The 72,089-nt window shown below is 45.3% G+C and overlaps 2 protein-coding genes across 2 annotated transcripts; one reads left to right on the plus strand and one right to left on the minus strand.

Annotated features, from left to right (window-relative positions):
* Positions 1–1,793: 1,793 nt before the first annotated feature.
* On the minus strand, positions 1,794–10,907 carry ca7 (carbonic anhydrase VII). Its single transcript, XM_079843621.1, has 7 exons — positions 10,768–10,907; positions 9,166–9,363; positions 6,489–6,607; positions 6,309–6,410; positions 5,658–5,720; positions 4,844–4,999; positions 1,794–3,176 (listed from the first exon to the last, which is right to left on the minus strand). The coding sequence occupies exons 1-7, from the start codon at positions 10,802–10,804 to the stop codon at positions 3,054–3,056; spliced, it is 798 nt and encodes a 265-aa protein (XP_079699747.1). The 5' UTR covers positions 10,805–10,907; the 3' UTR covers positions 1,794–3,053.
* Positions 10,908–19,749: 8,842 nt separating this feature from the next.
* On the plus strand, positions 19,750–36,725 carry nae1 (nedd8 activating enzyme E1 subunit 1). Its single transcript, XM_079808373.1, has 20 exons — positions 19,750–19,866; positions 20,224–20,327; positions 20,422–20,482; positions 20,641–20,671; positions 20,760–20,831; positions 22,266–22,345; positions 24,153–24,262; positions 24,544–24,653; positions 24,749–24,811; positions 24,897–24,960; positions 25,046–25,137; positions 25,222–25,281; positions 25,972–26,105; positions 26,328–26,403; positions 26,502–26,541; positions 29,864–29,950; positions 30,109–30,201; positions 32,224–32,338; positions 32,508–32,557; positions 36,460–36,725. The coding sequence occupies exons 1-20, from the start codon at positions 19,817–19,819 to the stop codon at positions 36,567–36,569; spliced, it is 1,602 nt and encodes a 533-aa protein (XP_079664499.1). The 5' UTR covers positions 19,750–19,816; the 3' UTR covers positions 36,570–36,725.
* The last annotated feature ends 35,364 nt before the right edge of the window (positions 36,726–72,089 follow it).

Genomic DNA, 72,089 nt, shown 5'->3' on the forward strand with positions numbered 1-72,089 from the left:
CGTAAAACTCCCTCATTATTATCATCCCCCCTTTATTACCATTTATTTCCTTGTGTAATGAGCCTTAGCCTGATTACTTGATGGAACAAGTCTGTGCTATTGAATATTCCACACTAAGACACTTAGACTGCTCCTGCAGGAAAACACTGACTCATAGATCGACAAGGTTAAACATTCTCCAGCCTCACTCAATTCTGAAGGCTGCGACTCGTGAGCTGAGCTTAAAAACTGCTGTTACAGGAAAGCAAAAGCGTTCTAGGCTCTTTCAGCGTACAAGCCAACATGAATATAGTTTAAAGGAACAACCTGCTATTATAAAATATTTTTGAGCTACAGTAGGCTATGCAGTTTGATTTTAGGTTAGCGTCTCCAAGTATTGGTCCTGCAGGAATATATATATATATATATTGCATATGCCTACTGGATCAAAACAATTTGATTCAAATTCATCTAGCTATTTCAAACCAAAGATATTTCTCAAATTCTAAAATGTTGAGTAGGCCTACCACCACTCATTGCAAGTAACTGTTAATCCATCTATCACCAATTGAGGTCGCCAGACTAGTCAGAAAGAATCTGTAGAGGAGGTTCAGTAGGCTAGGCCTACTACATTTAAAAATGAATCGCTAATACCTGCCAACTGACTGATTAAAATAAACTAATGGATATTCAGCTGGAACAGTGGTGTTTTATTGCGCTGTAACTTTGCTTGGCAGCATTTTTAGAGTGTTTTAAATTCATTTTTTTCAACAGTGGTCATGAGACACTTGGGATCTTACTGTGTGCTCGATGCAGGCTGATGTAGATACAAACGTTCAGAATGCCTCAAGCCACTTCTTGCTTCCTCTTTTCACTTTGATTTTTGAGACAAGCAGCAGGACCAAAGGATTGAGATTGGTGACCGTATGTTAGCAGGATTGTGGTCGTGCAGAAATAGCCTACGACCACGTAGAGGATGCAGGGACATTTGTGGATAAAGAACCGTCTAGAATCACAGTAATTGTAACTTTATTTGTTTGCATCCAGAAGGCTTCTACTTTGACGAGGTGGACAAAAGGTTGAGAAAAGTGAACAGAAAGTTAAAAAAGTGTGGTCCCAAAGGGTATCTCTAGAGACTTTATATAGCAAAACATACAACCAAGTCAATGATTCTTTTTAGTAGTCCATTCATCATGACATCCAGCAGTCTATAAATAGGTTTGTCTTCATTTTGAACTGTTTTTTGTAATAAAAATACAATTTTAAAAAAGGTGACATTTTGTTCAAAATGTGTGCTTGTTCTGTCTTTTTAAAAAAATAAATACTACTTGATTCAAGGTTAGAAAATACATTTTAAGTAGTCTAAATACTTTACTGTATTTTGTGCTAGCAATAAAATATTGCATAGGAAAATTTTTATTTGTGGCACAAATCTTGCTATTGCAATTACTTCTTTTTATAAGTACACTGTAAAACATGTCTGTGAAATTAACTGAGAAATTCTGTAAAATCATGACATCAAAATTTTGTAAATACAAAAACAAAGAAATTCTGTTAAATGTACAGTAATATTTCGAAAATACTAAAAATGTTGTTGTAAAATACTGAACCAAACAAAACTTTTGATTTTACAATAAGAATATGTTAAAATAATCATATTAATTTGTAGAATTTACAGATTGATGCAATTTAAACAGAAAAAAAAGAAAGCAATACAATGCAGATAAAATTACAACATGACAGTGATTGCAGAATTTCAATAGCCTATATAGCCCACAGAAAGAAAACATACTTTTATAATTTTGTTTTATTTTACAGATTAAGTAGCTACAGCAAAACTGTATTATTATGAAGGGACAAACAGGCAATGGGTATTTTAGGTCCAAAATCAGCACTGTAGACTAGCTTAATATGAACTATAGCTGGTAGAAATTGCAAATTTCATCTGTCTTCCACATGGAGAGTTACATTACGCAATAACTGTTCATCTGTTATTTTTAACACTTAATTAAGTGTTAATCAATTGTAAATGATAAAATAAAAGCATTTAATCTGCATATATAATGACAACAAAAATGTCAAATAATGTAGAAACAATGACAAATAGATTATTAAAATATTTTTATTTTGTACATATTTAACATAAAGACTAAATACAATATAAAATATATATTAAATCCACCAAAATATAGCAACCAAATACACCCGAAGGAAAATCCCTGTCGTTTCAACTGGGTGTTATCCAGAAGATGAGTCTAAATATGGCACTGCCCTTATAGAGATCTTCCCTACCCCTCCTACAGTCATGCCAGATATTCCATTAGGAATTACATATAGGAACTGTTTTGTAGCAGTGTAATCCATCATTCTTTTCAACCACCACACATCACCCTCCTATTACTGTAAAAGCATTTATAAGGCTTCACTGACAGCACAGGACAATTCACTACAGTGACTGCAGTGCGGTGTTAATAAAAAGAGTCTTTAAAGACTTACTTCAAGGAGTCACAACAATCGATTATAAACAGAAATGCTATCTACGTATATTAGTGAGACATTTCAGTGTAATAATGCAACTTTCGGAGTTAATGAAGTGCCATCCCACCACCATCAGGTCTACGTTTCCTGGAAGCGCCATCTGCCTTATTATGAACAGCTTAAAAGACACATGCCTTATCAAAAGTTAACAAGAGCCTCTGGTGGAGACTAAGGGGTTAAAATTCAGGCTCCTGGATTACCGACCCTTTCCTATAGCAGTGAGAGAGCAGACGACAGCCGGCTTATCAGACCCCATCAGCTTGGACCCTATGGAAGCACAAATATCTCCTGCAACAAGGATCTCATGCACAAGCCTGATCAAGGTGGATGAGCAGGGATCTAAAAATGTACAAAGAGCTCAATGTGAAAGTCAAACTGTGTTCGAGGTCGTCGGCCAAAACCTTTAAGCAGCAGACAGAGAGTGACATAACTGAACATACCCCAAACCCTTATTATTCATGCTTCAACCTCAGAGGTGATTCTAGAACAGTGTCTTGAAGTATAGTTGATCACAATTGGTGGTTTAGGCAAACAGGCTACTTAAAAGAGGCCCGCACTTTCCTGCCTTTCAGTGGCTGTGGTGGTCGGTAGTTGTTCTCCATGCGCTTTCGGTCATCTTCCTCCTCTCCGTTAAACATCAGCATCCGGAACTTTCCCATCTAAGTCCAGAAAGCATGAAACACAGCATGTAAGACAGAACCTGGCAAAGTGACAAGCTGCACTGCAAAAGAAATCAACTCTGGTACCACATCTTATGTAACAGGCTTGGTTCTCCATGCTGGGAATCTCCGGAGCTTTTTCCAATTATAGCTCAATCAAACATTTTAATAAGCTGTACAAGATCAAAGTCTTGTGGCCCCATGCCATACGCGCCAGGCCGCTGTCACGACTATGCCGCCAACCTGCTCATGCTTACTCTAATGCAATTTCCTAGTACAAAGTCTGAGGGACTAGACAAGAGCCGGAGACCAAATCCACAGCGGTCTCTTCGATGGACATACAGTACATACATGTAGATATATGTATCTGAAATGCAAATCCAGTAATGTGACACTTCATGGCAAAGGATATACACTACGGTTCAAAATTCTGGGTCTTGTATGCTCAACAAAGCTGCATTTATTTAACACAACAATAAAAATAGTAATATTGTGAGATATTATTGTTAATTTATTTGTTGCAATTTATTCCTGTAATGGCAAAGCTGATTTGTTCAGCATCATTACTCCAGTTCTCAGTGTCACATGATCCTTCAGAAATCTGCTGCTCAATGTTTAAAAGAGTTTTTTGTGGCACACCATGATACACTTTTCAAAAGAACAGCATTTATTTGAAATAGAAATCTTTTGGAACATTATTCATGCCTTTACTGTGACTTTTAATCAGTATACGCACAGAGAAAAGGGTGTCAAAATTGTACCTTTAGGGGTACAACAGCTTGTCGCTGGGGCTGTACCCTTAAAATTACATCTTTGTACCTTTTTTACTACAAAAAGGTTCATAGTAGTATGTTAAGGTACGTATTTGTATTCTAATAATATGCACCTTTTAGGAGTAAAAAGGTACAAAGACTGCCATGCCAAGCTGTTGAACCCCTAAAGGTACAATGTTGACACCCCTTTTCTCTGTGCGCAATGCATCCTTTCTGAATAAAAGTATTCATTTCTGTAGTGTAGGTCTAGTGTATGTAGCACAAGTCTTGTGCTAAAATTACCTTTATGGAGTGTTGAATCAGCAGTGGGATTTTAACTGTTTAATGCCAAAACATGCACATTTAGTCACGCTCAATTTGCTCACTTGGACTCCTTTAAACATACATACCTTGACCATCCGCATCCATAAAGTATATAACAGAATACACAACTGGGAAATAAGAACCCTCTTTTATAGCTATTGGGCATGTTAATGTGTTGCCTTGACACAGCAGGGCTTTAGTTATGAACTAAACACCATCTTCACAGCAATATTATATACTGCTTTAATTGTTAATAAAGAATCATTTACTAATGCAGAACCAATTACAGAAAACAGACATGCTCTCACGTCGACAGCAAAGATGAGATCATGTCTGACCACATTCACTATCATCACCAACTGGGATGTTGTGGATTATCCCTCATTTACATCACTACCAATGATTTTGATTCAGCGGGAGTGCTTCCCACATCCATCTCCCTCCACAACCATTCATTTTCATAAACCGACATCTGTCAATAAGCCAGAGGATGGTCATGACAAACACTAGCAAGACAGTTTATAAATAAGGTACAAACAAGTTGATCGTGTGAGCAAACTAAAGCAAGCATCGATCCCAAAAGCAACCCACCTGCTTCTCTGACACATAAATAGGTTCCTTCAGCACAATCCATGTGACGCTCTCGTACAGTGGAGGAGTGGTGAGAGAGCCTGGGTACGTCCAATATTCCAGACTGTTCGGCAGGAGGCACTTTGGGTTAAAGCCCTTAAAATCAACAGCAGTTCCCTACAAGAGAAACAAAACAAAAAAACATAGAATGATTGTACAGCAGAACTAAAGATGCTCTGAACAGGGATGTAGGGGACACAAGCCCCAATGAGTTTTGTGATGGCCAGTTCTCAAAATATTACATTTAGTCTTCTGCAATAGTGGTATTAGATACATATTTTGTCATAGTCTTTGTGCAAACCACCTAAAATGCCAAGCAACTAATGAATAAAATAAAGGAATGTGACTCATACTTGAATGAATGAATGTGAATGTGCATGCCAAGACAGAAATGCATAGATAAGGTTAAAAAAAAATGAGCTGAATAATCAGATATTTTATTAACGTCTCAAAAATAAAAATACTCAAAATACAGGGGTTCAAACCACTAATCTGTGGTGGTGTCACAGACACTTTGGGGGGAAAAAAAACCCTGAAACATTTGAATTCTTTAGAAACTGATTAACATATTTCAAGACATACATTTACAAATTAAATCACATGCAAAGAGGCTTCTGTGTGTTTCCAAATTCAATCATATGCAAAAACAGGGATTAAAGAACCGCATCTATTTGGCAAGCTACCTGAAGACCTCTATTGTTTTAATATATATTTATTCATGCTTTCTCTTCAAAATAGCCTAAAGAAATTCATATATTCCCCAGTTCACACATACCTTGAATTTAACCATATACAAGGCATCTGTTATCTCATGAAGAGCTCTGTGTTCATCACCGGTCTAAAAAAAAAAAGCAAAATTTATTTTTATAATAGGTACAAAAAATAAAGTTAAAACATCTGTAAATGTCCCCTTTTTGCATTTCAGCATTTTTGCACTTTACTACCTTTCTGAATTTGGTTTCACTTCATTTCGATGGTCCACTTTAGGCATAATTTGCAACTACCTGTCAACTAACTCTCATTAGAGTATTAGTAGACTGTTAGGTTAGGGTTAGGCTTCGGGGTAGTAGAATAAGTTGACGTGTACTTGCAAAGTTACTTATAGTCAGTAGATAGTCTGTTGGGAGAGCATCGAAAAAAGGTGTTAGCAGACGGTCTATTGATAATCTAATGACTAGTTGACATGTAGTTGAAACGTTAGAATGTCTAAAGTGGAATATCGAAATAGTGTTAACTGATATTTTTATCTTTGACAGGAAAATAAGTAAAAAGTATACCCTTTCGTCTATGGATCTGTTTATTTATATAACCATTCATTTTTAAATTTTCTTATACTACTAAATTGAATAATATGATTCTAATATACAGATCACATGCTCCTGAACTAATGCTGTATTATTTGGTTCTTAAATGAGTGCTGACTCACATTAACTTCTAGAAAGATGCCAAGGACAGCCAGGCCATCAGGGGCTGCTGCTGCCTCGCCAAAGGACTTGTACTTTATGGCGTTCCAGTGAACCAGATGAAGCTGGAGAGAGACAGAGGTCACACCAAAAGATCATGATAATGCACAGAAAGAGAGAACACGTATACCGAGCAGACTCACCTCAGACGCGTAGGTTTTCCCTCCAACCGTATGCTCAGAGCCGGGGCAACCCTTGCATCCCCAGTGGAAGTGAAACTGTTTAAGCCTGTACATGTTTTCCAGAGGACCTCCTCGGATCACTGCCACAAGAAAAGAGCAGTTTAAGCAGGGCATTTAAATGAAAAAAGATCTCAAATAAGGTCTAAAGATGCTGGAGGTTTTTTTTAAGTTACGCAACTTATTTTAACTTGAGCGCTGCGATTTTAGTACGCCGTCATGCATGAAAATGCGGAAACATTCATGCAACAGTCAAACACATCTGTCAGGCATATTTTCATAGGAAAACAATGGAAAAGCAGAGAAGTGAAATGCAAAAACATCTTCCGTGTGAACGTCCCATAACTTGCATGTAAAGTGACTACCCTTCATTTCACTTTGAGTGAGTCAGACAAAAAAGACGATAAAGACAACAAGACACACTGACATGAAGCACTGTAACTCATGACCTCATGGTCTCCTTTTTATCTCTCCTTACATTTAGACATTTACTTACATTTGCATTTAATACAATGACATGCATGACATATTTAGACATGATATGAAATGGATGGTTGGTGTCTTGCAAACCCAATGTCTAACCACTAGTTCAGTGAGTCTGATACCACTGGAGCCAAGAGACTGTCTCCAGCCTCACTTTCTTTACAACTCCTCACTCTTTCACACTCTCGGGCTCTGCCACATGAGTATCTTTAGTTCTGTTGTACAATCATTATATGCTTTTTTTGTAGGGCTACACAATATATATCGAAATTAACGAAATATCGCAAATGTACATATCGCAATATGCATATCGCAACGGCACACAATATCTGAATGATTTTAATAGGCTATTTCAACATTGTGAAAAGTGTACGTTTTAGGTCGTTGCATATAGCAGAGAATAGACTGGGCACACAACTGTTACTTATGTGACTTGCTTGACGTTAAAAAGAGTTATTAAACGCAATAACTTGCGGAAAACAACTCCTTGCAGTCTCGCGCTGTCTGCTCTCTGACACACACACACCGAAACGTGCGCACGAGGCGTTCTTTTTTTCGTGTCTTGTTACACACTCGAACTGTCAAAAACACACACAGTTATGTCAAAATGGCTGTCTTGACGAGTATTCATGTAAACACAGTCGGTTATGCTTTAAGTGAACGATATCAGTTGGGGAAAGAAACCGAATGCGCGTCAAACGGATCCGTGCATTAGGTCTTAAAAGTGACAGCCTGCTAATACAGTAAACCTGCCGCATTACATTTTTTGTTTGTTTACATTGATGTTAAAATTATATTGTCAGATTTGTGACATTAATATCTTTGCTAAAACACTGCTGGTCACTTTCAGAAGTTGTAGCGATGCTTTCACTCTAAAAAATGTAACTCTTAAAAACCAGCAATTGGGTTGTTTTAACCCAGCGATTGGTTTAAAATGACCCATTCACTGGGTTAAAACAACCCAATTGCTGGGTTAGTCCATTTTCAACCCAACTTTCAATCACAACATTTTTAGAGTGTTCTTTTCCCAGAAAGAATGTGAAACACATAAATGGTATCATTCTCAGTTCTTTTTAAATATAATTTAAATAGTTTTTACGCACTTAAAGCAATATCGTATCGCATATCGAATATCGCATTATTTAACAAGGTATTGCATATCTCATTTTTCTTCAATATCGCACAGTCCTACTTTTTTTGTTTCTTTTGTAGGGAAGTGTTGTTGATTTTAAGAGCTTTAACCCAAAGTGCCTCCTGCCGAACAGTCTGTTTAATTACTAGATCTAATTCTCACAGTGAGGGATGCTTCATAAGGGACACTTTGAACATTTCAACAAATGACAACTTAAGCATTCGATTGCTTCCCAAGACCTTTATGATGGCTCAGAAACCACAAATGCTGACAATTGTCCTATTCAAGAGCTTCTCTTTTGATTGACTGTTGAGCGAACAGTTATAACTATTTTTGATGTGTGCAATTTCACATAACAGTCATTAGCTTAAATGGTGAGGTGGAATGAGAGCTGAAATGACAGGGTCATTGGTGCAGAAAAAGCTGCATTTTTCATTAGAGACTTTCTGCTGTGACAGTATGACCCAGTGTTATCTTAATACTAATACTAAAATAGCATTATTTATATTTTCAGTTTTTATTGTAATTGTAAAGTTTGTAATGTAATGTTAATTATTTTATTAGTTTTTGTCTTATATAAAATATATTTCTATTTAACTTTTTTATTCTATTTCACCTTTATAAATTTATAAACTTAAACGGAAATCAGAAATGTTGCACCTTACTGAAATACGTTTAAGTTTTTTTATTTAATATTTATATTTTATTTTATTTCAGCTTTATTGCAAATACCAAAAAAGTTTGAGTTTTAATTAACAGTACCAAAACTGGTACAGCAAGTCGGTCATTCATCTTTTTACATAACATCTAATTTTCAGCTGGTTAAGGTTCTTCTAAAGAAACCTATCTCACAGTGGCCCTTGCACGACATGAGCTGTGTGAAGAGGAAGAACAAACGTGTTGTGTGTAAAACCAAACATGCAAAACAGAAATAAACATCGCCTGCTCAAAGCGGCATTCTTCTTTGAACATCCTTCTGTGACAGTAAAATTTTAAAGCAGTAATAATGTTGTCACTGATACCAACCTGATCTCTCATCTGTGTCAATGAACTCCACTACTACAGAATGGCCATTGTTTGATATGGAGAGAGAGGTGCAGTTGTTGTAAGACAGCGAGATAGGAGACAGTTTGGCATCAAATACAGCTTCTGAAGGGACTATATCAATAGGTGATTGGCGGTTACCCACGGCAATGGGAAAGGCTTTGTACCATTCTGATGGACCTAGAAAACAATATTTAACAACCAACCAGAAAGCAGTAAACAAAAGCACAGTTTTTTAAAATGTAATTTTAAGGATATATCTTACTCTATTGTTTTGTTTAGCCTTATCTAGATTATATTAGATGTTATTGTGTGTGTGTGTGTGTGTGTGTGTGTGTGCGTGTGCGTGTGTGTGTGTGTGTGCGTGTGCGTGTGCGTGTGCGTGTGCGTGTGCGTGTGCGTGTGTGCGTGTGTGTCAGATGACTTTTTCAACATTTTTGGTTACATTTTAGATGAATATTAGAGTGTCAGACAAATAATTTGCGTTTAAGCGTTCATAAATTGCATTGTACCATTTCAAGCTAAATATTAAACATTGTAATGTGCTGAGAACATAAGGGAATACATGGTTGACAGTTTTACAGTTTATTTAGACATACAAGCCTTGAGTGAAACTGAGAACTATATCACTTATTTACGATACAAAATCATGATAACAGAAATTATATTCTAAAATTGTTCCCTTTTTATTCATGTAATTTGTAAGGGGGAAAATCTGAATAGGATCTATAGCATGGGGACACAAGTGTATGTATTATTAATAATGCATAATTTCAACTAAAATCTAAAAATAAACAGAAAAATGTTTTAAAGACAAGCTTTCATCTCCATATCTTTTGTTTCATCAAAATGTGCATATTACATTACAATTTGCTAATAAAGGAACAAAGTTGAAAACAGCAGTGCGGTCAGACTTCCTCGTGATAAAGGGGGGAAGAAAATAACAAAAATAAGATGATGATTAATTTAGACAATTATTTAACACAGTAAAATCAGTCACAGCTATTCATTGTTAAACATTTTTAACGCACAGCACAGGTCTCCAGTGACACATATTTTTATTATGAGTGTACAATGTTCTTTTGACATAGCAGAGGCCTACAGCCTAGTTATGTTTAAGCAGCAACTATCCCTTTAAAAGATAACTGGGCTAATCTCGCATTAACAGTAAATTGGGCAGCAAAATGTGCTACACTAAATCTAACAGATGTCTGGACATATTAATGAATGAGAACAAACACAAAAACTTGGTCGACTAATAGCCGAAAAAATTAGTCGTGCCAGCCTTAATTTAATGTAATAAAGCCTGCATATTTAAAAACAAAAACATATTGCTATACCTGTTGCTGTCATAATAATGGCTCTTGTTAAAAGTTGCAAAAAGTTCCTTTTTCTTAACAGGTTCCAGTTATTCTAGTGGAGCGTTGATGTAATTCAGTTTTTTTTTGTTTTGTTTTTTTGTAAACAGAATTTGAGGAATAATAGTATAGAGTATTTGAATGCGGGAAACACAACGGTTAGGCTACCCTACGGTGTTTAGCAGGAGTAAAAATTGATTAAATTAAATATCCACACTTAACTTACCGTTTTCCTCCCCATAACCCCATTGATGTCCAGTCATTGCTTCCTCTTCTTTGAGCAGCGAGTCAGATGCTGGATGTGTGCAGTCGGCGAGTGTGTTGAGTGTTGCTGTAGAGAGTGTGTGGACCGACTCTAATGACAGCGGTAACAGGTGAATGAAGCGCGCTGTGATTGATTGACAGACGAGCTGATCCGCTTAGGCCCCGCCTCCTTTAAAGCCGATTGCACTGTCCGCACCGTGTGTTGTTTAGGACTTCTGTCTTGAATACTTTGACTTTGGCTAGTAGTTGCATTTAATTGAACTGTCTACTATAGCCTAAATTAACTCTAAAGGGAGCATGGCATTACCGTTGTCGTGTGGCTAGACATTCAGCAATGACACACTTCATTTTGACTAGTATGAATTAGCCTACATAACAAGCAGGATGCAGCAGAACGACGCTACATTTGTTGCAATTAAAACCTATGCTGCTGCATAACCTATTTGTTGTATTCAATTTATGTAGTGTGGTGTTTGCTAAAAACAAACTAAGGAATATTTCCTGTGGGTTTTAATGACTGCATGGACAGAACTAATTGTAGGCCTATAAATAGGCCTACAGGCCTATACTCCATAGCCTTGTCTCAGTGGGTGGCATGGTGTCTTACTATGCCTTGTCCCTGCATGGACCCTTGCGTCTGAGGGCATGGCTGGTAATCCAGCCCTATTAAATGTAAAAGAAAACCAGGCCAATATCTCTGAAATACTTCAACCACCTAAAACGTATTCTTGACATATACTGATGTTTTATAATGATAGACATCTTTGTGTTGTGTCGGCCACCTTAGCTTCTCTATATGTGCTTCGAAAGGGAGGGGTGAACGCTGGGCAGTTGCAATTCGCAACCTCACCGCTATGCCGCTAAAATGTACACGGTGCACCTTTAAAACAACGGCTGCGTCCGAAAACCTAGGCAGCTGACTTGTTGCCTCGCTGCCTTATCAGACATTGACTTGTAAGGCAGAGTTTGTGCATGAAGGCACCTCACGAAACTGATTTCGGACAGACTTCTAAGGCAGTGTAAAAGTTTAATGACCTACAGCAAAATAGAGAAACCTAAACAAATATTTAATTACTAGTAATTTCTCGCTAGAAATTACATCAGAAGTGGAAAACGTTGGTCAAAAATGTACATTTACACACAAACTGACCAGCAAACGCAACTTTCTTAACTTTCTCTGCTTGACTGTCACAGAAAGGAACGCACAGGATTGTGGGATATCAAAGGCAGCGAAGGATACATTTATGCTGCCTTCAAAACTCGATCAGATTAAGGAATCTCAGGAGACAGGAAGTGAAGCTAACAAGTGCCTTGATGCCTTCCTACCTTTAAATGTGTCCTCCGAAGGCAGCATTTTCCATTTTTCCAGCATTTTCCATTTCATTGGTCCGAACAGCTTCTGTTCGGGCATAGTTGCTCCACAACGGATCAACTCCAGACCGAATTTCCCGAACTCAAACGTTGTGGGCGGGGCTAAATTCGGCTGGCATCCAGGCTAGCATTTTCCAGGTTTCTGATGCAGCCAACATGTCTGACTAATAGACATTCTGTATTGTAATTTGCATTTACAGTTAACATTTGACTATTATCAATGATTATTAGCTTATTACCAGATTTTTTATTATTATTACTTTTATTTTTAAACATGTAATTGATTGAAAATAAAATGTAAAAAAATGTTGTTTACATAGGTAGGCTATTCCATTTCTGTGGTGGATAAGCTATAGGTTTACATAAATCAAAAGCAATTACCCTAACAGACAATTACCTTACAAATGACCTCTACCTGTGAATCATTAACATGAGTACACATTGCCTGCCCTGAATAAAACCTCACAGCTACATGGTCATTACGTGGCTCAGGGTGAATGCACCCATTCATAGATCTGATCACTGACTTGAGAACCTGTGGCACTGTTTAAAAATTAAAGTGCATGACACCAAACCTGTACAACGTGGGGGAAATCATCCTGGAAGAATGGGTCAAAATCATAAGAACAGTGTGTAAAGCAGTTTTGTTATGAAGTTCATTGATATTCAGGCTATCCCAGAATATTAATATTTGTAATTATGCAAATATATATTCATATATGTAAATTACAATGCCATATTTTAGTTGTTATACATATATGACTATTAGCGTTACAAAAAAGGTCTTATATAAGTACAAATACAACTACTGTAGATGCAACAGTTACCTGGTAACATGAGAATATGATTACATGCAAGTTGAAAGCAAAGCCAAAAGACTTCACTCTGACTTGTAAAGCAATGGACTCATGCCTGCTGTGTAGCTTTTCTCTCTCTCAAATGAATCACAAAGCAACAAAAGTTTAAGCGTCTGTCTCACATTCTGAGCTTCTGAACCTTTTTTAAGGCTTTTCAGTGACTTTTGGACTACTTTTTATATTAATATTGCCGTTAAAAAAAACTGTTAATAGACAGTGTTTAAGTAATTTAGTGTTTAGGTTCTTGCAACACTGCAACAAGTTATTGTTTTCCACAGTCAAATAACAGATTCTACAGTCAGAAAGAATAGTAAGTTAGCCACATGTGAAAACAGCTGTGACAGCAATAAAAAATTCAAAGCCAGCAAAATGTGCACTGAGACATTTACACTTTGCTCTGACAGCATGCTAGTGTTACTCCAAAACAATGACTGAATTTGATGCAATACAAAATCATGTGTTTGAGTCAGAGCTGCCGTCTGGGAGACTTAGCTTAGACTCTAGAACTGTAATTTTCAAAAATAAAAACACCAAAATAGCTACTTAAAACCTTGGCCCCGGCACAGACAGTACATTTGTAGAGTTCTACAAAAACAATACAGTGCAACAAGAAATATTATAGTATTTATAATATTAAAATATTTGATAATATTAATGGAAATTTGATATACTGTATGTATTGTAACATGTTTAAATGATAATGGGATTGCGTTATATGTTCGCTAAACCTCAGTTTAAGCGTCTGTCTCACATTCTGAGAAAAAACTTGCCTTGCCTTGCCTTCATAAATCTGAATGTACATAATTCATTGCATAAATAAATTGGTTACACTTTACAATACGGTTGAACTAATATGCATTAATTCATGCTTAACTAATGCACAGATAATCATGAGTTAATGTATGACTCATCAAGAACTAAACCATTTATTAATGATTACTGCATCAGCAACAAATGAAGATTCTATATAATTAATTGAATAAGTAATAAATCAATTGTTATTAGATAAATGTGTCATAATGTATTAATTCCCTAAAATAAATATAAAATTAACTAATTGTGTCAATTAATGTGTTAATTACCACAATGGCCGAGGCCATGTGTTTCAACTTCCAGTTGTCTGCTTTAAATCATTAGCTAATGATTTGCAAAGGTATCATTATGTTATGACTTTACTTGTTGAGGCACATGACTGTTTACGTATTCATAATTCATTCAAAACCCATAACCACAATGAAATATTACTTAACAATTATTTAATAGTCATGTGCTTCAACAAGTAAAGTGATAATAATACACTATGTTGCCAAAAGTATTGGGACACTCCTCCAAATCATTAAATACATGTGTTCCAATTACTTCCATGTCCACAGGTCTATAAAAGCAAGCACCATGCAGACTGCTTCCATAAAAGAATGGATTGCTCTCAGTGAGTTCATGCCTCCTGTGCAATAAGTCCATTTGTGAAATTTCCTCACTACTAAATATTCCACAGTCAACTGTTAGTGGTATTATAACAAATTGGAAGCAATTGGGAACAACAGCAACTGAGCCACGAAGTGGTAGGCCACATAAAATCACAGAGCGGGGTCAGCGCATGCTGAGGCTCACAGTGCGCAGTAGTCGGCAACTTTATCCAGAGTCAATAGCTAGAGCTACAGACCTCCCAACTTCATGTGGCCTTCAGATTAGCTCAGTAACTGTGAGTAGAGAGCTTCATGGAATGGGTTTCCATGGTCGAACAGCTGCATCCAAACCTTTCATCACCAAGTGCAATGCAAAGTGTCGGGTGCAGTGGTGTAAAGCACGCGGCCACTGGACTCTAGAGCAGTGGAGACGTGTTCTCTGGAGTGATGAATCACGCTTCTCTGTATGGCAAACCGATGGACGAGTCTGGGTTTGGCCGTTGTCAGGAGAACAGTACTTGCCTGACTGCATTGTGCCAAGTGTAAAGTTTGGTGGAGGGGGGATTATGGTGTGGGGTTGTTTTCAGGGGTTGGGCTTGGGCCCTTAGTTCCAGTGAAAGGAACTCTTAATGCCTCTGCATACCAAGACATTTTGGACAATTTCATGCTCCCAACTTGTTGGCCCCTTCCTGTTCCAACATGACTGCGCACCAGTGCACAAAGCAAGGTCCATAAAGACATGGATGAGCGAGTTAGGCCTACTTGACTGGCCATCAATGCTCAGACTTCAAGCATTGTCATACCTATGGAGTGAAAACAGTATCTAAACCTTCCACAAATGCACGCGAGAGATCCACATGTGCACACACCAATCCACAAATGCACGCGAGAGATCCACATGTGCACGCACCAATCCACAAATGCACGCGAGAGATCCACACATACACAAAGCAATCCACAAATGCACGCGAGAGATCTACGCGCGCACCAATCCACAAATGCACGTGAGAGATCCACACACACACACAAAGCAATCCACAAATGCACGCGAGAGATCCACACACACACAAAGCAATCCACAAATGCACGCGAGAGATCTACGCGCGCACCAATCCACAAATGCACGCGAGAGATCCACACACACACAAAGCAATCCACAAATGCACGCGAGAGATCCACACACACACAAAGCAATCCACAAATGCACGCGAGAGATCTACGCGCGCACCAATCCACAAATGCACGCAAGAGATCCACACACACAAAGCAATCCACAAATGCTTTATCTTTACTTGTAATTTAATGCACAGTAAATCACAAGTATTTTGCATTGGTGTTGTTCTGCCTTAGAATGCCCCTGCTCTGAATATGCGCTTTTGTACCTGTGGAATCTTTTGAGACTGTTGTTCCGTGGCCTTGATTCACAAATGCACAGAAGCCTATCTGTATCTGTCCCCATTACCTGCAAAGATGCGATACGGTTTCCTTCCTCAAGAGGGAGCTTACCGGCCTTCGCACTGAATCTTCCCATTACCTTTTCTGACTTTACTTGGCGAGACAACTTAAGTCTAAACATTTTTCACTAAATATCATATACATGCAAATATAGAGTAAAAACAAACCCTTTTTTTAGTCTTCTACGTGAAATCAGCAAATATATAGCCATTTGGATAACAGGAAAGCATTAAAGTCTATGACATTATTTCTGTAACTGTTAGCCAGGCCTACTAGGCTCTTTACTTTTGTTTATATTATTGTAGTTCTGGACCCCTCCCCCACACACATTAAATAGAAATGTATATAGTTTCAGCAATTACCTATATGTTGTGCTTTCCTTATGTTTTTTTAAAAGGATGAATGCTTCCACATAATTCAACCAACAAAGTAAAAGATTTCTTTCAAAAGAATCCACAAGTATTACCCTCAAGTAAACAATTATCAAGCAAACCATTACAGGCAAAAGTTTAAACATGTGATTTGCCTCAGTTGCTCCTTTTGTGGTGAATCAGATGAACCGGTTGTTGTTCATCTTTTTTTATCTGTCCATTTACTAAAAAGCTTCGGCAAAATACTTCATGAGTTTCTTTTTTCTGCTGAACACAAAGTAAGACGTTTTGAAGAGTGTCAGAAACCAAACGGTTAAAGGGTTAGTTCACCCAAAGATGAAAATTCTGTCATTAATTACTCACCCTTATGTCGTTCGAGACCCAAATGAAGATATTTTTGTTGAAAGCTGATGGCTGAGAAAGGCTTCAGATAGGCCTCCATTGGAATTCAGTACACTTATACTCCCAAGACCGATAAAAGGCACTTAAAATGTCGTTACAAAGTACATCTCACCACAGTGACTCTACAATAATCTTACGATGCGACGACAATAGTTTTTGTGCGCAAAAAAAATCAAAATAACACCTTTATCCAGCTTGTTATTGCCTTCCGCGTGTGCCTCCACGACGCATGCGCGAGAATATGACGTAGCGCCGGGGTTCGGGAATCCATGAAATGCACACTCTAACCCCATTTTGAGAACTACGCCGAGACCTAAAGCACGATCAATGTAGAATCCAACAGCTGAGATACGCGCGTCTTCCTCTGATTGTAAACAAATCACTTCTGGGTCATCTGTCCGAACGCCGGATCTGCGTCATATTCTCGCGCATGCGTCGTGGAGGCACACACGGAAGGCAGTAACAAGTTGGATAAAGGTGTTATTTTGATTTTTTTTGCGCACAAAAACTATTGTCGTCGCATCGTAAGATTATTGTAGAGTCACTGTGGTGAGATGGACTTTGTAACGATGTTTTGAGTGCCTTTTATCCGTCTTGGGAGTATAAGTGTACTGAATGCCAATGGAGGCCTATATGAAGCCTTTCTCAGCCATCAGCTTTCAACAAAAATATCTTCATTTGTGTTCCGAATATGAACGGAGGTCTTACGGGTCTCGAACGACGTGAGGGTGAGTAATTAATGACAGAATTTTCATTTTTGGGTGAACTAACCCTTTAACAGAACCCATTGAATTCCATAGTAGAAAAAAAATTAAATGGCTACTGTCAACTGTCTGGTTTCCGACATTCTTCAAAATATCTTAATTGTGTTTAGCAGAAGAAAGAAACTCATACAGGTTTGAAACAACTTAAGGGTGAATAAATTTCAATTTTTGGGTGGACTATGCCTTTTTCACCCAAATCTGTTTACTAACCTGTTTACACAGATGAAAAAAACATGTTGTTTGGCAATTGAACCATTAAATATATAGTGCTTTTCGTGTTGTTTCTAATACATTTTGCCTTGAATTGAGAATATCATTCAGTCTCATTATTTAGTTGGTTTAAATAATATACCTTTTTTCCACTTTTACAATTTAACTCTTAATAAACTTTGAAGTATTTTGCCGAAGCTTTTTAGTTGATTCAGTGCGAAGGCCGGTAAGCTCCCTCTTGAGGAAGGAAACCGTATCGCATCTTTGCAGGTAATGGGGACAGATACAGATAGGCTTCTGTGCATTTGTGAATCAAGGCCACGGAACAACAGTCTCAAAAGATTCCACAGGTACAAAAGCGCATATTCAGAGCAGGGGCATTCTAAGGCAGAACAACACCAATGCAAAATACTTGTGATTTACTATGCATTAAATTGCAGGTACAGATAAAGCATTTGTGGATTGCTTTGTGTGTGTGGATCTCTTGCGTGCATTTGTGGATTGGTACGCGCGTAGATCTCTCGCGTGCATTTGTGGATTGCTTTGTGTGTGTGTGGATCTCTCGCGTGCATTTGTGGATTGGTGCGCGCGTAGATCTCTCGCGTGCATTTGTGGATTGCTTTGTGTGTGTGTGGATCTCTCGCGTGCATTTGTGGATTGCTTTGTGTGCGCGTGGATCTCTCACGTGCATTTGTGGATTGGTGCGCGCGTAGATCTCTCGCGTGCATTTGTGGATTGGTGCGTGCACATGTGGATCTCTCGCGTGCATTTGTGGATTGGTGCGTGCACATGTGGATCTCTCGCGTGCATTTGTGGAAGGTTTAGATACTGTTTTCACTCCATACATACCATACACAACAACATATGAAACCTTTAAATTACAATATTCCTCTTATTTGTAAAAAAAAAAAAAAAAAAAAACATTCCACATACAATGAAACCCCACACCATAAGATTAAACAATAATAGCAAGCAAGTGCAATGCAAAGTGTCGGGTGCAGTGGTGTAAAGCACGCGGCCACTGGACTCTAGAGCAGTGGAGACGTGTTCTCTGGAGTCATGAATCACACTTCACTGTATGGCAAACCGATGGACGAGTCTGGGTTTGGCCGTTGTCAGGAGAACAGTACTTGCCTGACTGCATTGTGCCAAGTGTAAAGTTTGGTGGAGGGGGGATTATGATGTCGGGTTGTTTTCAGGGGTTGGGCTTGGGCCCTTAGTTCCAGTGAAAGGAACTCTTAATGCCTCTGCATACCAAGACATTTTGGACAATTTCATGCTCCCAACTTGTTGGCCCCTTCCTGTTCCAACATGACTGCGCACCAGTGCACAAAGCAAGGTCCATAAAGACATGGATGAGCGAGTTAGGCCTACTTGACTGGCCATCAATGCTCAGACTTCAAGCATTGTCATACCATACACAACAACATATGAAACCTTTAAATTACAATATTCCTCTTATTTGTAAAAAAAAAAAAAAAAAAAAAAACATTCCACATACAATGAAACCCCACACCATAAGATTAAACAATAATAGCAAGCATTGCAACTATCAGGAAAATAAGTATAAACATACATTTAAGTTGTTGATAAGATAAATCAAATGACAAGTTAGGCTACTAATGATTAATGATCATATTTACGAAAATGAACAAAATAAAACAACATAAATGTATGGCTGCTCTCTTAAAGGTAAACACGAAAAGTTATTAGACTGATGGATGACAGCTAGAGATTCAAGAGGGACAGGAGTCATTGTGGTTTTTGGTTGTTGTTGTGTAGATAAACTGTAGTTATTTTGTGAACGAATGTGGTGTGGTTGACCCGAACGTCAGCATTAGAGTGAATTCATGTAGAATTGAGCTGCTGTTTGTCAATCAGCCATTCGATTAGAATGAAGACATGTCTCATTTTGTAACACACTGATACGCTGAAGTTCTGCGGTCCTTGTGAGAGAGAAAAAAACGAAATCTAAGAAGTTAGAGGGACACCAATCAAAAGAGCCTGGCCCTGCCTGGATATCATTCACTTTTCAAGCGGCGCAATGGCTCCACCTCCTGGTCAAACAGAAGAAGAGCGTGTCTGTCTGCATCGAATCTGCGACAGTCGATCTCAAAATAGTGAAACAGCGACGTGCCGGTGCGATCAAGACGTCACAGACAGACACAGAGGACCATGACAGACCTCAAAACGAGCAAAGAGCAGAAGTATGATCGTCAGCTCAGGTATAAATCAGTCTGCTTTTTAAAAAAAAACACAGAATAATACAATATATATGCTCAGTGATTCTTTTTCAGCATTCGTTTTAGCCTTTCGTATTGCATTAACGTTGGCATACATAGAGGCCCGCCGGTCATGGGAAGAGCTTATCATGCCAGAGTTTAATTTTTTAATTCAATATACTATTACAGCAACATAATCAGTCTAACCCCATATCCTGATAATAACTCGCCTGATCAGAAACCACTAGATGTATTAATCTGCTAGACTGTTGTCTGTCTGTGTGTATTTTTTTCAGATTATGTTATTATATGCTATATTTATACTCTGGTCATTGAGTTTTTGTTATATGTTTGTATCAGGTTGTGGGGGGATCATGGGCAGGAAGCACTTGAAAATGCCCATGTGTGTCTCATCAACGCCACTGCATCCGGCACTGAAATACTCAAGAACCTTGTGCTGCCAGGTATCAGTGTTTCCCACCGTACACCTCAAATCATCTCACTGACAATCTGTATGGATTATTGTGTTAAAATTATATTTTCTGCTCTCCTTCTTAGGAATCGGAGCATTTACCATAGTTGATGGGCACAAAGTCTCCGGGGAAGATGTTGGAAACAAGTAAATTGATTGGCCGGTCATTTGTTTGGTTTCATCATAATCTCAATTAGATTTTAAGTTTAAGAAATATAGTGTGATATATAGATAAATATATACCTTCATTACACGGTGTACAAAATGCGTTTGCAATCATGGTCATGCTTTTATCTTTTCTGCAGCTTTTTTCTCAGCAACAACAGTATTGGGAAGGTGAGCAGAGCTGTATGTGTGTGACAATTAAATATACTTCCCAAACCTAGTGTTTCATATTCTGAATAATTTTGTTCTTATTTTACAGAACAGGGCTCAGGCTGCTACCGAACTGCTGCTGGAGCTCAACAGTGATGTGTCGGGTAACTTTGTTGAAGAGGTCAGTGTTAATGTCATAAAATGTATTGGTTTTACTATCAGTATTAACACCAGGGGTCCGTACGTTGCTAACTCAGTTAGCTGGATTTGATCGTTGACGATTTGGCATGATCTTGGATTGTTCGGTTCTTTGAAGCTCATCCTGGACTTGCTTTCATATTAACAGGTCCGGAAGCTTAAACCTGCTCGGGGACAGGCTTATTTCATGTAAACAGGATTAGATTGCATCTTTTTAAGCGACGTTGATACTTAAAAATCTGTCCCAGCTACTGCTACTTTATTAAAAGAGTTCCTTACTGAACCAGGGGCAGTAATAATTTTAAATAATAATTTTGAAAATAATATTATGTTGTGTAGTCTATAATACTATAGACACAGCCACTTGATTGAGAGATTTATTTGTGATGAAATAATTACTTTATGATTTTATTGGAGTCACACACATCATGTACAGTTAATCTGAGCGTGCATTAATTTGAGTGGTGACAGGTATCATGTGAGTGGCTTGATGCAGCACAGGACAAATTTGAACAAATCTGCTTTAAATATAAAATTAAATGAATTGCTAAAATTACAACATTGAAATAAAAATGTAAAGGCTGTACAAATACTAGAAATTGTGAATTTAAATAATCTGGAATCATGTTTAAAAAAACAGTGCACATTTCATGTATCTATTATAACGTATGTTGTTTTGGTTGCTTGGCTGTTTCCTTATAAAGGTCCAGAAATTCGTCAAGTGTCTTTTTTTTTTTATTATTCGTCAAGTTTTTTTTCATTATATGTCATTACGTTGCTGTCTTGCCGCCAGCCAATCGCTGCATTGCGTATCATGGTTTTGAGTATCAATGCAACTGCCCTCTTTAGCGAACACAAGAACGCGCAGTAATCTCAGATAACTCAATCCAGATATTTTAATCAAATTGGTGACTAACTTGCCTTAGCAGTTTATGCGACCGGCTCCAGATTGAATTTAGATAATTTTTTTATTATCAAAGATTATTCTTACCTTGTTATTTTGTTGTTTTATCTTTTTTTATTTACTTTTTTTTCTCACCATGAATAGTAGCTAAACTATAGGCATGGCATTTAACTATAAACAGTCAATCAATCAATCAGTCAGTCAACTATCAATATTATGATGTATAATATAAAGGCAAAAGTTTGGACACACTTGCTCAAAATTATAAAAATTTAAAGTATAGGAATTATGTAGAGACCGAAATGCTGTACGAATCAAACCAATATAATATTTTAGATTGTTCAAGGTTTCCACCCTTTGCCGAGATTAAAGCTTAAAATTAAAATGTTAGTTTAAAAAAAATCATACACTGCCGTGAGTGAGTGACATAAATTCAGTCAAGTGTGTCCAAAACTTTGAGCGTTGGTGTCTTTTCATGTTTTCATCTAATTATATCTACTTTTTCATTTTTAGAGTCCCGATAAGCTTTTGGACAATGACCCTGAGTTTTTTCACAGATTTAGTCTGGTAATTGGCGTCCAGCTTCCAGAAAGGTATTATTACTAAAACACAAATCTGAATAAATTGTTTATTTTGTATTATTTATTTATTATTTTCACTGGCTTCTTTTAAAGGAACACTTTTAAAGGAAGGACTTTTTGGGACTTTAGCTTATTCACCAAATCCCCCAGAGTTAGATAAGTCCATACATACCATTCTCATCTCCGTGCGTGCCATAACTCCGTCTGATGCACCCACCGCTAGCCTAGCTTAGCACAAAGACTGGAGGTAAACGGCTTCAGCTAGCCTACTGCTCAATAAGTGACAAAATAACGCCAACATTTTCCTATTTACATGTTGTGATGTGTATAGTTACATCGTGTACTAAGACCGACGGAAAATGAAAAGTTGCGATTTTCTAGACAGATTTTGCTAGGAACTATTCTCTAATTCTTGCGTAATAATCGTGGAACTTTGCTGCCGTACCATGGGTGCAGCGCCGCAATGATATTACGCAGCGCCATGGTACGGCAGCAAAGTTCCTTGATTATTACGCAGGAAAGAGAGTATAGTTCCTAGCCATATCGGCCTAGAAAATCGCTATTTTTCATTTTAGTACACAATGTAACTATACACATCACAACATGTAAATAGGAAAATGTTGCCGTTATTTTGTCACTTATGGAGTAGGGATGTGACGGTGAGGAAATTTTCCCACCGGTTAATTGATGTGTGACAACACCGGTAATACCGGTATCACCGGCGGAGGCTTTTAAATCACTAATTCTATCTAACCGAAAGTAACATGCACACGACCGCTCTGAACTGAAAACGCGCCAGTGCGCACACACCGGGAATGACAGCTCGTCTGTAAATGCGCGCTCTGTGAGGCCATGGGCGCGTCTCAATCAGTTCCCTAGTTCAGAATCAGTAGTCAGGGCACTGATCAAGCATTGATCAGTCTATGATTGAGATGCACGCCATGAATGCACACTGTTAGTTCGCCCGTAAAGCCTCGTTTATACTCGACGCGCCCGCACGAGCGCGAGGGTGCGCGCGGCAAAAATAAATGCACGCAGTCAGCGTAGCCCGGAGGCTCGCACTGCGCAGCCAGGCGAAAGTAAACAATGCGCGCTCTGTGCGGCCGTGCACATTTTACTTTCGGTTTTTAATTAGCGCCAATTCGGCTGCGGGTTGCTTGAATTGTGGGTTCATTAGCCTATTATTTTTAATGAAAAACACAACAACAAAACAAAATGACAAACTCCCTTAAATAGGCGCTTTTACGTTTCGCTTTGAAACCAAATCTTCCGTGATCATCTCAGTCAGCTCCTCACTCTTAAATCTGATGAATGACTCCTGCCGCTGCCGAGACTCACGGTCGGATCCTGCTTTATTAAGCAGATACGTTCAGTTTTTATTTGTATTGTCTGTTCTCTAACTGAACTAAATTATTTTATTACTATAAAAAAAAAAAAAAAAAAAGACGGTGGGCGGTGCCACGGTGGGCAAGTGATGTAACCGGTGTTGAGTCTGGACACCGGTAACACCGGCAACACCGACTATCGTAGCAAGCCTATTATGGAGCAGTAGGCTAGCTGGAGCCATTTACCTCCAGTCTTTGTGCTAAGCTAGGCTAGCGGTGGGAGCGTCAGACAGAGTTATGGCAAGCACGTAGATGATAATGGTATAAATGGATTTGGGAGATATGGTGAAAAAAGTCGCCGTGTTCCTTTAAATGTCTTACCAAAACAGGCGTGTTAAATAAAAGAGGCATGTAATTAAATTTGATGGGTTGTAGATGCTGGTTTTTCAGATCAGCTTATATTAACATGTTATTTTTTATTTCTTTTTTGACAGCACATGTTTGAGGCTGGCCACTGTGTTATGGGAGGCTGCTGTGCCGTTTCTTGTATGTAGAACATATGGACTCATTGGTTACATGAGGCTGATTGTGAAGGAGCACACAGGTAATAATCATAGTTTCCTGAAGCAAAATATGTTTTTTGAGAGACTAATTTATTGGCAATGCAATAGGATGGTTGACTTGTGGTCCAACAAAGTGCTAGATGTACTAATGGGTTCATATCCCTTATAAAAGACTATAATTATATTTGGTGGGCATGGGCCTAAACCAGTCTACAGACTGACTAGACACAGAGACATTTTTTTAAAGTAATATTGCATATCCCCAACATTTACATACACGAATCCTTATGTTAAAAGGGTCTGTCTGTTTCTCTCACTGTAGTGGTCGAGTCTCATCCAGATAATGCCTTAGAGGACCTGAGACTAGACCAGCCGTTCACAGAGCTCAAACACCACGTAGAGTCCTATGACCTGGACAACATGGAGAAGAAGGTCAGATTAAAGATGATGCCAGAACGTTAATCTTTTTATTCTATGTGACTGACTTTTTAAGGCGTGCATGTACTTTAATCTTTATTTTGTTTTAGGATCACAGTCATACGCCATGGATCATTGTGGTTGCCAAATACTTGGAAAAGTGGTATAGTGAGGTAAGTTTTGACATGCTCTTAAAAGCTTTCTGACCATGAGACCTCCCAAATGCCAAATGTTTATTTTTTTTGGGGGGGGATCCAGCACAACTCTCAGTTACCGAAGAATTATAAGGAGAAGGAAGCATTTAGACAACTCATTAGAGAAGGTAATGTATTATGTCATATCAGAGATTTTCCATGTTGACATTGCATCATTGTTGAGGGTTTTCCTTCATTTCTGTGTTTTCTCAGGAATTCTAAAGAAGGAGAACGGAACACCTGAAGATGAAGAGAACTTTGAGGAGGCGATCAAGAATGTGAACACGGCTCTGAACCCCATCAAGGTGGAGCTCCTCACATTTGCAGAGCTGTAGAGTTTTTGTTCCTTACATTTGATATTCATTGAGCTTTGTCCAACTGTGATGTAGGTCTCCAGTGCGATGGAGGACATTTTTAATGCTGAACAGTGTGATAACATTACCTCACAGGTTAGTAGGGATATGCAAAACTACTCCTAAGCCACCTTTCTCCAACATACGTATGCTGTATTTCGCTCCTAGTGGTAATCTGAACTTCAAATGAAGTCGCTGTTACCGTCCACTTATTCGCCATGGTAAAATTATGAATAATGAATGCCTGAATATATTTACACAAAATAAAATGAAAGGAAAACAGTGGGATTTCTAATGTAATCATTATAAAATAAATATTCCAGACATAATTATTCATAACGGCCCACTTTACAGAAATAGTTTTTTAAAGAATAATGTTTTAGTGCAAAAATATTGGTAATTTTCACCTTGTGCTCATAGTTCTGATTAGAATACATCCCAGCGGGTCAGGCAGTTGCATACGGCCTAGCTGCAAAAGTTCATATATTTAAAAGCTCAAATCAGATTCTGCATGCATATATGGCCATAACACCATGCAGTTTTACAGTTTACTGCACTTTATTCTTCTGCTTATTTATCAATAGTGGCTAATACATAGAAATAGAAAATAACTAACTTCTACATAGAAAAATAATAATGGATTTTTGGGATAAATTTAAAATGATCTGCCATTTAGAAAATTTTAGTTTTCTCACTTTTTTTATGCACCCCTTTCTGTAAACAAGTAGTCTCATGCAAAAAAAACCCCATTCAGTTAACCAGCATATTTAATTTGTCTTATTGTAGAGCGCATCCTTCTGGGTAATGGCACATGGAGTGCGGGACTTTGTTCAGAACGAGGGGAACGGAAACCTGCCGGTGCGAGGAACCATCCCGGACATGATCGCTGATTCAGACAAATTCATCAAGTTACAAAACGTGTAGGTATTCAGCTTTCAAATCACAAATGTGTCCGGAAACTTCATTAGTAGTGTTGTGTTTGTAAAATTTGCATGGTATTGTAAATTAACAAACAGTTGATACTGGTCAGGTTATTGCTATATCAGAGGAAAATAAGGTGAAAAAGTATCTGTTGGCTTCAGATAATTTCTGCTAACTGTGTTTTTGGTAAAATTGCATTTGTTTGACACTTTCAATTTCAGCTACAGAGACAAAGCCATCAAGGACGCAGCAGTTGTGTCTAAACATGTTGAAACGCTTCTACAATCAGTTGGCAAGGTATTCACATAATTCTCATGCTTCAACATTCTCTTTTGTAAAAACTGCAGTTTATCTCTTATTTGCGCATTAACATCAATGATCTGTTTATTCCAAAGACTCCCGAGAGCATCTCTGAACAGGAAATCAAACTCTTCTGTGAGTATAGAATGCACACTTTCATAATTTACTCTCTGATGAGAATATTTTCTGTTTTGGGTCGGGATGCTCCGATCAGGGTTTTTGCAGCCGATACTGATTACCGATTTTTTCTGTTATCATGGTCAGCCGATCCCCATCCTGGTAGTTATCATTCAAGCTTTATATGTTGAATGTCAGTGTTTTTCCCAGATAAGTAATACCACAAACGTTATTTACAGTAATGCTATAGATTGTTGTTTTAATTGAGAATCAATTAAATAAGCACAACAAATATTAATTTAACAATGAACATTTTAATAAGCCTTTAAAAACAGGGCTTATGCAAAACACTATCCATATTAGGATACTGTGGCTTATTAAAAAGCCTACAAGACTTAATGTCAAACTGAACATAATTACATAAAGTGTAATTAAACATTGTGCAATATGTAACTGAGGACAAAAACAAATAGAAACACTGCAAATGAACAAAATTAGTAGTCTGATACAAAAATGATCAGGTATATTATTCAGCAAGTGTTGAGGATTTGTGTCCTTCCTTTTTTTGTCCTACTGAAGTAGGCAAGGCAGGATTTGAGTTTTTCTGCGTTTTGTGGAGATTCCTCTTTTCATCCAAAACATCTGCGGCTCTGATGAATAGTCACTCACCGTCAACATTCGAGCGCTTAACTTCAAGCACTTGAAATAGAAATCAGGGCTGAACGATTAATTGCATTTGCGATAATATCGCGATATGATAAAACACGATTTCCTAACAGCAAAGGCTGCGTTTACAGTCTGGTCACGTGACACGTGAGAGTAAAGTCTGCAGAAGAAGCAACTTGGCACGTTACACATATATGCCTGGCCTAAAAGGGAAAAAAAACTGTTTGTGTTTGATCTATCTAATATGGTGTTGTTCATACTATAGGCTACAATAGAGGTGGGAGAAAAGATTCTCTCTCCAATGATTCTGGATCGATTCTGAGCTCAGATTTTAACTGCAGGTGCGTGGTGGCGCTGCGTGTGTTTTAGCAACACCCGTATTCTGATTGCTTCCATTATCTCTCTCTTTCTCTCTCTCTCTCTCTCTCTCTCTCTCACACACACACACACACACACACACACACACAATCACACACGAACCATAAAATAATATTTCATAACGTCCGGAACGGTTGACGGCGCGAATCGCAATGACATTCGCAGGCTTCTTTGCACAGGATATGCGCTGTGAGAAACTTTGCTTGATGTCACGCTTACAGTGTTCTCGCCCGCCGGTATTTTCCTTACAAATGCTCAACGAAGGCTTCATTCATGTCGTTAGGAATGCAGTGTGCTTGTATATTAAAAAATAAGAAACTCATTGACAGAAAGCTTTCCATTTCAAATACTCACGCGGCGCTTTGTGAAGAGTGCTCGCGAGCACGCGTCTGTGTGAGTCTCAAAATGCTTTTATGACGCAAAATTAATTTAAACACCGTCAGTAATGTCTTAATGAATTAAACAGGCAGGGCAAAAACATCTTATATTTCAAAAGAGATCTGTGCATTAGTGTGAATGCAGGTCTCCCGCTGTCTATGATGATGTCATGATTAATAATCAAACAACAGTAAAGCTGAGAAAGAGAAAAATCACTCACAGTTCAGACACTCTTAAATACTGAAAGCACTCTTTGTTCATTGCTTGTAATATGTTTTTTTGTTCCTCTTTATGATTTACTTTATGAAAGCATCCCGTTGTTGAAACCACATATGTAAATTTTACTCCTCCCAACAATGCTAAAAAATAAATGTGTGAGAGCGTATTATAGGCTATATATGTCATGTTATAGTAGGATATGACAGTGCTACTGCAGCTGAGCATCTTTTCATCAAGCCAACACACAAACTGCCACAATTAAAACCGAGTGTAAAGTCGCAGACACTCAACACATAATCATCGTCATTAAAATTAAAGAAACGGAAATGATCTTACCGGGTTGCCATGCTCTCTTATATTGCGGTGTTTAGATTTCGAAATTAGCTGATGATTAATAAAATGCAGCTCATATCTGTTGTTTTTGGTGACGTGAACTCCATTAAATCTGCATATATCGCGGGAATTGAAGATCAGATTTATATCCGTTTTGCGGAGACACATTTACATGACCAAGTGTAAATGAAATCGTTTTGATAAATCAGATTGCTATCTGATCAGTAAAAACACATGGTGACCAGGTGTAAACAGGCCCTCAGACAGCGCACGCTCATATTGAATGAGCACTGTTTTGCTGCTCACTGCACGTGAGAGGTTTCAAATGACTTGTTCTTAAATCACAAGGCTTAAAACGCTTTGTTTCTTGAGACCGAGTGATAACTTCACACTGGGGATGACATGACTGTGACGCTAAAGTCTGATGTCTTCAATCTGCGATCTGTTGGTGAGAACGGCCTATTTTATTGACTCCTGATCGAGTCATAGGGTGCGTCTCAATCAGTTCCCTAGTTCAGCAGTAATGACACTGATCAGGGAATGGGCTGACTCCCTGATCAGTGCCCTGACTACTGAACTAGGGAGCTGATTGACAGACACCCATAGAATGTGATTATCGGCCGATACCGATCTGCAGCTGATCGATCGGAGCAGTTGTGGCACTTTGTCATGAAACTAGATATTCCAACATTTCAAAAATTAACTCACCCTCAAACCATCCTAGGTGTATTGTATATGACTTTCTTTTTTCAGCCAAACACTATCAGCGTTATTAAAAAATATCCTGACTCTTTCAAGCTTTTTAATGGGAGTGAATGGTAAAATATGCCTCCATCCATCTTAAAAGTAATCCATACAGCTCCAGTGAGTTAATAAAGACCTTCTGAAGCGAAGTGATGCGGTTTTGTAAGAAAAATATCCATATTTATAATTTTGTAAACTATAATCACTGGCTTCCGGTAACGGGCGTACGTGAGTCGAGTTCAGGCGGAAGAGTGACCTCTGACCTGACGTATTTTTAATTCAAAATATTTTCATTTGTGTTCCGAAAAAGTCTAATGGGTTTGGAACAACGTGAGGGTGAGTAAATGATGACAGCATTTTCATTTTTGGGTGAACTATCCCTTTGAATGTGCTTCAGAAATAAAGTTTACTTTTACCAACATTGCAAAATGCCACGATCTACAGCATTTCCTGTTTCCTATTCCATCAGTATGTTTGCATGTGTGATGTTCATGGTTCCAGCAATTGCTGAAAATAAATATTTTTTTCCCCCATCTTTGGGAATGTTAACAGTTAACTTTCTTCACATAGTAATAACTTCCTTGGGCAATTTCTATGTTGTGTGGTGTTTTGTGTCCCACAGGTAAGAACGCAGCTTTCCTCCGAGTGGTGCAATGCCGATCTCTGGCAGAAGAGTACAGCGCGGACACTTTCAATAAAGATGAAATCAGTACGTTTTCTCTGTTTATATCAGTTTGTAAATGTTATGGTCACTGTACAGGATTGTTTAGATTGATTTACTAACAGGGAATATGATGGTTCATTTTTGTATACATCCATGCTTGGGTGTTGCTGTGTGTATTTAAGCTGTTGTTTCTGTCTCCATAGCATCCTGTATGGACAGCCTTGACAGTGAGATGGTTCTGTACCTCATGCTCCGCTCGGTTGATCGCTTTTATCAGCAACACTCCCGTTACCCAGGTCAGAAGAGTTATCAAAATTGGCAATTAAAAAAAAAAAAAAAAATCATGTTCAAATCCTCAAGCATTTTTGTATGATAAACTCAACTTGGATTTATCATTATTTTGGGGGGGGACATGGTACTGTGGTACCTTACTTTGTGTGTGTGTATGTGTGTGATCAGCAAGGCTGCATTAATTTATCCAAATTAACAGTAAAAACATTTATAATGTTAAAAAAGATTTCTTTGAATCTTTAAAAAATTGTTGTTGTTTTTCGATTTATCTAACAATCCTGCAAAAAAAAGAAAGTTTCCACAATAATATTAAGCAGCACAACTGTTTTGGACATTGATAATACTAATGTATCTTGAGCACTCAAGACTGGAGAAATGTCTGCCGAAATTCCAGCTTTGTCATTGCAGGAATAAATTACATTTTAAAATATATTAAAATAGAAAACAATAGTTATTTTAAATTGTAATATTTCACAATATTTGTACTGTATTTTTGATAAATAAATCCAGCCTTGGTGTGCAGAAGAATGTATGTATATATATATATATATATATGTATATATATATATATATATATATATACACACACACACACACACTCCCCAGCCCAAAAAAAAGTTGCTGTTTGGATTTAAATAGGCAAATGCTTAAAAGTCAATGATTAGATCATTATTGCAGTGATTATTGTTTCTAGCATGTTCAGGGCCGTAGCTAGGGAATTCTGGGCCCCCTGAAAAAAACATTGATGTGAGGCCCCCCCAACGCCCTCCACTCATATCATATACGGTAACGGTAGGCCTATAAGATATGACATCTGGTCCCCTAATAAGGATTTCTTACAAAATAACTAAACAGAAAAATAAATAAATGCAAATAAAGGTTAATGCTTTTATATACAAAGTTGTATATAAATATTATATTTTAAAAAATCCCATTAAGCGATTAATGACTTAATTTACAGTCCTCAAGCAATTATGCAAGACAACAAAAGAGAAAAAAATTTATAAAATGATAAAATAAACATTTTTAAAGCAGGCATACCAGCAATTTAATAGGCCTATAAGATGTATTTCCAGTCAGTCTGGTGTCTAACAGTTGAGGTAAATATTCAGAAATGAAAAAAGGATGCAGTCAAATGTAAAATAAAACCACTGAAGTTTCTCACTGTCTTCATTTTTGATGAAGATAATGTGCTATTTTATTAAATAAAGCTCATAAATGTATCCATCAATAGCAGTGAGTTGTATTTGCGTTTTCTTGACAGTAGGCTATTGTTAAAAATATCACATCAGCAGCCGGCAAGTCTGTAAACCTTGTGACATGCATATTTTTCTGAATGTTATACAAACCAACAAACTACATAATAACGCAAAAAGACGGGGACTTTGAGCGCGTAATCGTTCGGACGGTACTTGGGATGTGCTGGAGGAGACTTGACAGAGTGCTGGACTCTTGCATTGTCAATACAAGATCTGGACCAAAAGTTGATGCACCTCTTTATGGAAATAAATGTTGTGATGTTATTTCCACCAAGAGGGTTAAAAGAACATATAAACAAGAACAAGAAACATAAAAATCACTGCAATAATGATCCAATCATTTTTTCTCTTTTTTCCAAGCATTTCCCTTTTTTTTTTTTTTGGCCGGGCAGTGTATAATCGCATCCCTGAAAAATGTGTTTTCATAATATAGGTGTGTGTGTGTGTGTGTGTGTGTGTGTACTGTGTATAATAATTATGTATATTTAAATACACACACATGCATGTATACATTTAAGAAAAATTTTATATTTATATATATATAATATAAAATATATAAATATGTATATACATGCAAATATTTCTTAAATATATACATGGATATGTGTGTATTTATATATACATAATAAATGTGTGTGTGTGTGTGTGTACTGTCTATAATTATTATGTAAACACAAACTTTTATTTTGGATGTGATTAATCGATTGCCCAGCACTAATATATATGAACTCTGTCATTGATATTATAGAGTACCATTTTTTTTCTCAGGTGTCTACAATTACCAGGTGGAGGAAGACATTAACAAACTCAAGCTGTGTGTAAACGGTCTTCTACAGGAGTACGGTCTGAACGTCAATGTGAAAGATGACTACATCCATGAGTTGTAAGTTTAAGCTCAGAGTTATGCCTCTTTGGTTTTAGAAGCAGCACAAACTAAATATTTATATTAAAATTTGTTTCGTAATATTGATAATAAAGAAGCCCAAGTTCTCCTGGTCCCATTGTTTATAATAAAATGGTAACAGTGTAAATGTTATTTTCATATCTCTCAGCTGCCGTTATGGAGCTGCTGAGCCACACACTGTTGCAGCTTTTCTGGGAGGTGAGTGTTTATGTATTTATCCAGGAGCATGCAAAAACAGTCCTCATCATACACTCGTAATGTATTCTATGACATCCTCTACTATATGGATTTTATAAAGGCAGATCATATAATGCAAATATGACCCGCTTCATAGGCCGTTTTACTGCTGACATTATTATATTCATTTTTAATAATCAGACAACTGTCGGATAGCAGTTAACCATAGCAAAAGCCATTTAAGACACATTGATCTTGAGTTCATTTCGTGATCGGATCAATGTAGCCACATTTGCTGCTGGTATTCTGACCACATTCAATAAAGATGTAAATGATAATGTGTTTTCTTTATCCATATTCTACTGCTTTAAGTGGTATGTGGTACTGAGTGATGAGCTATAAATGATCATTATCTGTCACTCACAGAGTGGGTTGTAAGTTTTCTGTCAAACTTTTATTTATTTCCATTTGACATTGATATGTTTCATGAAATTCTTACCAAGCAATATCGGCTTTTTCTTTTCTGCTTTCACGGTGAGAAAAAGACAAAAGACATTGTGGTCGTATGATCTGGTCAACTGATTTAATGAACAATAACCCATGAATTATTCATATGAATCTCTGGTTGCTTTCCCCAAATCCTTGCTCATGTCTCTGTCCTTGTCCATTTGCAGGGAGGCGCTTTAAAATTGTATTGTTATTTTTACTTCTAATTCCTATTTAGCATCCTTTACTGTCATAATCTTTCTTAAATAGTGAACATAAAAAGGTCATGAGTAAAAATTAAGTCATGAAAATATTTTGTTAACCCAACCTTAAATGTATAAGTGTTTCCACTGCCATCTCAATCCAATTACTTACAACCCCTGGCAAAAATGATGGAATCACCACACTTAGAGGATGTTCACCCAGCTTTTTTAGATTATAGCAAATAAACAAATCACAGATATGACACAAAAGTCTTTGTTTAATAGCTTAACATTTTGGCTTCATGAAACACACCTCAAAAATGTACTGACACTTCTTATTAATGGCATGTCTTTGTCCAGATCAAGAGGAAAACAAGTATGGAATCACTCAATGTTGAGAGAAAATTATGGAATCATCTTTGAATTCCCTTCCGTCAAAAAGGTTAATTACCGTAGTCAGTAGTTAAAAGGCAGTCCTTGCACACCTTAACAAGCTGTTAGACTTGGCTAATTAAAAGGAAACATGGCCCCAATGAGAGAGTTGTCAGTTAAAAACAATGGAAAGGATTATAAAACTCCTCAAGCAAGGAATTTTAACAGAGTGTGGCCAAAGAAGGTGGTTGCTCCCAGTCAGCTGTGTCTAAAATTTGGTGCAAGAATAAACTAAATGGGAAGGTTACAAAAGGAAAACATACAGGCAGACCAAGGAAAACATCAAAGCGGTCAGGATAGAAAACTCAAAGCAATATGCCTTGAAAATAGAAAATGCACAACAAAACAAATGGGCGGAAACAGGAGACAATGTTTGTGACAGAACTGTAAGAAACCAGAAAACCAGCACTAACACCAAAAAAGAAGAAGACAAGGGTACAGTGGGCTAAAGAGATTCAATCATGGAGTGTAGATGACTGGCTGAAATATCTGCATTGATCAAGGAGATGATGCTGGAACTTTTGTCTGGTGCCGTTCTAATGAAACATACAGATGCAAGAAAAAGTATGTGAACCGCTTGCAGAATCTGTGAAAATGTGAATAATTTTAACTAAATAAGAGGGATCATACAAAATGCATGTTATTTTTTATTTAGTACTGTCCTGTATAAGATTTTTGCATACTGTATAGTCCACAAGACCAAAAAAAAATGGCTGAATTTATTAAAATGACCCCCCGATTAAAAGTTTCTGAACCATTGATTCTCAATACCGTGTGTCGTTCCCTGGATGATCCACGGCTGTTTATTTTTTTTGTTTTGTGATGGTTGTTCTTGAGTCCCTTGTTTGTCCTGAGCAGTTAAACTGCCCAATGTTCTTCAGAAAAATCCTCCAGGTCTTGCACAATCTTCAGTTTTCCAGCAAATTTGCACATTTAAACGCTCTCCATTAGTGACTATGATTTTAAAGGGATGGTTCACCCAAAAATTAGCCCATAATTTACTCACCCCCAAGTCATCCTAAGTGTATATGACATTCTTCTTTCAGACGAATACAATTGGAGTTATATTACAAAAGTCCAGGCTAATCCAAGCATTAGAATTGGATTTATAGTTGCTCTGTTTTTGAAGTCCATAAAAAGTGCATCTGCCCATCAAATAACTGCTCCACGCGGCTCTGGGGTGTTAATAAAGGCCTTCTGAAGCGAATCGACGCGTTTGGTGGGCTAATTTTCATTTTTGGGTGAACTATCCCTTTAAGATCCATCTTTTCACATTGAGGACAATTGAGGGACTCAAACACAACTACTAAAAAAGGTTGAAACATTCACTGATGCTCCAGAAGGAAACATGATGTATTAAGAGCCTCGAGGTGAAAACGTATTGAATTTGAAAATCTTTTTTTTTGTCTTCCGGGAAACATGCAGGTATCTTCTGTTGCTTTCGAAGGACAGTACTAAATGAAAAAAAAAAATTATTTAAACAAAATAAGAAAAATGTGGACATCTTCATCCTGCTCAAAAGTTTTCACCCCCCGGCTCTTAATGCATGGCGTTTCCTTCTGGAGCATTAATGAATGTTTCAACCTTTTTAATAGTTGTGCTTGAGTCCCTCAATAGTCCTCAGTGTGAAAAGATGGATCTTAAAATCATACAGTCACTGCTGGAGAGGGTTCAAATGTGCAAAAGATGCTGGAAAACTGAAGAATGTGCAGGACCTGGAGGATTTTTCTGAAGAACATTGGGCAGTTTAACAGCTCAGGAGTCAGGACAAACAAGGGACTCAAGGGAACAAGCCAGGGAACAACACACAGTATTAAGAATCAATGGTGCATAAACTTTTGAACACATTTTAATAAATTCAGCATTTTTCTGTCTTGTGAACTATATGAAAATTTTTTTTTATGTAAAATATCTTTATTCAGGATAGTACTAATTAAAAAATAGCATGCATTTTGTATGATCTGTCTTATTTAGTTAAAATTATTCTCATTTTCACAGATTCTGCAAGCGGTTCACATACTTTATCTTGCAACTGTATATAAAGATGACTGCCTGAAGAAAACAATCACATTTCCCAACACATTTATGATATGGGGTTGCATGTCAGTTAAATGACCAGGGGAGATGGCAATCATTACCTCAACAGTCATTTTGGACACTTTTCTAATTCCATCCATAGAAAATGTGATGATGAAATCAACGCATCTTGCACACAGAGCAAAGAGTGTTAAAGCTTTTCTTCAGGAAAGGCATATCAACTCAATGACATGGCCAGCAAACAGTCCAATCCAATTGAAAATGTATGGTGGAAACAAAAAATAAAAAAGGGTCCGTGATAAGGCTCCATCCTGCAAAGCGGATCTGTCAACTGCTATTTGAGAAAGTTGGAACCAGATTGATGGGGATTATTGTTTTTCATTAGTGAAGTCCATGCCTCAAAGAATTCAGGCTGTCATAAAAGCCAGAGGGTTTTTTTTGACGATGATGATGATTCCATTTTTTTTCCCGTCAACATTGATTGATTCCATACTTTTCTCCTCTACTTGATCTGGGAAAAGTGTAAATGAATTTGTTTAAGATATGTTTCATGAAGCCAGAATGTTAAGCTATTGAGCGTTTTTTTTGTGTGTCACATCTGTGATTTGTTTGTTTGCTATGAAGTAAAAAAGCTTGGTGAACATCCTCTAAGTGTGGTTTGGCCAAGGGTTGTATGAGTCTTACTGCATATCCATAAACCACCCAGATATGAACAACATGGTAATGGCAGTTGTAAAGGGGCCCTTTGTCTGTCTTTTGTTGCAGGATCAGCAGCTCAAGAAGCCATCAAAATCATCACGCACCAGTTTACACCTTTCAACAACACGTTCCTCTATAACGCCATGTCACAGACCTCTGCTACTTTTCAGCTGTAGCTCAATCATCCCATCTGTTTGTTCATTCCTCTATCAAAGTGTTGGCCTCAAATTGGCGCTCAAGTTTGTTTATACTGGCTTTGATCAATGTTGTCGCTTTCTGACAAGACCAGAACTGATGCTTCACTCTGAATAAACCATGTATCTCCAAAGCGTTTGTATGTGTGCTCTTTTCACAACAGACCGAATGTCTCTCTTCACTGTCATACATGTACAACAAGCAAATTGTTTTCATAAACGTCCAAACCAGCAGTTTAGCTGTTAGACCGTTTTATAATTACAATGTCTCACTTTCTGCAATCTCCCTTTGCGCTGAGCCTACATTCTTAGATATAAATGTGACATTTTCTCATGGTCAACTGTAGAACTACTGTTTATATATGTCATATAATTTTTCTAAATATGTCCCAGCAGTGCTCCGCTCTAGTGCGGTGAGCTGCTGCTGTTTGTTTGAGCAGATTACAGAGTTATTTCCTGTTGTAGGGTGGAGTGCTGTGTTTCTATGGCCGGTCTAAAAGCAGACAGCTGTCTGTGGTTTGCAGAGAATAGCTTGGTTTTCCTCACGGGGAGTCTAGACGCAGGAAAGGACACAATCAGTGGCACGTAAACGTATATTTTTACTCATTCCCAAGCCTCCAAGAATCCTTCTGAATAGCCTGGTTTACCCAGGAAAATGTTTAGGAAAAGTGATAGAAAACACCCATCAGTGTGTTTTAAAGCCCAAATCCAGTGGAGGGCACCCTACCTCTTTTTTTTTAAAGGCACAATCTGACCCATGTTTTTCCTTTTTTGCACATTCCAGTGTAGAGTGAATAATTCATAACTGCAGGCTCTCCTTAAATTGATTTGTTAAGCAGGACAATGTTAATAAGAAACCGAACCACGTTGTTCAGTTACCACTTCATTGTTTTCACAGAAGCGGAAATGTTTAAACGCTCTCCTCTCTCCTCACTAATATTTAGATGACTGTGTTACGAAACTTTCACTGTGACCCGTGAGGATGTTGGTGTATCTGGGCCGTGTTTATAAAAGATTGCTGGGCTCAGCCTGCATCTTTTAGATTAGATTCAACTTTATTGTCATCGTTCAGAGTACAAGTACAGAGCCAATGAAATGCCGTTTGCATCTAACCAGAAGTGCAAATAGCAAAACTGTAAATATATTTATGTATACACAATAAATATATTTTTTGGAGTGCAAAGTATGAGGTACAGAAGCAGAGACCAGCTCAATGCAGTTTTATTCATATTCATCACAGGGTAGAATCATTTTCTAGCCAAATGGAAATTGCCCCAAGGTGATTTAGCCCTTCTGGACCAAGAGTGACATTGAAAGCATGACTTATGATTTAAACAACTATAGCAGATTGAAACCATCTCATGGATGCCTTGTTTGGAAATCCTGGTTAGCTGTTTAACATCCATATTGTTCCATATTGGCTGTTTTAGAAAAATACTTGCCAGTGTTATTTTAGTATTTTTTGTATACCATAGTATTTATTAATACCCTGAATTAGCTTTTATATTTTCAGTTTTCATTTTAGTTTAAGGATTAGCCATTCAGTAATTATATAAAAAATATATTGTTGTAATTACAATCATTTTAAATTATCACCTAGAATAACTTTCCAGGATTTAGCTAGTTGAGATGCCTAATATTCAATTTGTCACTTAATTCACATTTCAAATAGTAGCCTATTTGGAGCAAGATGTGGAATATATATTTTTTTCTATTAAAAAAAAAAGAGCCTTTTTTTAAACTTTAAATTATGTAAATAAATAATCAACAGATGAATTGATTATCATTAGTTGCAACTTGCAGCCCTTGACATTATTATGAATTATGAGTCTTTAACTGGCCAATAAGATTTGCGGATGCAGACAGTATATGTATTGTTGCAAGTTAACAAACATAAAACAGTAAACAAAGCACATACTAGCACACTTGTTATTTGTAGATTTTCTTTTATGATGGGAGAAAAAAAATTAACCATGTGAGCTGTGAAATACCATTAATGATTGAAGATCTTCCCAGGGCCTTTGAGTCTTCCTTTCAGCCACTCAATGTTTCTGGTTCACAATGTCAAGTTTTTTCAAGTTGCTCACAAACTACATTTAGTCTTCGGTGTTTGCAATTACAAAATCAAGACACGGGTAAAAAACGGAATGAATTACATAATATGATCTGTTTTTGCTTCATTTTGTCAACTACTGGACATTTACCAAGCTAGAAAAAGGCAGAGGTGGACAGTAACTAAGTACATTTACTTGAGCACTTTCTGTACTTTACTTGAGTATTATTTATTCTGGAAAATTATGACTTTAACTTTGTACTACATTTGAAAGACAAATATCGAACTTTTCACTCCACTACATTTCTATCAAGGTCCTCGAAGTCAAAACTGTTTTTTGCAGTTGTATGAATGGGTCATCATCAGTAATTTGAAGTTCAATGATTTTCCAGCAATTTTTTGAACACCGATCAGCTGATTGCAAAATGGAAGACGGTTCCTCTGCACAGTGCACACACCCATATAGGCCTACTTAGAAAGTATGTTTCAGTTTTCTGAAAAGATTTTAAAAAATAGTTTTGTTTTAAATGTTTGCCTAAATTGAACCATATTAAAGCTTTCAACTCGCCGTCCAACCAGCAGAAGCATATTAAGGTATGTAATTTCAACAGGGATCGAAATGAACTTTTTTACTTGGTAGCACTGGTGCTCCCAACTTCAATCTGTACTGTTACACCCCTAGCGTAACGTATGCAAGGGGGTGCCACAAAATGGAGAACATTTTCAAAGGGTGCCATGACTGAAAAAAGGTTGGGAAACACTGCATTATAGTACATTATTATCCACCATCAATCGCAACTTACACTAAATTAAAATAAAATCAGAATCATTCTTTTTTGGTGATTCCTTTCTTTGTTATTTGTGTAGTTTGTCCGTTCGGGCAGGTACAATTCTCTCACTTTCCCTTTCATAAAAATCCTTCTCTCTTCAGCTTTACATGTTGCCCTAGTTAGCTCCCGTTAGCAGATAGAGCAACCATTGACTAGTATTTTTTTCCCCTACTATGGTAGTCAATGGTTGCTCTATTTGCTTGGTTACAAACATTATTCTAAATATCTTCTTTTGTGTCCAGCAGAACAAAGAAACTCATACAGGTTTGGAACAACTTGAGGGTGAGTAAATGATGACAGACTTTTCATTTTTGGGTGAACTATCCCTTTAAACCAATGTTCTTCAGAAACATCCTTCAGGTCCTGCACATTTCCAGCATTTTTTGAGCAGGATGAAGATGTCCAAATTTTTCTTATTTTGTTTAAATATATATTTTTTTAAATTTAGTACTGCCCTTCGAAAGCAACAGAAGATACTTGCTTGTTTCCTGGAAGAAAAATTAAGTACAATTTACCTTAATTTAAAAATCACCCCCCGGCTCTTAATGTATCGTGTTTCCTTCTGGAGCATCAGTGAATGTCCTCAGTGTGAAAAGATGTATCTTAAAATCATACAGTCACTGCTGGAGAGGGTTCAAATATGCAAAAGATGCTGGAAAACTGAAGAATGTGCAGGACCTGGAGGATTTTTCTGAAGAACATTGGGCAGTTTAACAGCTCAGGACAAACAAGGGGCTCAAGAACAACCATCACAAAACAAAACAAAAAACAGCCGTGGATCATCCAGGGAACGACACACAGCACTGAGAATCAATGGTTCAGAAACTTTTGAATGGATCATTTGAATAAATTCAGCAATTTTTTTGTCTTGTGGACTATATGTAAACATGTTTATGTAAAATATCTTATCCAGGACAGTACTAAATAAAAAAAATAACGCATTTTGTATGATCTCTCTTATTTAGTTAAAATTATTCACATTTTCACAGATTCTGCAAGCGGTTCACATACTTTTTCTTGCCACTATATATATGTTACATGTACTATGCTTTTCTATTACTATTATAATTTTTATATATATATATATATATATATATATATATATATATATATATATATATATATATATATATATATATATATATATATATAAATTATAATAGTAATAGAAAAGCATAGTACATGTAACATAGGGCTCTAATTGGCTAATCTTGTTTACATTTAAATGAGCCTCAACATTCTATGTTAGTCCAGCAGCTTTGTTGATTTTTGATATTTGAGTTGATATTTGAAATCAACACAGCCTTGAAGCCTGTTCTCACAACTCTACAATTTGCTAAGTCTCATAAATTGGTCCAATTTGGAAAGTTATTCTTGATTCATCATCATGGAGCAGCGTCGTCTGAGAAGAACCAGGGCTCTTCCTGCACACCTGGTGGAGGAGGTCTCTTCCATTTCCCAGCTGGCAGCTGTAATCAGGTTAGATCATCCTTACAGCTGCATCTCTGCAGAAGCTCAAAGACCCAACGGTTTGGAAGAGCGCTACCTGAAGAACGCTGCCATCCTTCCTGACATCTGTCCAGCAGCCTCAGTCTCTTCGGTGGACGTGTGTCAGCAGGAGGAGCCTGTCTCCATCCACGACTGCACCGTGCAGGGCTACCAGGACATCTACTGTTCTGTGGTGGAGCCCATGATGAAGACTCGCTCTGGTCGGCCCCGTCCCTACAGCCTTGAGCTAGGCCTGACGATCAAGCAGGAGCTGTGGGAGACCCTCAACTGCCCTTCACTGGTGGAGACGGAGCAGCCTGATGGACGCGTCCTCATCGCTGAGAGCTTCTCCAAACCCAACAGAAGAAGCTTCGCTCCACAAATCCACGTGGACATCAGTGAAGAGCCTCTGCCTGAAGAACCCCGAAGAAAGAAGCCCAGACGCTGAGTCATCGCTGTGTCACATGGATGAGTATCGCACAGCGGGGCCTACATAGCCTATGTAAATACTGTATATAGTAACTTCATAGTTTGAAGAGTAAGTTTTATTTCATACAGTAACGTTAAGTGCTTTTCACATTGTTGTGTGGTTGCTAGGATGTTTTCTGTGGTTGTCAGGATCAGTACATTGATATGCGGTTTTGAGTGTTTTTTTGCACTTTGCTTTGTGGTTTTTAGGATGCTTTCGGTGGTTTCTTGTGCGTTGACATGCGTTTGCCAAGGTTTTCTGCGTGGTTGCTAACCTGTTTTATGTGGTTGCTAGACTAGACTTGTGGTCTTTCATCCATTGCTACGTGATTGTTGGGATGTTTTCTGGAGTTAGTTGATATGCGGTTATGGCTTTTAACCAGGTAGGTTAGGGTAGGTTAGGGTCCCTCACTAGGTTTGCAGCTTGACGTGCTGTGAGGGCTTGTGTGCATCAGTGATGCTGAGAGCTACGCCACTGGTACTTCACAACTACTGGTAGGGTCACCCATGATGGACAGGTCTCAGCTGAGATGCCAGACGAAGACAAACCACCTGATTCTGGACACCACGGTCTTGTGACAACAACAACAACACAATGACCCGAATGGAAGAAAACTTTGATAATGTGTGGAAGGCATCGATGGATCGATGGAAGCAACTGGTCAAACAGCACAAGGTAATGTATAATGGTTTAATATTAGCAAAGGTGTATGACAAGACTGCAATCGTTATTCAGCAATTTTGTAACAGCGTACAGTCAATCAAATCTGAGGACTGCTTGTATTATATTAGGCTATAATTTCTCAAATGTTTGTAAACCTGTGATAAATATTAAATCAATCACTTATAAATGCACGATCACAAAAAAACAACAATATTGCTACAAATTACTACTAGCGCTAAACACTATCAAATTAATATGAAATTCGTAAACTGAGGCTTAACAAAACAGATACTCTGTAACATGCTTCTTTGTGCAACAATAATCAAAACGTGCACATTAAACATGGGTTGTGAGTTCATGAGTTGTGATTGATCACAGATTTTGGAAGTGCTGAATCTGAATCTCTGAAACACCTTTGTACCTGTCAAAATATATAAAATGAAATGTATTTAATTAAACCAAATACAAAATGTACTGAAACACTAAAAACAGTAAACTAAAACAAACATGAAAAACTAAACATCAGGGCCCGTATTCATAAAGAATCTTAATGCAAAGAGTAGCTCCTAGTGACAAAATTCTAAGAAAATTCTTAGAAATGTGGGCGTTTACTCTTAAAATTAACTAAAAAATCCTAGTAAAGAAAAAAGTAATTCAGAAAGCATCTTAACCCTTTAAAAGAGGTCTTAAGGTCAAATTTGTTAAGAGCACAGATGAGGACTTTTAAGAGGCTTAAGAGTTTCTTTAGTAGCGGAGAAAATGGCAGAAAGACGAAGAGGGAGAAGAATTGTGTTGCAGACAATGGATAACAGTGACTTAATAAAACGCTATAGATTAGATCGTGCAGGGGTCATGTTTGTTGCATTAAACCCAACTTTCAAACCACCAATTAAATAGACATGCCAGCAATCAGTGTAATTGGAAAGAGTGGAACAATGTTTATAATTCTAAGCCAATCAAATACCTTATAGGAAATTAACAGCTTGGTAAATAATAAAAGGATTTATATACACTGAAAAAATTATTTATTGAATTTACTAAAAAATGTTATTGTAAGTGGTCGCAATCAATTTATTTGATCTCAATTAAACAAAAACACATGCAATTCCCATAAAACTAATTAATTTTTTCAAATTAAAATCAAAAAACTACATTTAAATTATTTAAACGAGCACAAATTAATTATGCTTAATTTAATCGGGCCATAATAATTTTTTTCAGTGTACGTATATAATGTGTGTGTGTGTGTGTGTGTGTGTGTGAGTGAGAGAGAACGGTAAAATAGGACAATTTGCGCTTGTAATTTCAAAGTGAAGGCTTAGAATAGACCCTATACTTAAAAGCGCTCCTTTTTTCCCCTTTTTGGACAACCAACCAATCACAGTCTTCAAAAGACTGTGTCATACGTAGCAACGGGGTCAGCCCCGCCTCTTCACTAAGATAAAAGCTTTTGTATTTTCCTTGCTCAGAGTTGCTCTCAGATCGGTCCCGAATAGCTCTTAAGCTAAGACTCCTACGTAAAAGTTTTTAAGCTAAATTAGGAGTTTTCTGAGAGGACTCTTAGAATCTTTATGAATACGGGCCCAGAAGCTCAACTTTAAAAACCCTGTTGTGGCTTGCCAGAGCATTGTTATTGATGAAATGAGCACAAAAAAAAAGTGCAATCCAAATTATTCAACTTCCCAGAGACTGTAATTTTTTTGTAATACAGCAAAATGTCAAAATTATTCAACCCCTATTCAACACGGCTGTTTTCAAGTCACTTATTTGCATGGTATTAACACAATTAAGCCTTTGGAAACGGAATTAGTACATTTATAACACTAATACTTAGTATTTTATTACTTTTGCATCAAAAAAAATAAAATAATAGAATGTTCTGGGACAGGGGCCGCGTGCGTCTCTGGGCTACGGACGGGCACAGGGGCCGCGTGCGTCTCTGGGCTACGGACTGGGACAGGGGCCGCGTGCATCTCTGGGCTACGGACGGGGACAGGGGCAGCGTGCGTCTCTGGGCTCCGGACGGATCCCAGAATTATATAAATTATAATAGTAATAGAAAAGCATAGTACATGTAACATAGGGCTCTAATTGGCTAATCTTGTTTACATTTAAATGAGCCTCAACATTCTATGTTAGTCCAGCAGCTTTGTTGATTTTTGATATTTGAGTTGATATTTGAAATCAACACAGCCTTGAAGCCTGTTCTCACAACTCTACAATTTGCTAAGTCTCATAAATTGGTCCAATTTGGAAAGTTATTCTTGATTCATCATCATGGAGCAGCGTCGTCTGAGAAGAACCAGGGCTCTTCCTGCACACCTGGTGGAGGAGGTCTCTTCCATTTCCCAGCTGGCAGCTGTAATCAGGTTAGATCATCCTTACAGCTGCATCTCTGCGGAAGCTCAAAGACCCAACGGTTTGGAAGAGCGCTACCTGAAGAACGCTGCCATCCTTCCTGACATCTGTCCAGCAGCCTCAGTCTCTTCGGTGGACGTGTGTCAGCAGGAGGAGCCTGTCTCCATCCACGACTGCACCGTGCAGGGCTACCAGGACATCTACTGTTCTGTGGTGGAGCCCATGATGAAGACTCGCTCTGGTCGGCCCCGTCCCTACAGCCTTGAGCTAGGCCTGACGATCAAGCAGGAGCTGTGGGAGACCCTCAACTGCCCTTCACTGGTGGAGACGGAGCAGCCTGATGGACGCGTCCTCATCGCTGAGAGCTTCTCCAAACCCAACAGAAGAAGCTTCGCTCCACAAATCCACGTGGACATCAGTGAAGAGCCTCTGCCTGAAGAACCCCGAAGAAAGAAGCCCAGACGCTGAGTCATCGCTGTGTCACATGGATGAGTATCGCACAGCGGGGCCTACATAGCCTATGTAAATACTGTATATAGTAACTTCATAGTTTGAAGAGTAAGTTTTATTTCATACAGTAACGTTAAGTGCTTTTCACATTGTTGTGTGGTTGCTAGGATGTTTTCTGTGGTTGTCAGGATCAGTACATTGATATGCGGTTTTGAGTGTTTTTTTGCACTTTGCTTTGTGGTTTTTAGGATGCTTTCGGTGGTTTCTTGTGCGTTGACATGCGTTTGCCAAGGTTTTCTGCGTGGTTGCTAACCTGTTTTATGTGGTTGCTAGACTAGACTTGTGGTCTTTCATCCATTGCTACGTGATTGTTGGGATGTTTTCTGGAGTTAGTTGATATGCGGTTATGGCTTTTAACCAGGTAGGTTAGGGTAGGTTAGGGTCCCTCACTAGGTTTGCAGCTTGACGTGCTGTGAGGGCTTGTGTGCATCAGTGATGCTGAGAGCTACGCCACTGGTACTTCACAACTACTGGTAGGGTCACCCATGATGGACAGGTCTCAGCTGAGATGCCAGACGAAGACAAACCACCTGATTCTGGACACCACGGTCTTGTGACAACAACAACAACACAATGACCCGAATGGAAGAAAACTTTGATAATGTGTGGAAGGCATCGATGGATCGATGGAAGCAACTGGTCAAACAGCACAAGGTAATGTATAATGGTTTAATATTAGCAAAGGTGTATGACAAGACTGCAATCGTTATTCAGCAATTTTGTAACAGCGTACAGTCAATCAAATCTGAGGACTGCTTGTATTATATTAGGCTATAATTTCTCAAATGTTTGTAAACCTGTGATAAATATTAAATCAATCACTTATAAATGCACGATCACAAAAAAACAACAATATTGCTACAAATTACTACTAGCGCTAAACACTATCAAATTAATATGAAATTCGTAAACTGAGGCTTAACAAAACAGATACTCTGTAACATGCTTCTTTGTGCAACAATAATCAAAACGTGCACATTAAACATGGGTTGTGAGTTCATGAGTTGTGATTGATCACAGATTTTGGAAGTGCTGAATCTGAATCTCTGAAACACCTTTGTACCTGTCAAAATATATAAAATGAAATGTATTTAATTAAACCAAATACAAAATGTACTGAAACACTAAAAACAGTAAACTAAAACAAACATGAAAAACTAAACATCAGAAGCTCAACTTTAAAAACCCTGTTGTGGCTTGCCAGAGCATTGTTATTGATGAAATGAGCAAAAAAAAAAAGTGCAATCCAAATTATTCAACTTCCCAGAGACTGTAATTTTTTTGTAATACAGCAAAATGTCAAAATTATTCAACCCCTATTCAACACGGCTGTTTTTAAGTCACTTATTTGCATGGTATTAACACAATTAAGCCTTTGGAAACGGAATTAGTACATTTATAACACTAATACTTAGTATTTTATTACTTTTGCATCAAAAAAAAAAAAAAAAAAAGAGAATGTTCTGGGACAGGGGCCGCGTGCGTCTCTGGGCTACGGACGGGGACAGGGGCCGCGTAAGTGTCTTGGCTACGGACGGGGACAGGGGCCGCGTGCGTCTCTGGGCTACGGACGGGGACAGGGGCCGCGTAAGTGTCTTGGCTACGGACGGGGACAGGGGCCGCATGCGTCTCTGGGCTACGGACGGGCACAGGGGCCGCGTGCGTCTCTGGGCTACGGACGGGCACAGGGGCCGCGTAAGTGTCTTGGCTACGGACGGGCACAGGGGCCGCATGCGTCTCTGGGCTACGGACGGGCACAGGGGCCGCGTGCGTCTCTGGGCTACGGACGGGCACGGGCCGCGTGGGTCTCTGGGCTACGGACGGGGACAGGGGCCGCGTGCGTCTCTGGGCTACGGACGGGCACGGGCCGCGTGCGTCTCTGGGCTACGGACGGGCACAGGGGCCGCGTAAGTGTCTTGGCTACGGACGGGCACAGGGGCCGCATGCGTCTCTGGGCTACGGACGGGCACAGGGGCCGCGTGCGTCTCTGGGCTACGGACGGGCACAGGGGCCGCGTGGGTCTCTGGGCTACGGACGGGGACAGGGGCCGCGTGCGTCTCTGGGCTACGGACGGGCACGGGCCGCGTGCGTCTCTGGGCTACGGACGGGCACAGGGGCCACGTGCGTCTCTGGGCTACGGACGGGGACAGGGGCCGCGTGCGTCTCTGGGCTACGGACGGGCACAGGGGCCGCGTGCGTCTCTGGGCTACGGACGGGGACAGGGGCCGCGTGCGTCTCTGGGCTACGGACGGGCACGGGCCGCGTGCGTCTCTGGGCTACGGACGGGCACAGGGGCCACGTGCGTCTCTGGGCTACGGACGGGGACAGGGGCCGCGTGCGTCTCTGGGCTACGGACGGGCACAGGGGCCGCGTGCGTCTCTGGGCTACGGACGGGGACAGGGGCCGCGTGCGTCTCTGGGCTACGGACGGGCACAGGGGCCGCGTGCGTCTCTGGGCTACGGACGGGCACAGGGGCCGCGTGCGTCTCTGGGCTACGGACGGGCACAGGGGCCGCATGGGTCTCTGGGCTACGGACGGGGACAGGGGCCACGTGCGTCTCTGGGCTACGGACGGGCACAGGGGCCGCGTGCGTCTCTGGGCTACGGACGGGCACAGGGGCCGCGTGCGTCTCTGGGCTACGGACGGGGACAGGGGCCACGTACGTCTCTGGGCTACGGACGGGCACAGGGGCCGCGTGCGTCTCTGGGCTACGGACGGGGACAGGGGCCGCGTGCATCTCTGGGCTACGGACAGGGACAGGGGCCGTGTGCGTCTCTGGGCTACGGACGGGGACAGGGGCCGCGTGCGTCTCTGGGCTACGGACGGGCACAGGGGCCGCGTGCGTCTCTGGGCTACGGACGGGGACAGGGGCCGCGTGCATCTCTGGGCTACGGACGGGCACAGGGGCCGCGTGCGTCTCTGGGCTACGGACGGGCACAGGGGCCGCGTAAGTGTCTGGGCTACGGATGGGCACAGGGGCCGCGTAAGTGTCTTGGCTACGGACGGGGACAGGGGCCGCGTGCGTCTCTGGGCTACGAACGGGCACAGGGGCCGCGTGCGTCTCTGGGCTACGGACGGGCACAGGGGCTGCGTGTGTCTCTGGGCTACGGACGGGCACAGGGGCCGCGTGGGTCTCTGGGCTACGGACGGGCACAGGGGCCGCGTGGGTCTCTGGGCTACGGACGGGGACAGGGGCCACGTGCGTCTCTGGGCTACGGACGGGGACAGGGGCCGCGTGGGTCTCTGGGCTACGGACGGGGACAGGGGCCGCGTGCGTCTCTGGGCTACGGACGGGCACAGGGGCTGCGTGTGTCTCTGGGCTACGGACGGGCACAGGGGCCGCGTGTGTCTCTGGGCTACGGACGGGCACGGGCCGCGTGCGTCTCTGGGCTACGGACAGGCACAGGGGCCACGTGCGTCTCTGGGCTACGGACGGGGACAAGGGCCGCGTGCGTCTCTGGGCTATGGACGGGCACAGGGGCCGCGTGCGTCTCTGGGCTACGGATGGGCACAGGGGCCGCGTAAGTGTCTTGGCTACGGACGGGCACAGGGGCCGCGTGCGTCTCTGGGCTACGGACGGGCACAGGGGCCGCGTGCGTCTCTGGGCTACGGACGGGCACAGGGGCTGCGTGCGTCTCTGGGCTACGGACGGGCACAGGGGCCGCGTGCGTCTCTGGGCTACGGACGGGCACAGGGGGCGCGTACGTCTCTGGGCTACGGACGGGGACAGGGGCCGCGTGTGTCTCTGGGCTACGGACGGGCACGGGCCGCGTGCGTCTCTGGGCTACGGACAGGCACAGGGGCCGCGTGCGTCTCTGGGCTACGGACGGGGACAGGGGCCGCATGCGTCTCTGGGCTATGGACAGGCCAGGGGCCGCGTGCGTCTCTGGGCTACGGATGGGCACAGCGGCCACGTAAGTGTCTTGGCTACGGACGGGCACAGGGGCCGCGTGCGTCTCTGGGCTACGGACGGGCACAGGGGCTGCGTGCGTCTCTGGGCTACGGACGGGCACAGGGGCCGCGTGGGTCTCTGGGCTACGGACGGGGACAGGGGCCACGTGCGTCTCTGGGCTACGGACGGGGACAGGGGCCGCGTGGGTCTCTGGGCTACGGACGGGGACAGGGGCCGCGTGCGTCTCTGGGCTACGGACGGGGACAGGGGCCGCGTGCGTCTCTGGGCTACGGACGGGCACAGGGGCTGCGTGCGTCTCTGGGCTACGGACGGGCACAGGTGCCGCGTGTGTCTCTGGGCTACGGACGGGCACGGGCCGCGTGCGTCTCTGGGCTACGGACGGGCAGAGGGGCCGCGTGCGTCTCTGGGCTACGGACGGGCACAGGGGCCGCGTGCGTCTCTGGGCTACGGACGGGCACAGGGGCCGCGTGCGTCTCTGGGCTACGGACGGGCACAAGGGCACAGGGGCCGCGTAAGTGGCTTGGCTACGGACGGGCACAGGGGCCGCGTGCGTCTCTGGGCTACGGACGGGGACAGGGACCGCGTGCGTCTCTGGGCTACGGACGGGCACAGTGGCTGCGTGCGTCTCTGGGCTACGGACGGGGACAGGGGCCGCGTGCGTCTCTGGGCTACGGACGGGGACAGGGGCCGTGTGCGTCTCTGGGCTACGGACGGGCACAGGGGCCGCGTGCGTCTCTGGGCTACGGACGGGCACAGGGGCCGCGTGGGTCTCTGGGCTACGGACGGGGACAGGGGCCGCGTGCGTCTCTGGGCTACGGACGGGCACAGGGGCCGCGTGCGTCTCTTGGCTACGGACGGGGACAGGGGCCGCGTGCGTCTCTGGGCTACGGACGGGCATAGGGGCCGCGTGCGTCTCTGGGCTACGGACGGGGACAGGGGCCGCGTGCGTCTCTGGGCTACGGACGGGCACAGGGGCTGCGTGCGTCTCTTGGCTACAGACGGGGACAGGGGCCGCGTGCGTCTCTGGGCTACGGACGGGCACAGGGTCCGCGTGCGTCTCTGGGCTACGGACGGGGACGGGACCGCGTGCGTCTCTGGGCTACGGACGGGCACAGGGGCCGCGTGCGTCTCTGGGCTACGGACGGGCACAGGGGCCGCGTGGGTCTCTGGGCTACGGACGGGGACAGGGGCCACGTGCGTCTCTGGGCTACGGACGGGCACAGGGGCTGCGTGCGTCTCTGGGCTACGGACGGGGACAGGGGCCGCGTGCGTCTCTGGGCTACGGACGGGCACAGGGGCCGCGTGCGTCTCTGGGCTACGGACGGGGACAGGGGCGGCGTGCGTCTCTGGGCTACGGACGGGCACAGGGGCCGCGTGCGTCTCTGGGCTACGGACGGGGACAGGGGCCGCCTGCGTCTCTGGGCTACGGACGGGGACAGGGGCCGCGTGCGTCTCTGGGCTACGGACGGGCACAGGGGCCGCGTGCGTCTCTGGGCTACGGACGGGCACAGGGGCCGCGTGCGTCTCTGGGCTACGGACGGGCACAGGGGCCGCGTGCGTCTCTGGGCTACGGACGGGGACAGGGGCCGCGTGCGTCTCTGGGCTACGGACGGGCACAGGGGCTGCGTGCGTCTCTGGGCTACGGACGGGCACAGGGGCCGCGTGCGTCTCTGGGCTACGGACGGGCACAGGGGCCGCATGGGTCTCTGGGCTACGGACGGGGACAGGGGCCACGTGCGTCTCTGGGCTACGGACGGGCACAGGGGCCGCGTGCGTCTCTGGGCTACGGACGGGGACAGGGGCCACGTGCGTCTCTGGGCTACGGACGGGCACAGGGGCCGCGTGCGTCTCTGGGCTACGGACGGGGACAGGGGCCGCGTGCGTCTCTGGGCTACGGACGGGGACAGGGGCCGTGTGCGTCTCTGGGCTACGGACGGGGACAGGGGCCGCGTGCGTCTCTGGGCTACGGACGGGCACAGGGGCCGCGTGCGTCTCTGGGCTACGGACGGGGACAGGGGCCGCGTGCGTCTCTGGGCTACGGACGGGCACAGGGGCCGCGTGCGTCTCTGGGCTACGGACGGGCACAGGGGCCGCGTAAGTGTCTGGGCTACGGATGGGCACAGGGGCCGCGTAAGTGTCTTGGCTACGGACGGGGACAGGGGCCGCGTGCGTCTCTGGGCTACGAACGGGCACAGGGGCCGCGTGCGTCTCTGGGCTACGGACGGGCACAGGGGCCGCGTGGGTCTCTGGGCTACGGACGGGGACAGGGGCCACGTGCGTCTCTGGGCTACGGACGGGCACAGGGGCTGCGTGTGTCTCTGGGCTACGGACGGGCACAGGGGCCGCGTGGGTCTCTGGGCTACGGACGGGCACAGGGGCCGCGTGGGTCTCTGGGCTACGGACGGGGACAGGGGCCACGTGCGTCTCTGGGCTACGGACGGGGACAGGGGCCGCGTGGGTCTCTGGGCTACGGACGGGGACAGGGGCCGCGTGCGTCTCTGGGCTACGGACGGGCACAGGGGCTGCGTGTGTCTCTGGGCTACGGACGGGCACAGGGGCCGCGTGTGTCTCTGGGCTACGGACGGGCACGGGCCGCGTGCGTCTCTGGGCTACGGACAGGCACAGGGGCCACGTGCGTCTCTGGGCTACGGACGGGGACAAGGGCCGCGTGCGTCTCTGGGCTATGGACGGGCACAGGGGCCGCGTGCGTCTCTGGGCTACGGATGGGCACAGGGGCCGCGTAAGTGTCTTGGCTACGGACGGGCACAGGGGCCGCGTGCGTCTCTGGGCTACGGACGGGCACAGGGGCCGCGTGCGTCTCTGGGCTACGGACGGGCACAGGGGCTGCGTGCGTCTCGGGGCTGCGTGCGTCTCTGGGCTACGGACGGGGACAGGGGCCGCGTGCGTCTCTGGGCTACGGACGGGGACAGGGGCCGTGTGCGTCTCTGGGCTACGGACGGGGACAGGGGCCGCGTGCGTCTCTGGGCTACGGACGGGCACAGGGGCCGCGTGCGTCTCTGGGCTACGGACGGGGACAGGGGCCGCGTGCGTCTCTGGGCTACGGACGGGCACAGGGGCCGCGTGCGTCTCTGGGCTACGGACGGGCACAGGGGCCGCGTAAGTGTCTGGGCTACGGATGGGCACAGGGGCCGCGTAAGTGTCTTGGCTACGGACGGGGACAGGGGCCGCGTGCGTCTCTGGGCTACGAACGGGCACAGGGGCCGCGTGCGTCTCTGGGCTACGGACGGGCACAGGGGCCGCGTGGGTCTCTGGGCTACGGACGGGGACAGGGGCCACGTGCGTCTCTGGGCTACGGACGGGCACAGGGGCCGCGTGGGTCTCTGGGCTACGGACGGGCACAGGGGCCGCGTGGGTCTCTGGGCTACGGACGGGCACAGGGGCCGCGTGGGTCTCTGGGCTACGGACGGGCACAGGGGCCGCGTGCGTCTCTGGGCTACGGACGGGCACAGGGGCCGCGTAAGTGTCTGGGCTACGGATGGGCACAGGGGCCGCGTAAGTGTCTTGGCTACGGACGGGGACAGGGGCCGCGTGCGTCTCTGGGCTACGAACGGGCACAGGGGCCGCGTGCGTCTCTGGGCTACGGACGGGCACAGGGGCCGCGTGGGTCTCTGGGCTACGGACGGGGACAGGGGCCACGTGCGTCTCTGGGCTACGGACGGGCACAGGGGCTGCGTGTGTCTCTGGGCTACGGACGGGCACAGGGGCGGCGTGGGTCTCTGGGCTACGGACGGGCACAGGGGCCGCGTGGGTCTCTGGGCTACGGACGGGGACAGGGGCCACGTGCGTCTCTGGGCTACGGACGGGGACAGGGGCCGCGTGGGTCTCTGGGCTACGGACGGGGACAGGGGCCGCGTGCGTCTCTGGGCTACGGACGGGCACAGGGGCTGCGTGTGTCTCTGGGCTACGGACGGGCACAGGGGCCGCGTGTGTCTCCGGGCTACGGACGGGCACGGGCCGCGTGCGTCTCTGGGCTACGGACAGGCACAGGGGCCACGTGCGTCTCTGGGCTACGGACGGGGACAAGGGCCGCGTGCGTCTCTGGGCTATGGACGGGCACAGGGGCCGCGTGCGTCTCTGGGCTACGGATGGGCACAGGGGCCGCGTAAGTGTCTTGGCTACGGACGGGCACAGGGGCCGCGTGCGTCTCTGGGCTACGGACGGGCACAGGGGCCGCGTGCGTCTCTGGGCTACGGACGGGCACAGGGGCTGCGTGCGTCTCGGGGCTGCGTGCGTCTCTGGGCTACGGGCACAGGGGCTGCGTGCGTCTCTGGGCTACGGACGGGCACAGGGGCCGCGTGTGTCTCTGGGCTACGGACGGGCACGGGCCGCGTGCGTCTCTGGGCTATGGATGGGCACAGGGGCTGCGCGCGTCTCTGGGCTACGGACGGGCACAGGGGCCGCGTGTGTCTCTGGGCTACGGACGGGCACGGACCGCGTGCGTCTCTGTGCTACGGACAGGCACAGGGGCCGGGCCGCGTGCGTCTCTGGGCTACGGACGGGCACAGGGGCCGCGTGAGTTTCTGGGCTACGGACGGGCAGAGGGGCCGCGTGTGTCTCTGGTTTACGGACGGGGACAGGGGCCGCGTGCGTCTCTGGGCTACGGACGGGCACAGGGGCCGCGTGCCTCTCTGGGCTACGGACGGGCACAGGGGCCGCGTGCGTCTCTGGGCTACGGACGGGCACAAGGGCACAGGGGCCGCGTAAGTGGCTTGGCTACGGACGGGCACAGGGGCCGCGTGCGTCTCTGGGCTACGGACGGGGACAGGGGCCGCGTGCGTCTCTGGGCTACGGACGGGCACAGGGGCTGCGTGCGTCTCTGGGCTACGGACGGGCACAGGGGCTGCGTGCGTCTCGGGGCTGCGTGCGTCTCTGGGCTACGGACGGGCACAGGGGCCGCGTGCGTCTCTGGGCTACGGACGGGCACAGGGGGCGCGTACGTCTCTGGGCTACGGACGGGGACAGGGGCCGCGTGGGTCTCTGGGCTACGGACGGGGACAGGGGCCACGTGCGTCTCTGGGCTACGGACGGGGACAGGGGCTGCGTGGGTCTCTGGGCTACGGACGGGGACAGGGGCCACGTGCGTCTCTGGGCTACGGGCACAGGGGCTGCGTGCGTCTCTGGGCTACGGACGGGCACAGGGGCCGCGTGTGTCTCTGGGCTACGGACGGGCACGGGCCGCGTGCGTCTCTGGGCTATGGATGGGCACAGGGGCTGCGCGCGTCTCTGGGCTACGGACGGGCACAGGGGCCGCGTGTGTCTCTGGGCTACGGACGGGCACGGACCGCGTGCGTCTCTGTGCTACGGACAGGCACAGGGGCCGGGCCGCGTGCGTCTCTGGGCTACGGACGGGCACAGGGGCCGCGTGAGTTTCTGGGCTACGGACGGGCAGAGGGGCCGCGTGTGTCTCTGGTTTACGGACGGGCACAGGGGCCGCGTGCGTCTCTGGGCTACGGACGGGCACAAGGGCACAGGGGCCGCGTAAGTGGCTTGGCTACGGACGGGCACAGGGGCCGCGTGCGTCTCTGGGCTACGGACGGGGACAGGGGCCGCGTGCGTCTCTGGGCTACGGACGGGCACAGGGGCTGCGTGCGTCTCTGGGCTACGGACGGGCACAGGGGCCGCGTGCGTCTCTGGGCTACGGACGGACACAGGGGCCGCATGGGTCTCTGGGCTACGGACGGGGACAGGGGCCACGTGCGTCTCTGGGCTACGGACGGGCACAGGGGCCGCGTGCGTCTCTGGGCTACGGACGGGGACAGGGGCCACGTGCGTCTCTGGGCTACGGACGGGCACAGGGGCCGCGTGCGTCTCTGGGCTACGGACGGGGACAGGGGCCGCGTGCGTCTCTGGGCTACGGACGGGGACAGGGGCCGTGTGCGTCTCTGGGCTACGGACGGGGACAGGGGCCGCGTGCGTCTCTGGGCTACGGACGGGCACAGGGGCAGCGTGCGTCTCTGGGCTACGGACGGGGACAGGGGCCGCGTGCGTCTCTGGGCTACGGACGGGCACAGGGGCCGCGTGCGTCTCTGGGCTACGGACGGGCACAGGGGCCGCGTAAGTGTCTGGGCTACGGATGGGCACAGGGGCCGCGTAAGTGTCTTGGCTACGGACGGGGACAGGGGCCGCGTGCGTCTCTGGGCTACGAACGGGCACAGGGGCCGCGTGCGTCTCTGGGCTACGGACGGGCACAGGGGCCGCGTGGGTCTCTGGGCTACGGACGGGGACAGGGGCCACGTGCGTCTCTGGGCTACGGACGGGCACAGGGGCTGCGTGTGTCTCTGGGCTACGGACGGGCACAGGGTCCGCGTGCGTCTCTGGGCTACGGACGGGGACGGGACCGCGTGCGTCTCTGGGCTACGGACGGGCACAGGGGCCGCGTGCGTCTCTGGGCTACGGACGGGCACAGGGGCCGCGTGGGTCTCTGGGCTACGGACGGGGACAGGGGCCACGTGCGTCTCTGGGCTACGGACGGGCACAGGGGCTGCGTGCGTCTCTGGGCTACGGACGGGGACAGGGGCCGCGTGCGTCTCTGGGCTACGGACGGGCACAGGGGCCGCGTGCGTCTCTGGGCTACGGACGGGGACAGGGGCGGCGTGCGTCTCTGGGCTACGGACGGGCACAGGGGCCGCGTGCGTCTCTGGGCTACGGACGGGGACAGGGGCCGCGTGCGTCTCTGGGCTACGGACGGGCACAGGGGCCGCGTAAGTGTCTGGGCTACGGATGGGCACAGGGGCCGCGTAAGTGTCTTGGCTACGGACGGGGACAGGGGCCGCGTGCGTCTCTGGGCTACGAACGGGCACAGGGGCCGCGTGCGTCTCTGGGCTACGGACGGGCACAGGGGCCGCGTGGGTCTCTGGGCTACGGACGGGGACAGGGGCCACGTGCGTCTCTGGGCTACGGACGGGCACAGGGGCTGCGTGTGTCTCTGGGCTACGGACGGGCACAGGGGCCGCGTGGGTCTCTGGGCTACGGACGGGCACAGGGGCCGCGTGGGTCTCTGGGCTACGGACGGGGACAGGGGCCACGTGCGTCTCTGGGCTACGGACGGGGACAGGGGCCGCGTGGGTCTCTGGGCTACGGACGGGGACAGGGGCCGCGTGCGTCTCTGGGCTACGGACGGGCACAGGGGCTGCGTGTGTCTCTGGGCTACGGACGGGCACAGGGGCCGCGTGTGTCTCTGGGCTACGGACGGGCACGGGCCGCGTGCGTCTCTGGGCTACGGACAGGCACAGGGGCCACGTGCGTCTCTGGGCTACGGACGGGGACAAGGGCCGCGTGCGTCTCTGGGCTATGGACGGGCACAGGGGCCGCGTGCGTCTCTGGGCTACGGATGGGCACAGGGGCCGCGTAAGTGTCTTGGCTACGGACGGGCACAGGGGCCGCGTGCGTCTCTGGGCTACGGACGGGCACAGGGGCCGCGTGCGTCTCTGGGCTACGGACGGGCACAGGGGCTGCGTGCGTCTCGGGGCTGCGTGCGTCTCTGGGCTACGGACGGGGACAGGGGCCGCGTGCGTCTCTGGGCTACGGACGGGGACAGGGGCCGTGTGCGTCTCTGGGCTACGGACGGGGACAGGGGCCGCGTGCGTCTCTGGGCTACGGACGGGCACAGGGGCCGCGTGCGTCTCTGGGCTACGGACGGGGACAGGGGCCGCGTGCGTCTCTGGGCTACGGACGGGCACAGGGGCCGCGTGCGTCTCTGGGCTACGGACGGGCACAGGGGCCGCGTAAGTGTCTGGGCTACGGATGGGCACAGGGGCCGCGTAAGTGTCTTGGCTACGGACGGGGACAGGGGCCGCGTGCGTCTCTGGGCTACGAACGGGCACAGGGGCCGCGTGCGTCTCTGGGCTACGGACGGGCACAGGGGCCGCGTGGGTCTCTGGGCTACGGACGGGGACAGGGGCCACGTGCGTCTCTGGGCTACGGACGGGCACAGGGGCCGCGTGGGTCTCTGGGCTACGGACGGGCACAGGGGCCGCGTGGGTCTCTGGGCTACGGACGGGCACAGGGGCCGCGTGGGTCTCTGGGCTACGGACGGGCACAGGGGCCGCGTGCGTCTCTGGGCTACGGACGGGCACAGGGGCCGCGTAAGTGTCTGGGCTACGGATGGGCACAGGGGCCGCGTAAGTGTCTTGGCTACGGACGGGGACAGGGGCCGCGTGCGTCTCTGGGCTACGAACGGGCACAGGGGCCGCGTGCGTCTCTGGGCTACGGACGGGCACAGGGGCCGCGTGGGTCTCTGGGCTACGGACGGGGACAGGGGCCACGTGCGTCTCTGGGCTACGGACGGGCACAGGGGCTGCGTGTGTCTCTGGGCTACGGACGGGCACAGGGGCGGCGTGGGTCTCTGGGCTACGGACGGGCACAGGGGCCGCGTGGGTCTCTGGGCTACGGACGGGGACAGGGGCCACGTGCGTCTCTGGGCTACGGACGGGGACAGGGGCCGCGTGGGTCTCTGGGCTACGGACGGGGACAGGGGCCGCGTGCGTCTCTGGGCTACGGACGGGCACAGGGGCTGCGTGTGTCTCTGGGCTACGGACGGGCACAGGGGCCGCGTGTGTCTCCGGGCTACGGACGGGCACGGGCCGCGTGCGTCTCTGGGCTACGGACAGGCACAGGGGCCACGTGCGTCTCTGGGCTACGGACGGGGACAAGGGCCGCGTGCGTCTCTGGGCTATGGACGGGCACAGGGGCCGCGTGCGTCTCTGGGCTACGGATGGGCACAGGGGCCGCGTAAGTGTCTTGGCTACGGACGGGCACAGGGGCCGCGTGCGTCTCTGGGCTACGGACGGGCACAGGGGCCGCGTGCGTCTCTGGGCTACGGACGGGCACAGGGGCTGCGTGCGTCTCGGGGCTGCGTGCGTCTCTGGGCTACGGGCACAGGGGCTGCGTGCGTCTCTGGGCTACGGACGGGCACAGGGGCCGCGTGTGTCTCTGGGCTACGGACGGGCACGGGCCGCGTGCGTCTCTGGGCTATGGATGGGCACAGGGGCTGCGCGCGTCTCTGGGCTACGGACGGGCACAGGGGCCGCGTGTGTCTCTGGGCTACGGACGGGCACGGACCGCGTGCGTCTCTGTGCTACGGACAGGCACAGGGGCCGGGCCGCGTGCGTCTCTGGGCTACGGACGGGCACAGGGGCCGCGTGAGTTTCTGGGCTACGGACGGGCAGAGGGGCCGCGTGTGTCTCTGGTTTACGGACGGGGACAGGGGCCGCGTGCGTCTCTGGGCTACGGACGGGCACAGGGGCCGCGTGCCTCTCTGGGCTACGGACGGGCACAGGGGCCGCGTGCGTCTCTGGGCTACGGACGGGCACAAGGGCACAGGGGCCGCGTAAGTGGCTTGGCTACGGACGGGCACAGGGGCCGCGTGCGTCTCTGGGCTACGGACGGGGACAGGGGCCGCGTGCGTCTCTGGGCTACGGACGGGCACAGGGGCTGCGTGCGTCTCTGGGCTACGGACGGGCACAGGGGCTGCGTGCGTCTCGGGGCTGCGTGCGTCTCTGGGCTACGGACGGGCACAGGGGCCGCGTGCGTCTCTGGGCTACGGACGGGCACAGGGGGCGCGTACGTCTCTGGGCTACGGACGGGGACAGGGGCCGCGTGGGTCTCTGGGCTACGGACGGGGACAGGGGCCACGTGCGTCTCTGGGCTACGGACGGGGACAGGGGCTGCGTGGGTCTCTGGGCTACGGACGGGGACAGGGGCCACGTGCGTCTCTGGGCTACGGGCACAGGGGCTGCGTGCGTCTCTGGGCTACGGACGGGCACAGGGGCCGCGTGTGTCTCTGGGCTACGGACGGGCACGGGCCGCGTGCGTCTCTGGGCTATGGATGGGCACAGGGGCTGCGCGCGTCTCTGGGCTACGGACGGGCACAGGGGCCGCGTGTGTCTCTGGGCTACGGACGGGCACGGACCGCGTGCGTCTCTGTGCTACGGACAGGCACAGGGGCCGGGCCGCGTGCGTCTCTGGGCTACGGACGGGCACAGGGGCCGCGTGAGTTTCTGGGCTACGGACGGGCAGAGGGGCAGCGTGTGTCTCTGGTTTACGGACGGGCACAGGGGCCGCGTGCGTCTCTGGGCTACGGACGGGCACAAGGGCACAGGGGCCGCGTAAGTGGCTTGGCTACGGACGGGCACAGGGGCCGCGTGCGTCTCTGGGCTACGGACGGGGACAGGGGCCGCGTGCGTCTCTGGGCTACGGACGGGCACAGGGGCTGCGTGCGTCTCTGGGCTACGGACGGGCACAGGGGCCGCGTGCGTCTCTGGGCTACGGACGGACACAGGGGCCGCATGGGTCTCTGGGCTACGGACGGGGACAGGGGCCACGTGCGTCTCTGGGCTACGGACGGGCACAGGGGCCGCGTGCGTCTCTGGGCTACGGACGGGGACAGGGGCCACGTGCGTCTCTGGGCTACGGACGGGCACAGGGGCCGCGTGCGTCTCTGGGCTACGGACGGGGACAGGGGCCGCGTGCGTCTCTGGGCTACGGACGGGGACAGGGGCCGTGTGCGTCTCTGGGCTACGGACGGGGACAGGGGCCGCGTGCGTCTCTGGGCTACGGACGGGCACAGGGGCAGCGTGCGTCTCTGGGCTACGGACGGGGACAGGGGCCGCGTGCGTCTCTGGGCTACGGACGGGCACAGGGGCCGCGTGCGTCTCTGGGCTACGGACGGGCACAGGGGCCGCGTAAGTGTCTGGGCTACGGATGGGCACAGGGGCCGCGTAAGTGTCTTGGCTACGGACGGGGACAGGGGCCGCGTGCGTCTCTGGGCTACGAACGGGCACAGGGGCCGCGTGCGTCTCTGGGCTACGGACGGGCACAGGGGCCGCGTGGGTCTCTGGGCTACGGACGGGGACAGGGGCCACGTGCGTCTCTGGGCTACGGACGGGCACAGGGGCTGCGTGTGTCTCTGGGCTACGGACGGGCACAGGGTCCGCGTGCGTCTCTGGGCTACGGACGGGGACGGGACCGCGTGCGTCTCTGGGCTACGGACGGGCACAGGGGCCGCGTGCGTCTCTGGGCTACGGACGGGCACAGGGGCCGCGTGGGTCTCTGGGCTACGGACGGGGACAGGGGCCACGTGCGTCTCTGGGCTACGGACGGGCACAGGGGCTGCGTGCGTCTCTGGGCTACGGACGGGGACAGGGGCCGCGTGCGTCTCTGGGCTACGGACGGGCACAGGGGCCGCGTGCGTCTCTGGGCTACGGACGGGGACAGGGGCGGCGTGCGTCTCTGGGCTACGGACGGGCACAGGGGCCGCGTGCGTCTCTGGGCTACGGACGGGGACAGGGGCCGCCTGCGTCTCTGGGCTACGGACGGGGACAGGGGCCGCGTGCGTCTCTGGGCTACGGACGGGCACAGGGGCCGCGTGCGTCTCTGGGCTACGGACGGGCACAGGGGCCGCGTGCGTCTCTGGGCTACGGACGGGCACAGGGGCCGCGTGCGTCTCTGGGCTACGGACGGGGACAGGGGCCGCGTGCGTCTCTGGGCTACGGACGGGCACAGGGGCTGCGTGCGTCTCTGGGCTACGGACGGGCACAGGGGCCGCGTGCGTCTCTGGGCTACGGACGGGCACAGGGGCCGCATGGGTCTCTGGGCTACGGACGGGGACAGGGGCCACGTGCGTCTCTGGGCTACGGACGGGCACAGGGGCCGCGTGCGTCTCTGGGCTACGGACGGGGACAGGGGCCACGTGCGTCTCTGGGCTACGAACGGGCACAGGGGCCGCGTGCGTCTCTGGGCTACGGACGGGCACAGGGGCCGCGTGGGTCTCTGGGCTACGGACGGGGACAGGGGCCGTGTGCGTCTCTGGGCTACGGACGGGGACAGGGGCCGCGTGCGTCTCTGGGCTACGGACGGGCACAGGGGCCGCGTGCGTCTCTGGGCTACGGACGGGGACAGGGGCCGCGTGCGTCTCTGGGCTACGGACGGGCACAGGGGCCGCGTGCGTCTCTGGGCTACGGACGGGCACAGGGGCCGCGTAAGTGTCTGGGCTACGGATGGGCACAGGGGCCGCGTAAGTGTCTTGGCTACGGACGGGGACAGGGGCCGCGTGCGTCTCTGGGCTACGAACGGGCACAGGGGCCGCGTGCGTCTCTGGGCTACGGACGGGCACAGGGGCCGCGTGGGTCTCTGGGCTACGGACGGGGACAGGGGCCACGTGCGTCTCTGGGCTACGGACGGGCACAGGGGCCGCGTAAGTGTCTGGGCTACGGATGGGCACAGGGGCCGCGTGGGTCTCTGGGCTACGGACGGGGACAGGGGCCGCGTGCGTCTCTGGGCTACGAACGGGCACAGGGGCCGCGTGCGTCTCTGGGCTACGGACGGGCACAGGGGCCGCGTGGGTCTCTGGGCTACGGACGGGGACAGGGGCCACGTGCGTCTCTGGGCTACGGACGGGCACAGGGGCTGCGTGTGTCTCTGGGCTACGGACGGGCACAGGGGCCGCGTGGGTCTCTGGGCTACGGACGGGCACAGGGGCCGCGTGGGTCTCTGGGCTACGGACGGGGACAGGGGCCACGTGCGTCTCTGGGCTACGGACGGGGACAGGGGCCGCGTGGGTCTCTGGGCTACGGACGGGGACAGGGGCCGCGTGCGTCTCTGGGCTACGGACGGGCACAGGGGCTGCGTGTGTCTCTGGGCTACGGATGGGCACAGGGGCCGCGTGTGTCTCTGGGCTACGGACGGGCACGGGCCGCGTGCGTCTCTGGGCTACGGACAGGCACAGGGGCCACGTGCGTCTCTGGGCTACGGACGGGGACAAGGGCCGCGTGCGTCTCTGGGCTATGGACGGGCACAGGGGCCGCGTGCGTCTCTGGGCTACGGATGGGCACAGGGTCCGCGTAAGTGTCTTGGCTACGGACGGGCACAGGGGCCGCGTGCGTCTCTGGGCTACGGACGGGCACAGGGGCCGCGTGCGTCTCTGGGCTACGGACGGGCACAGGGGCTGCGTGCGTCTCGGGGCTGCGTGCGTCTCTGTGCCCGAGAGTAGTAGATCAGCTGGGTCTAGTGGGATAAGGAGAAGGCCCATAATGCTGCAGTCTGTATTGGTCCGGTCTTCTGTTACAGAATGTCACAAAGAGGAATGGTTAACAGTTTCTTCAAGACGGCACAGGCAATGTAAACAGGTGAGTAGACACACAGTAAAGACTTGACGTTCTTTGGATGTGAGAGTGATGGAATGTCTTTTCCTTACAGGTGCAGGGACTCGTGGGATTTGGTGAAGAGGAAACCAGGTTGAATGCACACACCTCAACCTCTGATAAATGAACATGGAGAGTGAAGGTAATCGCTGGAGAACAGGATACAGGCGAAATCGCTGGAGAAACAAGTAGGTAGTCTGTATTTCATGAACGAGACCAGACAACTAACTGAGGTGAGGTGTGTGCTTATGAAGTGAGCTAATGAGGGTGCAGATGAGGTGCAGGTGTGCGTGATTATGAAGTGCATGCAGGTGAGAGTCAAGGAGGATGCTGGGAAGTGAAGTGCAGAAGTGACAGGTGACCATGTGACTCTAACACCTGTACAGACTTCAGATTTAAATCTCATTGAAAATATTTGGTGGGATTTGAAGAAAGCAGTGGTAACGTGAAAACCACAGATTATCAGTGAGCTCTAGAAGCTAGATATTTAACTTTATAATGTGTTAAATATGGATATTTTACTTACAAAAAAAAAAACATTGATTCGCTTCAGAAGTCCTTTATTAACTCCCCGGAGCCATATGGATTACTTTTATAATGGATAGATACACTATTTTAGGTTTCAAATTTTGGGCTCCCATTTACTGCCAGTCTAAAGCTTGGAAGAGCCAAGACGTATTTTAATATAACTCTGATTGTATTAGTCTGAAAGAAGAATGTCATATACACCTAGGATGGCTTTAGGGTGAGTAAATCATGGGCTAATTTTAATTTTTGGGTGAACTATCATGTGGTCTAATCAATATTACGTTTTGATCATATTAAGTCATTGAGGTCTAATGTTGTTTTGGACCCCACAGACCTTCCTTATATGAACACAAAGAGTTAAACTTCCTTCAAAACATCTACTTTTATTCTCCACAGAAGAAATTTGTCATATAGGTTTGGAACAACATATATGTGATATGTGATTTTTGACTGGACTATCCCTTTAATGTCTGTGAGTTTGATTTCTTTAAGGCCAGCTTAAAGAGTGGTCTTCTTCTGATACACAAACTAGATTCAGCTCTCAGTTTTGAACATAAAATCGACATGCAATCCATTTTCAGGGTCGTGATCTATCAGTTATGAATAAACTTGAGTGAAGAAAGAAATGTGTGTGTAGATTAGTGAGGGAAACTCATCAGTGAGGGAAACATCTTAACAGCATCATTATTTAAAAATATTTTAATTGTTTTAATAAATATAATTATAAAAACAGTTTAAAGGGATAGTTCACCCAAAAATGAAAATTCTGTCAACTCATCCTCATGTCGTTCCAAACCTGTAATGGAGAAATATTTTTGATGAAATCCGAGAGCTCTCTGATGCCTCCATAGACAGCTATTTAATAACCACTTTCAAGGTCCAGAAAGGTAGTAAAACACAATGATTCAACCTTAATTTTATGAAGCGACGAGAATACTTTTTGTGTGTAAAAAACAAAAATAACGACTTTATTCAACAATTTCTTCCAGCTTGTGTCAGACTCTTATGCTGTTAATGCAGTGTAAGTAGTGCAGCACTTCTAAAACGCCGGCTTACAATTGGCCAACGATGAGAACCACGACACATGCCCACGAGTCATTCTGCTATACAACTAGTTAGCGCTGCACTGTTTACACTACGTCATTGAAGGTCTTACAGGTTTGGAACGAAATGAGGGTGAGGTTTTTTTGGGGTGAACTAAACCTGTAACTACTATACAGCCTGTAGGTGCCAGTCTTGAGCAGCCCGTAATGAAATAAATATATATAATAAATCCTACGTTAAAAGCTCATTAAATAACAGCATTCTACTTATAATAATTCAGTATGTTAAATTTTCTACTTTTTTAGAAATGATTGTGGTGAATTCTTCTTCCTTTAGACGAGACTGTTATTCATTTTAGCCTTGTCGAATGACTTGCTACGGTGTATTCATAGTGCAGCAACTTACTGAATACTGAAGCTTTACAGCCTTCATGACAGATATAAACTACTATGCTTTGATTTTGTATCGACAATATTATTTATTTATACAAAAATGTGCAATAATAATATCTTGCAGCATATTTCTTCCTCGTCATATTTTTGTCCACATTATGTTTAGATTAAAAACGTTTAGGCTAGGCCTACTTATCGTCATGATGCTTTTAGTGTAGTCTTCGTCATCACTGAAATCAAAAAAGCATTTGACAAACATATTTGTCAGTACTGAAAGTATTTGCAATCAGACAAATGTACCTACTGTACGGCTTTAATGATGGAAACAACTACAATCGCACGAAGCATTGCGAATGACATAATCGAATTAAAAACAATAAATATAAAACTATTGATTTAAAGTTGCTGATTGTGTATACGGAAACAAACATTTTTACGTGTCCAATTCAAAATATCCATCTATGTGCAAATATTTTATCTTGAGATAAATGCGAATTGATGGAGTCAATAAAAGCCTAGGCATATAGGCCTACCATTTATTACAACCTTGGCTCGTAGCTCACAGCAGGTCTGTCTTTAAAGATAATATGTTATCATTAAAATATACATTTGGTTTTGGACATTAAACTTGGGTAAAACAATGCATGCAGCCTTACTCAAGCAATTGTATTTTTTGTAGGAGAATGTACAACTGTAGGATAATTATAATGCAGAAAATAATGTCTCACATTTATAGACTCTATGATAGATATAATAGCTGTAATTACATGCAAGTATTTTTGCACACTAAGCGCATAGTGGCGCATTGTATCAAATGATTACTTTAAATGTTGCATACACTTAACTCTTTCCCCGCCAACGTTTTTTAAGGGGGCCCGTATGATGCGATTTCTTGTTCTAGGTCGACATTTCATTCGGTAACATTAGTCAGCTCTGGTTTACCTGTTTAATGTTGATCGCGTTATTTTACATATAATTACATATGATAGCGCTTTTTTCTTTATCTTCTTCGCATGTGTTTTGGTTTTTATCTGAGTCCGCACCGCACTTTCGGGACGTAATGCCGCTTTGACTGCTGGGTAAAGTCCTCTGTGTAGCTCTGGGTTGGTTCTGTTCTGTTGCTGTTGACCTAGGGTTCGCCTCAATCAGCCCTAGCTAATCTCGAGGTCATGAATCAGTAACGTTATATCGTGTAGCCTACATGATTTCGGCTACAGGCAAAGACACAAGGACCCTGGCTCACTACACATTTAAACACGACTGATTTCCGGAGACTTGACAACATCCTCATTATACAACATCACTACTGGTATTTATGAACAACAGCAAAACTGATATTTCTGACATGTTTGTTATTTATAAAAACACATTTCAGGCGCAAATAAATTATAGATAAGTGTTAGCTATTATGTTCATTAACTTACCTGTCTAGTGATGCCTGTTAATGCTGAAAAAAAAACATCTATCACGTGTGATTATGTTTAGGGAGTTGGCTCACTTGATTTATGTGTGCTCCCTGGTTTTCACAGTGCATTGTGGGACTTTTTAGGGACTGAAAATTTCAGTACACAGGAAGGATTTTGCGATTGAGACAGCCCTTAAAATGTCCGACTCCCTGATCAGTGCCCTGACTACCAGCTGATTGAGACGCACCCCTAGTTTTCTTTTATTTCAGCTTTATTTCAATTACAGAAATGAAAGCTTTAGCATAAGTTCTGCCAGGAAGACTTACGTCACTTCAACTTTTTATCTATCCAATCACATTCTAATACTTGGGTATAAAAGATTGGTAACTACTCATGTCTCAGTTCGCAGATGCTGACGCTCCAATTCACCGCCATCCTCCCCACCACCTCCAAGTCAAATCCTTCCCTACATCCACCCCATCACCACCAGGATGGTCCCTTCCATACCTCACGGGGGGGTCGGCTGCGCCTCTGCCTTCGTCTTCAGGCAGGATATGCAGAGTCCCGGACCCTCAGATTGTGAGCTACGGACGGGGCCTATGCCAAAGTACTTTATTGCTTGCTGGGTTGTTAATAAATTGATAATTGTCACAGTATTTATTCTCCCGAGTCTTTCTGGTAGAAATGTTTTTTTTTTTAAAGCTTTAGTTTAAGTTAACACTAACCACACTGGTTCTTGCTGGAAAGAAGTTTATTTATTTTAGCTCCACTTGTTGCAGGTCGTACTGGATTGAGAAGCATTTAGACATTTAGTGTTATAGTAACCTGGGCTGCGTCCGAAATCGCGTACTATCTGAGTAGGTACTACATTTAAATTTGAACGAACTTCGCAACGGTTAAAAAAGTATGTTCGATATAGTATGTATGAATGTATTCCGGACGTACTACATTCGCCATGTTGTCATGATCATGTGACCTACCAGCGTCAGTTGCGTCCCATCACCTCCATTCATAAATCGTCTCCCGTGGCCTCATGGGATAGTAAAGTGTCCATCGTATGCGCACTTCAGAATCTTGCCGGAAGAAGTAGGTCATCCGGGTACTTCTCGCCTACTGTTTTTCGAATACTATGAATTCGGACATACTACTCTGTTGGCGTACTGTTTTTTGCATACTATATAGAGAAGTATTCGATTTTTGACGCAGCTCTGGTTTCTAAGGGTACGTTTACACAACAATAATGTACTAAAAATGCTAAAGTTTTACCTTTGCGTTTTTCACATACAGGCGACAACATTATCAAAACGGTCAACATTCCGGATCTGTAAAAAACAATTAAAAACACTGTATTCTGCATGCCAGGCCAGTAGTTGGCAATGTCACTTTATAAAGAAAAACTCAGCGCATATAGACTGATAATACGTATGCGCATGACGTCACCATTTTCACAAATATGTGTTTTTGTAGTTTACATGTCATGGGGACAATAACGGTATTGTTTTCCAAAACTTACACTTTGAAACCAGTTTTTAAAAGTTCGCATTTTCAGGCATCCAAAACGGCATTGTCATGTAAAGTTTTTAGTTGGTGTCTTGTAAACGGCTCCTTTTTTTTATTACTAAAATCCTGCTGTATGGAACATTTCTCCTGATGTCTTAAATGTGTAAAGAAGAAGGTCTGGAGTTCAGCGTGTCATGCAGCTGCATCAACATTACTGAAGAACCATGTAGAGCAAACCAAATCTGGTTTCAATTAGCTTAATGCATTATATTTGCAATAGTTAGTTGACTAATGTGTTTTTACTTCACTGTGCACATTACTTAATTGGCTGCCACTCACATTTTATGTGCAATCTTAATCTTAACAACACTACAACTACACTATAATGAGCAATGGTGGCTTTAAGGCATGACAGGAATGACATGTCTTGCATTGCTGTGCCCTATTCATCCACAGCGATTACATGGTTGACATAATGTTCTTTCAGAAATCTGCAGTAAAGCACATTACGTCTTCATATGAAGCTGTATCGAACCTGAATATCCATGTCCAGAATCCATTCCCTTTTGGCAGAAATGCTGAACAGGGCAGCTCTTCTTCATTAATATGGATGACTGAGGCCAGAAACATCCAGAGGCGACACACAGTCTCTCATAAACACGCCTGCTCTAGAGATAAAGAGACAGTGATGGAGCAATACTATCACCACATTCATTCACATACATACTGCATTCTTTCTCTATTTGCCATGTGAGCGGGAAAGTCCAGGACTCACACAAATAGAGGAATATAAAGCTGACAATGTGAGAGAAAATTTAAAAGTAATCAATTTTTTGCGCTTGTTCAAGAAAATTTAAGTGAGAAAGCTCAGAATTCTGATATCCTTTAACCCTCATGTTGTGTTTTGGTTTTCATTTGTCCCAAAAATGTGAGTTAATGTTATAACACATGACTAAAACTTTGCTCAACTACCTTGGGTGGGTGGGTGTGAGGATTTGGGGTTCCAGGCCGACAAAAATTGCTTATAAATCTCTCATTATGTGCTAATTCAAAGAAAAGAAGTTGTCAAAATGACTGAATCCAATATTTGGTAATAATATAGCATACATTTACAAGAAATTTCCAAGCCATTAAAAAGGCTGGTCATTTTTGACCCAGAACATCAAATTAGGTAGAGGATTTTCAATGCAGCACAAGGGTTGTTTAAGGCGATGCTTATTTTTACACAAAAAATATACAGTTCAAAAGTTACACTACTGTCCACAATTTTCTATTTTACAATTGTTTTAATGTTTTAAAATATAATTTTATATAATTTATATATAACAGCCATTACTCCAGTCTTATGTGTCACATGATCCTTCAAAAATATGTCCAATATGATGATTTAGTGCTTAAGAACCATCTTATTATCATGTGGAAATAAGTTGTTCTGCTTAATATTGTTATATAAATCATGATAATTTTTTTTAGGTAATAGAAAGTTTAAAAGAACATTTATTTGAAACTTAATATTTTGTTGCATTATAAATGTACTCTCACTTTTGATTAATTTAATGCATCCTTGCTTTTTAACTGTACTACAGGTCATTTTGAGTGTAATCTGTATGGTCATTTATAATTTTTTAACTATTTTTACCTTAATTCATTTAAAATATTTTACAGTTTTGCCTGTATATAGTTTAATAAACATTCAGTAAACCCATGAAAGTTTTTACTGTAGCATTTCTACATTCTTTTACTTTTTGTGTGTCTCTGTGTGTGCAGGAACCTGATCTTATGGAGTACAGGTCGTATGCTATATGTATGTATAACCTCTATACATATATTCATTAACCTGAATGGTCAACCAAACACTCATATCATATGCATACACATACATTGTGTCTTTGTTCCATTCACACATTATCAGGATCTGAGCAAAGGACGCTAGGTGGTGCATTATCTGCACACACAGGAGGAGGTGAACAATAGATGAGTTGGCCATGTTTGTGTGGACAGTCCTGTAATGTGAAAATCAATGGGCCAATCTTTAAGCACTCACACAGCACAAGTGGTTATTTTCTATCCATTTTCGGTGCACTAATTTTCCATGCTGTTCAGTGAACGCTCATATAAATCAGCACATCTGTCCATACACTGCACCTATATTTGTATACATCAGATCTATGTCTATAAACACAGACAAAGGGTAAGGTAAGGGAGAGAGGTGGGGGGGACGGGTAAGGGGCAGGGAAAAGGCGGGGAGGTTGCTGAAATCTGCTGATTATTATTTTGGATATTTGCCTGGCTGTCTGCCAGCACTGCGCTATGTCTCTCCATCTCTCCTGGGGTCTGGTGGAGCTGGGATGGATTAATAAAGCAAAACATTCCCTGAACATGCTGAGGCCCTTAGACAAAAAAAAAAAAAAAACTGTGGCAGTACTATAATACAATGATGGTAAATCCATGGAACTTTGTTATACATATACCATAATCTAAAATGATTACAATTTACATATATCACTGTATTTAAATGATAATTCAAAGAATACCATGGAATTACATGTCCAAAAAGCATGGTACTAACCCGAAGCATGATACGTGTATTTTAAGTGCACTCCAAGAGCATTATGGCAAAGTGAGAGTCTTTGAAGAGTCAATTAACATTCTGTGTGGTCACTAAGTCAGTGTGCAGATTGGGTTTTAAAGAACATGTGCAGTAGAAGGCATGAAGCAGCCTATAGTGTCCTAACAGTTAGCTTTTAGAGCGCAATGGCTATTAATCAGGCTGGTAAAAAGGGCCGTATTTAAGTACACAGCGAGGCTCCACTGTGCCTGTGATGGGATCTTCAGTCTCATCCGTGACAGACAGGCTAGTTTATGTTGTGTTTATGTAACACAGCTGGGGTTACAGGCACCCAGGCCCATTTTCTCAGATATGCTCAGGGTCAGAGGTTGGAATGCCCAATTTAGATCAACTCCTAGAGACTCAAACCGGACCAGAGGATTACAGTAACCATATACAGAGAGATACAACAGCTGTAGTTATTAGAAGGATGCTAATGAAACATGCTGTTGGTTTGCTGGTGGAGAATTTATTAAGCTTGTCTTGACAATGAGACAGATCACGAACTGACTGTCATATAAATCTGAGATGTTTTTATCCATTTTACAGTATAGTGCCTTTGACTAGCACTTTCATTGGACAGATAAGTAAGTCTCCTTAGTGTCCTCTAATGTGGACTCTTGAGTTAGCCCATGTTTATTTGTGTGTATTTACCATACAGAAGACTCAGGGAAATGTCCACTTCCAAACCCTCGTACTCTGCAAGCAGCCCCACAGCGATGTACGATGTAGCAGGCTCACATTCCTCATCAGACTCACTGTGGGCCTGTGCTCTAGGGCGATGGTTGGCTCAGTCCACCTGCTTTAGCTCTTCCATCGTGGCAGGCTCGGGCTCTCCATCTGCAGTGGGCTCTGGCGTCTTGTCCATGCAAGGCATGGGAGGCGACTTTTGAATGACAATTGAGCAGAATATTTATATTGTGTACTATTTTAATTGTGCAAATTGTGTGCATTATGTATTCTATACATTGTGCTGATATTTCATTCCCCTGTCTCTACACAACAGCATTGTTGTGAACCACAAACTCAAGATTGTCACACATCATTTCACTTTTATACAGTGAAGTGACCAAATTTGCAATCCTATAATAACCTGTTTTTTCCTTTATAACTCTCTCACATTCTGATAACTACATCTCCTCAGCCAACTCTCTGTCTTGCCCCAGGTGCTTCCTCTTATCGCCCCCCTCTATGGGACTCTTCTCTAGTGTGTCTTGTTACTCTATTCACGCAAATACACATTCATCAGCTCCAGCTCTCACTGAGACCAAACATGGATCACACCCTTAACTGGCCACAAGAACCCCATGTTCATTTTATCTGCGTGTTTCTCTAAACAATGACTCTTGAAAAGCCATACACTGTAAGCCCTCCAAAGCAAACTACAGCTAGACTATGATAGATCTCAGAGTGTGGAGAAACCCTCAGCATCACGAAGACCCTCATTTTTCAGAGATGTTATCCGTGTGGCAATATTTATCTTTCACAGAGCTCTGAAAATGGAACCGCCTTATCTCTAATTTTACAGAAATAGTTGCTATTTACAATACTGTGCAATACTAATAAAAGAAATTGCATTTTAACATTAGTGCAACAGTAATATGCAAAAATACATTTACATAGTAAAATATTATTCTTGCTGTCTAATCTTGCTGGCCTATGTATTTGCATGTATTGCAGTTTACAGTGAGTGGTAATGTAAACACACAGAGAGGGATAATGTAAGTGTTTACATGCACTTCAAAAGTTTAAATTGAGTCTAAAGCACTAATTTGTCTTTTTAAAATGTCATGTCATATAAAGCTTTTGTCCGAATGAAAAAATTTGTTTTAGATTAGATTAAAAAAGTCAGATTAATAGACCTATAGATATTGTAATTGTAGATCAGCTTCGTCCAGCATACATATTCAGACAACATGTAAATGTATTTAGTTCAACATAGAGATTCAAATATTTTTGAATAGTTAAACACTTAAACTCACTAAGGCCCTGATCACACAGAACGAGTTTTTCAGGTTCGAAAACGCAAGGCGCACCGCACTGCCTTTTATTGGTCAACGTTTTTTCATTTAGAAAAGAGCAGTGCGCTGCGGGTTTTTTTAATGTTGCTAGGAAACCCTGAATCAGCTGTGCTGTCAGTCTAATCAAAATAACGGTCACCACAACGGAAGGCCCGCCTCTCCATTCATTCGATTAGACAATAGAAAAAAAATGCAATGATGTCGGGCGCTTCCGCTCAGAGTTAATTTTTTTTCAACTTCATGCGCTCAGAGCGCTCCTTCTAAAACGCAAGATGCAGCAGGCAGTTAAAACGCGAGGCGCCCGGTGCACATAAGTAGCACGCATAACGCTCTCTGCCAACTGAAATCTATAAAAAAAAAATGCGCCTCTCGCTGCAAAAACGTGTTCTGTGTGATCGGGCCCTAAAGCTGCATTTTCATTTGGTTTTCATTAGTCGGCTCCAACTTAAAATTTTGACGGCACGATTTCTCTGGCTGCAACTGAAGCAGAGGACTGGGCTAACTCTGGCGATGACTCTACCTCCCTGCTGCCTAAAGAGACAGACTCAGCCAGGCAGGA

This window comes from Gobio gobio (genome assembly GCF_949357685.1).
Source record: "Gobio gobio genome assembly, chromosome: 2".
NCBI classification, from domain to species: domain Eukaryota; kingdom Metazoa; phylum Chordata; class Actinopteri; order Cypriniformes; family Gobionidae; genus Gobio; species Gobio gobio.

Coding starts and splice junctions, on each gene's coding strand:
- nae1 (XM_079808373.1), top strand. CDS start 19,817: ATGACAGACCTCAAAACGAGCAAAGAGCAGAAGTATGATCGTCAGCTC. Junction 19,867..20,223: donor AAGTATGATCGTCAGCTCAG/GTATAAATCAGT, acceptor TGTTTGTATCAG/GTTGTGGGGGGATCATGGGC. Junction 24,654..24,748: donor TGGACAACATGGAGAAGAAG/GTCAGATTAAAG, acceptor ATTTTGTTTTAG/GATCACAGTCATACGCCATG.
- ca7 (XM_079843621.1), bottom strand. CDS start 10,804: ATGACTGGACATCAATGGGGTTATGGGGAGGAAAACG. Junction 5,721..6,308: donor GCATCTTTCTAGAAGTTAAT/GTGAGTCAGCAC, acceptor TTTTTTTTTTAG/ACCGGTGATGAACACAGAGC. Junction 5,000..5,657: donor TGTATATGGTTAAATTCAAG/GTATGTGTGAAC, acceptor TTTCTCTTGTAG/GGAACTGCTGTTGATTTTAA.